Genomic DNA, 63297 nt, shown 5'->3' on the forward strand with positions numbered 1-63297 from the left:
CCATCTTGGGGAGTCCTGGGCCAGATGGCCTGGATTCCCCCTCTTACAGTCCCCCAAGCAGACAGCCCAGCTTCCAGCGACCCAACCTCAGAGACCCCCATAGCTCCTCCTCCTCTTTGTCCTGGTTTCTTGGCAAAAGTGTCACCTGGTTGCATCCCCATCCTGGATCTCAGGTTACATACCTTCAAACAGCTGGGCAGCCTCAACTGCCCTGAGGGCCGCAGCAAAATCACACCCCCAGTTCCCACCACCTAAGTATTCATGCAGTACATAGGGAAACTAAGGTACACACAGTATTAGTATAGGATCGTAAGACTCACATGCAACATAATAAGATGAATAAAACCCCACTTTGTCACATCTCTCCCCACTCTGAGACTGAACTGAGCGGGGCCACTGTAGCCAGTGGCCTGGGGAAGTTCCAGCCCCCCTCTCAGGGACAAAGCATCGGCTATAACGCTGGCACCCCCCTTAACACAGACCACCTTCATGTTATAATCCTGAAGCTGGAGACTCCACTTCAGGAGCTTGGCATGGGCCCCTTTCATCTGATATAACCACGTCAGGGGTGAGTGGTCGGTGTCCACAGTGAAGCACCACCCAAATAGATCCGGCTTCAGCTTTTTAAGGGCCCGCACCATGGCCAGGCGTTCCTTCTCGATGGCCGCTCCTGGAGAAGCAGCTTCCCGCTCACATTCACGATGGGGTTTGTCATGATTATTGGGGGAATGGTAGCAACCGTTTTGTACGCAGTAGTATAAAATCCCTCCTGGGCAGCTGTACTGGATTGCCTTACCTGTAAGGGGTTAAACAGTTCAAATAACCTACTTGGTGTTAGGGGGCTTATTTCTTCACCCACTCACTTCCCTGGTCCTTCTCGCATGAACAGAGGGCAACAATACCCAAAGTCCAAAGGTGCAAACAATTCGATGTTTATTGGGGTGAACTTCCAGCAAGCATGATTCCAGTTTCCTTCCTTAGTGTCCCCCTTCCCAGCTCTGACACCACAGAACCTTACACCTGTGTCCCTGTTCCCATTCCCCCCCTTAGCAAAACATGATTCCAATTCCCCACCCCCATTCCCTGTTCCCATTTCCCCCCACACTTCCTGATTGACTGCAGACTATATAGTAAAACTTGAGTTCTGCTTAGCTATACCTTAACCAATCATTTTCCTGAAATTTAACTAACCAATCCTAACATATTGTAACATGATTATGTAACCAATTATATCCCACCACCTTAATTAGTTTACACCCAGCAAAATTAATTATACAGCAGACAGGAACAATCACAGAACCAGACAGAGATTATACAGACAAACAATAGCAAAGTGGGAACTATAATGACAAAACAATACAGAAGTGAGGATTTCACATCCCAGCTATTGGTAAGTGAGTTCTTGCCAGACAGGATGCTATCAAACTACATCTTTTACATCTTCTAGGCACTTCCCTTTCTCTGGAGGCGATAGGCGTTATCAGGACAGGATTGTATCCTAACAGCCCCATAGCACCTTCTTTCAGTGTGACTAGTTTGGAATGTGAGGAGGTGACCGGTCGCTTCCCAGCTTATGGCTGCCTCTGCTGCTTAGCCAAAGGCCTTAGCCTAAGCACAGGGCCTCAGACTGTCACCGTGAGAGAAGGACCTTACACTGGCAGACAGTGATTTTGATTCTTTCTTTTATACCTCTAGAACTACCCAACTGATAAGAATGCACCTAAATTCTTAGAGTATAGAATATAGGCCTGAATATCTATATCCTAACAGTTGGCACCTGACCAGAAGGACCAATGAGGAAAGAAGATACTTTCAGATCTAGGGGGGAAGGATTTGGGGTTTTTTTTTGGTGACTATAGCTGGACTTCTGGTAATGGTGAAAATAAAATAATTAAATTTAACATCCCTGTGGTGGGGAAACAGCACAGCAGCCCAACAATGTAGCAATTAATTTCAGAAAGGGGAACTACACAAAAACGAGGAGGGTAGTTAAACAGAAATTAAAAGGTCCAGCTCCAAAAGTAAAATCCCTGCAAGCTTCATAGACATCATAATAGAGGATCAATTTAAATGTATACCCCAAACTAAAAAACATAGTGAGAGAGCCAAAAACCTACCACAGTGGCTAAACAACAAAGTAAAAGAAGCAGAGCGAGGCAAAAAGGCATCCTTTAAAAAGTGGACTTTAAATCCTAGTGAAGAAAATAGAAAGGAGCACAAACTTTGGCAAGTGAAGTGTAAAAATACAAGTAGGAAGGCCAAAAAAGAATTGGAAGAACAGCTTGCCAAAGGCTCAAAAAGTAATAGCAATTTTTTTAAGTACATCGGAAGCAGGAAGCCGGGTAAACAACCCGTGGGGCCACTGGACGACCGAGGTGCTAAAGGAGCACTGAAGGTGATAAGGCCACTGCGGAGAAACTAAATGAATTCTTTGCATCGATCTTTACGGCTGAGGATGTGAGGGAGATTCCCAAACCTGAGCCATTCTTTTTAGGTGACAAATCTGCGGAACTATCCCAGATTGAGGTGTCATTAGAGAAGGTTTGGGAACAAATTGATAAATTAAATGGCAATAAGTCACCAGGACCCGATGGGATTCACCCAAGAGATCTGAAGGAACTCAAATGTGAAACTGCAGCACTACTGACTGTGGTCTGTAACCGATCATTTAAATCAGCTACTGAAGGATAGCTAATATGATACCTATTTTTAAAAAGGGCTCCAGAGGTGATCCCGGCAATTACAGGGCAGTAAGCCTGACTTCAGTATTGGGCAAACTGGTTGAAACTATAGTAAAGAAGAAAATTGTCAGACACAGAGATGAACATAATTTGTTGGAGAAGACTCAACATGGTTTTTGCAAAGGGAAATCATGCCTCACCAATCTACAAGAATTCTCTGAGGGGGTCAACGAGCATGTGGATGAGGGGGATCCAGTGGATATAGTGTACTTAGATTTTCAGGAAGCTTATGACAAGGTCCCTCACCAACGGCTCTTAAGCAAAGTAAGCAGTCATGGGATAAAAGGGAAGGTCATCTCATGGACTGGTAACTGGTTAAAAATAGGAAACAAAGGATAGGTATAAATGGTCAGTTTTCAGAATGGAGAGAGGTAAATAGTGGTGTCCCCCAGGGGTCTGTACTGGAGCCAGTCCTATTCAACATATTCATAAATGATCTGGAAAAAGGGGTAAACAGTGAGGTGGCAAAATTTGCAGATGATACAAAACTACTCAAGATAGTTAAGTCCCAGGCAGACTGCAAAGAGTTACAAAAGGATCTCTCAAAACTGGGTGACTGGACAACAAAATGGCAGGTGAAATTTAATGTTGATAAATGCAAATTAACTAATATTGGAAAACATAATCCCAACTATACATATAAAATGATGAGGAGTCTTGTGAGGAGGTACTTTAAAGACTATCAAATTTATTAGAGCATAAGCTTTCTGGTCTTTCAGGTGCCACAAGACTCCTCGTTGTTTTTGCTGAAATGGATTAACATGGCTACCCCTCTGAAACGTATTAAATGATGGGGTCTGAATTAGCTGTTACCACTCAAGAAAGAGATCTTGGAGTCACTGTGGATAGTTCTCTGAAAACATCCACTCAGTGTGCACTGGGAGTTAAAAATCGAACAGAATGTCGGGAATCACCAGGAAAGGGAGAGATAATACGACAGAAAATATCATATTGCCTCTATGTAAGTCCAGGGTATGCCCACATCTAGAATACTGTGCACAGATATGATTGCCCCATCTCAAAAAGATATTGTAATTGGAAAAGATTCAGAAAAGAACAACAAAAATGATTAAATTTAGTGATGATTTTTAATTGGCTATCTCCCAGTACCAAAAGGAAAGGGGAGGGTCGATGGAAACCAGACCCCTGAGACTGACAGGCCCCAGGGGCAATGGGAGGTGGGGCTGGAGCTGGGGCTGGAGGTGGGGCTGGAGCTAGGAGCTGGAGCTCGGGGCTGGGACCGGGCGGCTGGAGTTGGGGCTGGGGCTGGAGCTGGAGCTAGGAGCTGGGGCTGGAGGTTGAGCTGGGGCTGTCTGGAGACGGCTGCGGTGAGCAGCTGGGGAGAGCGAGGGGGACCTGGGCAGAGAGCCCAGCACAGGGAGACACCCTCAGACCAAGAGGCCTTGCAGCCCAGACTGGGAGGGGGATCGTAACCCCCACGGGCATACTTCTAACAGCCAGGGCAGGGCTGTGCATTTCAGCTGTCTCTCTCTCACCCAGTAACCACCCATTCTTAGCGCTGTTACTCCCCCATGTCCCCACCTGGCCCCTTTCTGGTTTGTTACACAGTAACCGTGTCTTGTCTTAATTTGATTTCTAAGCTCCTTGGGGCTGTTTCTTCTCCTGTGTTTGCGAAGGGTCCAGCACAAAGGACCATGAACTGCAGCGGGGACTCTGGAGGCTACCACAATTCAGATAATAATAAATTGTAAACACAATAATCCAGCCAAATCAGGACCTAGCCCCTCCCCCCCCTTTACATTTAGCTACAGATGAAGGTCAAACCATGCTTGCCAGCTACTGAGTGTTAGTAACTTGAATACAGGTGGACATGGGGCCCCTGTTGGGCTCGGACAGGAGAATTCGGTCAGTCTCGTTCCAGGGCTTAAACACCCAGATGCTCCGCACCGGTGAAATACCCCTGATTAGCCAGATGAGCAGGCAGAGAGTTCAGCGATGGGAATCCAAGCGCCCTCCAGCCGGGTCGTGCTGGAAAGTGTGACTCAGCCTGGAACATTCGATTTCAATCCCACCTGGGAGACACTGGGAGGAAATGAACCGAGAGGGAGAGAACAAATCCAGTGCAAACAGTAATCCAGTCTCTAGCCTGGCTGTAGGTGTGTGGGGAGGGCGGGGCCTCTGTCCCCAGGACAGGCCCACGGCTGCCCTCTATTCACAGGAACAATCTGTGGTGTTGCGTTTACTAAGTCTGCTCCCCCGAAGCGACCCAGGGACTGTGATGCGTTGGCAGGTTTCTGAGTGGGAGCGGAAGTGGAGTCCCGGAGTTCACACCTCACAGGAGTGGGGAGCTCACAAACCCAAGCTAGTTCTGAAAACCTCAGACTCACCTAGGGAAGATGGTGAAGGCTCCCTCTTCCAGACTTTCCTCTGCATCCCACCCAACACAGGCCCTGTCAGAGCCGGAGTCCATTTCCCGCTTGGCATGACGGAAAGACTGTGATTACGGCAGGGAAGTCCAGACTCCTGGGTTCTGTGTGTCATCCTGGCATTCAGTCTCTGTGTGACATTGGCCAATTCATATTTTCCCGTGCCTCAGTTTACCTATCTGTGTAATGGGGATCTGTTCATAGTGACTTTCCTTTGCTAGGTGTTTTGAAGACCTTCAATGGAGGCATTCATTTCTCTACTCAGTCATCTTTGTCTAGTTCTGTCTGTCTAGTAAATCCTGGGCATTTACAGGGTATCTGACCTTATGGAGACCTCGACATTATCCCTAGTTTTCTTCCTAATTGACTATAATTTTTAAATATACACAAATGCACAGGGCAGCCAATTCCTCTGTCACTCGGTGCGGAGCCCAAGAGTTCTCATCTCCCTTTGGGTAGGTCCCTTAATTACTGTTTATTCCTAAAGCTGAATAAATAGTACAGAAGCGCAGACAGGCCTGTCTCCAGCCTGTTTACATCCAGATGCTGTTTCTCCAGTAGACACTGAACAAACTCCACTGGGATTGCATAGAGCTATATTATAAATGCAGCACGCCCATGTCAGTTCTTGGCGTGGGATGTTGCTGGAGATGCTGGGGTGAGAGAGGTGTGGGACACAACTGCCAGAGGGGGATTCCCAGGGAAGTGGCTTCCATCTCAGGATTCCCAGGTACCATCTCTTGCTGAGGAGCTCAGCTGCTCAACGAACCCAGTGCAACATGGGCATGATGGGATAGAGAATGGGACTGGGGTCCTTTCTGCTCAGCACAGCCAGTAAACATCCCAGGGCCCTTGCCACAGGGGATGGGTTTGCTCCAGTATTACTGGCCGAAATGTCCTTCTTTTCTGTGCAACCCCTGCCCACTCCAGCTGATGGCCTCCAGCCTCAAGGTGGCTGCATTTGAGTGGCTCAGGGGATCCTTCAGGATGAAAGGTGTTAGTAGGTGGACAAGACAAGGCCAAATTCTGAGTCTGTCGCCAGTGATTTGCTTAGGTCCCACTGAGGCAAAACTCCCCTTGGAGTGAGAACTGAGCAAAGACCTCAGGAGCCAGCTGTGTGTTAATACACAGAGACTGTCACCTCCTCCCCTTGTATTTCAGTGCTCTGACTGCTAACGGGGGGTGGGGGTGGGAGGGAAGGGGGCCGTTACCTGACTTTTATCTGCTGGAAAGTAAGGAGGTGTTAGGGCTGAGGAACAATTCTAAGAATTTTTCAACATGGCCAAGGCATAGAATCATACCATCATAGGACTGGAAGGAACCTCGAAATGTCAGCCAGGCAGGAGGGGAGTGGGGAGAAGGCACAGAATCACAGCCGTATAGGACCAGAGGAAGTGGAGAGGTCATCTAGTTCAGTCCCCTGCACTCGTGAGAGGACATTATCCAGACCGTCCCTGACAGGTGTTTGTCTAACCTGCTCTTAAAAATCTTCAAGATTTCACAACCTCCCTGGGCAATTTATTCCAGTGCTTAACCACCCGGACAGTTTTTCCTAATGTCCAACCTAAACCTCCCTTGCTACAATTTAAGCCCATTGCTTCTCGTCCTGTCCTCAGAGGTTAAGAAAAACAATTCTCCCTCCTGCTTGTAACAACCTTTTATGTACTTGAAAACTGTGATCATGTCCCCATTCAGACCTCTCTTTTCCAGACTACACAAACCCAGTTTTTTCAATCTTCCCTCATAGGTCATGTTTTCAGACCTTTAATAATTTTTGTTGCTCTTCCCTGGACTTTCTCCAATTTGTCCACATCTTTCCTGAAATGTGGCGCCCAGAACTGGACACAAGATTCCAGTTGTGGCCTAAGCAGCACTGCATCCTATGCCTCTGTTAATGAAACACAAAACTGCATTTGCTTTTTTGCAATACAAAAAAATCCACACCCCAGAGAGATGTCGCTGTATCAACCTTAACCTGGTGTAGACAGCTTGAGGTTGACAGAATCCATCGACCTAGCTACCACCTCTCGGGGAGGTGGATTACCTATGCTGATGGGAGAACCCCTGCTGTCAGTGTCAGTAGTGTCTACACTGAAGCGCTACGGCAGCACTGCAGACATGAGGAGTTGGAGAATCCACCACTTCCCTTTGCAGTTTGTCCCAAAGGTTGACCAGCATCACTACTAAATCTTTGCCCCTTATTTCCAACTGGAATTTGTCTGGCTTCAACTTCCAGCTATTGGGTCTTGCTCTGCTTTCTCCGCTAGATTACAGAGCCTGTTATTACTCACGGTTTTCTCCTTGTGAAAGTCTCCTCTTGATCATCTTTTTGATAACATCAGTACATAAGAATGGCTCTTTAAGTCTCTCTCTGTCAGGCATTTTGTCCAGTCTCCAATCATTTTGTGGCTCTTTTCCACACCCTCTCCAATTTTTCTACATCCTTTTTAAAATGTGGACCCAGAACTGGATGCAGTCAGTTTCACCAGTGCCATGTGCAGAGGTAAAATCCTCCCCCTGCTCCAACTCACCACTTCCCTGCTTATGCATCCAAGGATCGAATCAGCCCTTTTGGCCACATCATTTCAGTGGGAGCTCACAATGAGTTGAGTGTCCACAATAACCCCTAAATCCTTTCGCGGGTACCTACGTTCCATGATACAGTGCTCTAGTCTGTGGGTTGGGTCTGCATTGCCTGTTCAGAGGGGATAACTTTGCATTTGATTATATTAAAACATTTTGTTTGCATGGGCCTAGCTCACCAAATGCTCCAAATCAATCTGAATGCCAGCCCTCACCTCCTCATTGTAACAACTCCGCCAGTCTTTTGGTAGTCCACAAATTTTATCTGCAGTGATTTTCCATTTCCTTCCTCATCATTGATGAAAATACTGAATAGCATCAGGCCTAGAACTGATCCCTGCCGAACCCCACTAGAAACACTCCCATTCGCTGACAATGGCCCATTGACAACTGCTTTCAGACATCGATCAGTTAGCCAGTTTTTAGTCCATTTTACCTATGCCCTACTCATATTGAATAGTGTTCTTTTATTATCTGAATGTTTTCCCTACTAAATCAAATGCCTTAGAGAAATCAGAGTCTATTACAACTGCACGGTTCTCTTGATCAACCAAACGTGTTCTCTCATTACAGGATGAAATAGTGTTTATTTAACAAGACCTCTTTCCATAAATCATATTGTTGACTGGCATTAATTATATTCCTAGACCTTTTTTGAACAAATCCCAGACCAGCTTTTCCAGTGTTTCCTAACCTTGTCATATCATTTTTTAAAACTTTCCCTTTATTTTTTTTAATATTTTATTTTTAACACAGAACTGTCCAGGATTTGCCTTTTTTTTGTCTTTGTTGCTGCCTGATTGCCTACTTCTACTTCTGAATGAGATGTGTGATTGATCCGTTGATTCATGACTCTGGTGTTTGTAACTACCAGGTTCTACTGTCGAGGCTGTTTAACATCCTTCTCGGCAGCTAATGGACTGGAGACTATTCCTTCACCTCATGTGATAGGAGTACCTCCTACTGCTTCTTTCCAAATGCCGAAGAAAAATATTTCATGATATTTTACCTTTTCTACAACATTAACAAGTTTCCTTCCTCCCGCTAGGAACTGGCACAAACCTTTTTTAGGATTTCTTTTGTTCTTAATATACTTAAATTACCTCCTTTTTGTGATCCTTAGGCCTGCCAAGCATGGATTTACCCTGATGTCTTTTATGTCCCTTATCAATGTTCAAAACTTCCAATTTGTATTACTTGATAGCTATATTCCCTTTCCCCATTTGTGATATATTGCTATTTCCTCCCTAATCGCTGCCTTCACTTTGCCACTGAACTGGGCTTTGAGCCAAAATCATCCACATTCTTGACTGTGGAATTGTGGCTTTTTAGCTATCTAATAATGAATAACTCCCAATTTTAATTCCCATTTTCCTGTCTAAATTTTTCCCCCAATCAGTTTGGCTGATAATTTGCCTCTGCTTAGGGGAATTAGCTCACTTGAATCACTAAGTGTCTATAGATATTACTGGTTAGCAGCTGTTCTCTGTTTCTCCATTTGAATGTAATCAGTTGCATTGTTTTATTTGTTCTCCTCCATCTTATGCTCCCTTCTTTCTCTCTTCTCTAAACTAAACAGTCCCAGATGTGTAGGAATTATTGATGCGTGAAGCAACATAAAGTATGGAATTGACATTAGTAGGGTCAGTTGTTCATAATTCATTTCTCTGAGTAACGAAAATGTCATTTTTCAGTGTGTGAAAAGTGAACAATCTGCTTCACCCATGAGAACAGCCTCCAGTAGTGCATGTAGTCTCTCATATTAACATTGTCTCTCCATCCAGGTATTTGTACTGAGACCATCACCCTAGACCCTGGGCACATATATGAAGTCAGGGGAACATACGGTACATGCAAGAGATACCGTTCTGCCTCAGAGTTGAACACCTTCTCCATTACTCCATGTCAGATTCCAACAAAACCGATTTCACCAACCCCTCCACCTTCATCCTGCTGGGTATTCCTGGGCTGGAAGCAGCCCATGCCTGGATCTCCATCCCCTTCTGCACCATGTACATCATAGCCATCTTGGGGAACTTCACCATCCTGTTCATTGTGAAGAGGGAGCCGAGCCTCCATGGGCCCATGTACTATTTCCTCTGCATGCTGGCTGTCACCGACCTGATCCTGTCCACATCCACCCTGCCTAAAATGCTGAGCATCTTCTGGTTCAATTCCAGGGAGATCGATTTCAGTGCCTGCCTCACCCAGATGTACTTCATTCACTGCTTCTCAGTGGTGGGGTCTGGGATCATTGTAGCCATGGCTTTTGATCGCTACGTGGCCATCTGCCATCCCCTGAGACATTCCACCATCCTGACAAACACTGTGGTGGCTAAGATTGGCCTGGCCATGCTGCTGCGTGGTTGCATGCTCATACTGCCCTATCCCTTCATGGCCAGACAGTGGCCATATTGCAGAACCAACATTGTCCCCCACACATACTGTGAGCACATAGCCGTGGTGAAACTGGCCTGCACTGACATCCATGTCAGTAGTTACTATGGCCTCTCCGTGGCATTCTTGTTGACAGATCTGGATGTGTTTTTTATCACCTTGTCCTATACCCAGATCCTCAGGGCCATCTTCAACCTCCCCAGAAAGGACGCCCGACTCAAGACTTTTGGGACCTGTGGCTCCCACCTCTGTGTCATCTTAGCCTCTTACATCCCAGCTCTCTTCTCCTTCCTCACGCAGCGGTTTGGCCACAATGTGCCCCTGTATTTCCACATTCTCATAGCCAATATGTACCTTCTGGTGCCCCCCATTCTAAACCCCATCATCTATGGGGTGAAGACCAAACAGATCCGGGACAGGGTTCTAAGGCTCTTTACTCATAAAGGAACCTAAAGTTTTCTCCTGGTGCTCTGGCTCTCAGTCCGAGCTCCATGCAGAGCTGGCTGGTGACATGGTGCTGCGCCCTTTTCCCTGAATCACTGACTGGACTGTCAAAGTGACATTAAAACCTTTCCTGGCCTTACTGCACTGTGTCGGTGTGACAAACAGGGGAATTCGTCTGTGTACAACCCAGAGGGTCGCCACCTTTCTAACTGCTGAAAGAACAAGGAGTACTTGTGGCACTGTCAAGGTTCCTTCCCCATTCTGAACTCTAGGATACAGATGTGGGGACCTGCATGAAAACATCCTAAGCTTATTTTTACTAGCTTAGGTTAAAACTTCCCCAAGGTAGTTTTAAAACTTCCCCAAGGTACACCAGAAAGTGTTTCCTTGTATAAAAGTCCTCTTTCTACAACAAACCTGGATCGATTAGAATCATAGAATCATAGAATCATAGAATATCAGGGTTGGAAGGGACCCCAGAAGGTCATCTAGTCCAATCCCCTGCTCAAAGCAGGACCAAGTCCCAGTTAAATCATCCCAGCCAGGGCTTTGTCAAGCCTGACCTTAAAAACCTCTAAGGAAGGAGATTCTACCACCTCCCTAGGTAACGCATTCCAGTGTTTCACCACCCTCTTAGTGAAAAAGTTTTTCCTAATATCCAATCTAAACCTCCCCCATTGCAACTTGAGACCATTACTCCTCATTCTGTCATCTGCTACCACTGAGAACAGTCTAGAGCCATCCTCTTTGGAACCCCCTTTCAGGTAGTTGAAAGCAGGTATCAAATCCCCCCTCATTCTTCTCTTCTGCAGACTAAACAATCCCAGCTCCCTCAGCCTCTCCTCATAAGTCATGTGCTCTAGACCCCTAATCATTTTTGTTGCCCTTCGCTGGACTCTTTCCAATTTATCCACATCCTTCTTGTAGTGTGGGGCCCAAAACTGGACACAGTACTCCAGATGAGGCCTCACCAGTGTCGAATAGAGGGGAACGATCACGTCCCTCGATCTGCTCGCTATGCCCCTACTTATACATCCCAAAATGCCATTGGCCTTCTTGGCAACAAGGGCACACTGCTGACTCATATCCAGCTTCTCGTCTACTGTCACCCCTAGGTCCTTTTCCGCAGAACTGCTGCCTAGCCATTCGGTCCCTAGTCTGTAGCGGTGCATTGGATTCTTCCATCCTAAGTGCAGGACCCTGCACTTATCCTTATTGAACCTCATCAGATTTCTTTTGGCCCAATCCTCCAATTTGTCTAGGTCCTTCTGTATCCTATCCCTCCCCTCCAGTGTATCTACCACTCCTCCCAGTTTAGTATCATCCGCAAATTTGCTGAGAGTGCAATCCACACCATCCTCCAGATCATTTATGAAGATATTGAACAAAACCGGCCCCAGGACCGACCCCTGGGGCACTCCACTTGATACCGGCTGCCAACTAGACATGGAGCCATTGATCACTACCCGTTGAGCCCGACAATCTAGCCAGCTTTCTACCCACCTTATAGTGCATTCATCCAGCCCATACTTCCTTAACTTGCTGACAAGAATACTGTGGGAGACCGTGTCAAAAGCTTTGCTAAAGTCAAGAAACAATACATCCACTGCTTTCCCTTCATCCACAGAACCAGTAATCTCATCATAAAATTAGAAGAGATTAAGATAAGATTAGAAGAGCTGAGAGGTGGTGGGTTGTTCCGTGCCACCGTCCAAGCTCTCTGGAGGCTTTCATCTGCTTCCTGTTCGGTCTGGAATTGTTCCCTTGATGCTGGAGACATCAGTTCCTCATTGGATTGTGGACCTGAGCTTGGTCCCTCTGGAAGCGATGTAGGGGATGGGGCTGTTTCCGTTGACTGTGAACCGCTCTCCGCTGGTGCACTATGTTGGGGTTCAGGCTCCGGCTGAGCCTCTTCTGTAGGGTTATGGGCTGCTGCAGGTTCAGGTTCGGTGGGGCCCTCTGGTGTTGAGGTTGCAAGTACTGGTTTCAGTGCTGGCAATGGGTCTGGTGCAGGTTGTTCCTCTGGTTCCGGTTCCGGTTCTGGCTCTGTCTGGGTCTCTGTGACTGGATCCACTACTGCTGTTGCAGACATTGGCCTGGGGTCCGGGTCCATCAGCTCTGACCGGGTCCTGATAGAAGTTTCTGGAACAGAGCTAGGCCTCACGGCTTGTTTATCCTGGCTGCGGGTGACCGTTCCCACCCTCTTGGCCAGCTTCACATGATCGGCCAAGTCTTCCCCCAACAGCATGGGGATGGGATAATCATCATAGTCTGCAAAAGTCCACCTTCCAAACCAGCCCTTGTACTGGACAGGCAACTTGGCTCTAGGCAAATTGAAAGAATTGGACTTGTAGGGTTGAACTGTCACTTGGATCTCTGGGTTGATTAAATTGGGGTCCACTAAGGAAGCATGGATAGCCGACACTGGTGCTCCGGTGTCCTTCCACGCGGTGACCTTCTTCCCACCCACACTCACAGTTTCCCTCCGCTCTGAGGGTATCTGGGAGGTATCTGGGCCTGAGGACCTCTGGTGTGATTCCGGCGCAATGAACTGTAATCTGTTGAGATTCTAGGGGCAGCTGGCTTTTACATGCCCCGGCTCGTTTCATTTAAAACATCGTCCAGCTGACGGGTCACTGGGGTCAGGCGGGTTGCTGCAGAATGGGGTGGTAGGATGATAAGGTGTCTAGAGGGTTCCTTGGGTGGTAGTTGGGGCTTTGGGCTGGCCCTGGTGGTAGGGTGTGGTCTGAGGTTGTCCCTTCTGGTATCCGCTCCAACTGCGACCAGTTTTTTTCTTTTCTGCCACCTCCAAACATTTGGCTCCAATCTCCCTCACCTCGATTACAGTTTTGGGCTTCCCATCTAGGATGTATCTTTCTATTTCCTCAGGAACACCCTCTGAGAACTGCTCCATTTGCATTAGGAAGGGCAAATCTTTTGGAGATTTAACACTTGCTCCTGATATCCAGGCATCCCAATGTTTCACAATGTGGTAGGCATGTCGGGTAAATGACACATCTGGTTTCCACCTTAGGGCTCTGAACCTCCGACGGGAATACTCGGGTGTTAGCCCCATTCTGACTCGCACCTTGGTTTTAAACAGTTCATAGTGGTTCATGTATTCCTTAGGCATTTCAGCCGTCACCTCAGCTAAGGGTCCACTGAGCTGCGGCCTCAGCTCTACCATGTATTGGTCGGTAGAGATGCTGTACCCAAGGCAGGCCCTTTCAAAGTTTTCTAAGAAGGCCTCGGTATCGTTGCCTACCTTGTAGGTGGGGAACTTTCTGGGATGGGAAGTGGTACCTGGAGAAGGATTGCTAGGGTTTGTTGGTATATTCTGCTGAGCCTTTGCCTTCTCCATCTGCAGTGCATGCTTCCTCTCTTTTTCGTTCTCCTCCATTTCTTTGTCCCTTGCCTCCATTTCTTTTTCCCTTGCCTCCATTTCTCTCCTGTGGGCAGCCTCCACTTCTTTTTCTTTGGCTGCTTGTGCATCCATCTCCATCTGTCTGAGTTCTACCCATCTTTCATATTCCTTTTGTCTTTCCTCAGCCACAAATCTGGCTAATTCCAGCTTCTGTTGAACCGTGGAGTCTGTCATCCTAACCTCTCTGTTTTTAACTAACTTTTCACCCGAGAGTTAGAAAGAAAACAAAAAAAAACTTGGCTTGTAAAATTTTGCTGTGCTGTCCGGATACCTATGTTCTCTGATAGTGATTGTCAGCCTACAGAAAAATCCTTAAAAAAACCCTAACACCTTTGTCTCCAGGTAAATAGACAGAAAACCCCTCTAGTTGCTCTTAGGGAAAAAAAAACATCTTCAGGTCTTTGAAGACTTATGAATTTCCCTGCAGGAGGTTAACTACCCTACCTTTAGGTAGAGAAAACTCCAGCTCACAAAAGACAATCCCCTTTTGTCTCTGCTCTGGCCCCCAAGCAGAGACAAAAAAAAAACAACAAAAAACCCTCTAACTGCTTTCAGCCGAAAACCTGCTTTCCAGCAGCCCAAAGGAAAAAAAATCCTTTTTAAAATCTGTGCTTCTGGTTCAAAAAATCTCAAATTGATCTGAAAATGATTTCAAGTTAATCCCACCACTCTGCCACCATGTCAAGGTTCCTTCCCCACTCTGAACTCTAGGGTACAGATGTGGGGACCTGCATGAAAACCTCCTAAGCTTATTTTTACCAGCTTAGGTTAAAACTTCCCCAAGGTACAAACTATTTTCCTTTTTCCCTTGGACTTTATTGCTGCCACCACTAAGCGTCTAACAAATATATAACTGGGAAAGAGCCCATTTGGAAATGTCTTTCCCCAAAAAAATCCTCCCCAAACCCTACACCCCCTTTCCTGGGGAAGGCTTGATAAAAATCCTCACCAATTTGCATAGGTGAACACAGACCCAAACCCTTGGATCTTAAGAACAATGAGAAAGCAATCCAGTTCTTAAAAGAAGAATTTTAATAGAAGAAAAAGTAAAAGAATCACCTCTGTAAAATCAGGATGGTAAATACCTTACAGGGTAATTAGATTCAAAACATAGAGAATCCCTCTAGGCAAAACCTTAAGTTACAAAAAGACACACAGACAGGAATATCCATTCCATTCAGCACAGCTTATTTTCTCAGCCATTTAAAGAACACAGAATCTACTGCATCTCTAGCTAGATTACTTACTAAATTCTAAGACTCCACTCCTGTTCTGTTCCCGGCAAAAGCATCACACAGACAGACCCTTTGTTTCTCCCCCCCACTCCAGCTTTGAAAGTATCTTGTCTCCTCATTGGTCATTTTGGTCAGGTGCCAGCGAGTTATCCTAGCTTCGTGTTTACCCTTCCCTTTATATTTATGACAGGGGATATAGTGCCCCATGCTAATTTAATAATGCCAGCAATGCCCCTCTGACATGTACATTGGCCAAACCGGACTGTCTCTACACAAAAGAATAAATGGACACACATCTGACATCAGGAATTATAACATGCAAAAATTAGTCGGAGAACACTTCAACCTCTCTGGACACTCAATTACAGACCTAAAAGTCACACTTATTCAACAAAAAAATCTTCAAAAACAGACTGCAGTGAGAAACTGCAGAACTGGAATTAATTTGCAAACTGGACACCATTAAATTAAGCTTAAATAAAGACTGGGAGTGGATGAGTCGTTACACAAACTAAAAACTATTTCTCCATGCTAATTTTCCCATACTGTTACTCAGACCTTCTTGTCAACTGTTTGAAATGGGCCATCCTGATGATTACTACAAAAGTTTTTTTTTCTCCTGCTGGTAATAGCCCACCTTAATCGATTAGTCTCATTAGAGTTGGTATGGCAACCCCCATTTTTCATGTTCTCTGTGTATATATATATATATCTGCGCACTGTATTTTCCACTGCATGCATCTGATGAAGTGGGCAGTAGCCCATGAAAGCTTATGCTCAAATAAATTTGTTCATCTCTAAGGTGCCACAAGTACTCCTGTTCTTTTTGCTGATACAGACTAACACGACTACCACTCTGAAACCTTTCTAATTGCTGGTAACTGAACCCCTGAGACCCCACACTAGCTTCGCCTCTTCCCCCAAGGCGCTACCCCTGCCCCACTTCTTTCCCCAAAGACCCATCCCCCTGTCCTACCTATTTCCTTGAGGCCCAGGCCGCTTCTCCACCTCTTCTTCCACAGCCCCACCCCCATTGCTTGCTCCTTGGCTCCCCTCCCCCTGTCATTCGATGGACCATCTCCATGTTCCTCCCCTGAACCTGTGCTCCGGGGATGGGATGGGAGCTGCTGCAGCCTGATAAGCTGCCTTTCTGCTGGTAGGAGGCAGCCTGGTTGAGCAGGGGCTGCCGTGAGTTAACGACCTGATGCCTCCCCATGCCCTGAAGTAACTGGACACTACCAGTCCCCTTTTAGACCAGACTTTCCGGATGGAAACCGGGTACCGGGCAACTCTAACTGGCACCTGGATACAGAAGCCAAAAACCTGACGGTCTGGGTAAAACCCAGATGCGAAGAAAGCCTATTAACTCCCATTTGATTGTATGAATCATCTGTATCCTTATGTCTTTGGGCTTTGCCTGTACACTTCACTCACTGTTTTCATGCGACGGGGCAGGAGGCTGGGGTGGAGGCATTAGTCTATAAATATGTTGGTCATTAAAGACTGTCAGAATCTATCAAGACCTTGCCAGGAGAGAAGAAAGGAGTAACTGCATTCTAGATTAAAAAAAGTTTTCTCCAGCTTCTCTGCAGAGGGGTGGGCATGGAAGTAATGGAACCTCCCCAGAAGAGGGAACAGAGAGAGGAGGTGTTGGCCAAGACCTTCAAAAACACAGAGAGAAGCTGGGGCACAAAGGTGGCAGAGGGGACTCTTTGGTTGCAGGGCTATGTCTGCAGAAGAGAATCAGACTCCAGCAGGAGGAGAAGTCATGAGCTGCAGGAGGTGCCCCCTGGATATCCTGGAAGGCTCAGACCAAATCCCAAAGAATGCTCCAGGGCAACGAGGACACAGAGACAGGTGTGCAGGTCTTGTATTGTGCTTACCGGGATCTCAGTATCTGTTGTGCTGTCTGAAGCAGAGGAATTCTTTTAGCAACCCCTTTTGCAAGGCTTGGGTCTGTTTCCTTTAATGATCCTGTGTCCTGAAAGAGAGAAACTGGAAACTGAGTGTGTTCAAGGGGGAGCTCTGGGAAGGGTGTACTGAAGCAATTGGAGAGTTTGGAGGAGCCAGGCTGAAACTAGCCTCCAGGCCTTGATGGTTGGCATGCAGGTCTTCAATCTCAGAAGGAGGCACTAGAATGGAAGCAGCACCCTGAGAGTGGGCCTAGAAACCTAGAACCAGAGGCAGGGCCTGAACGCTGCTCCAACTCAAAAGCATATGGATCCAGTGTGTAGGACCCAAGCACAGCCATCTGGCGGGTGTCCAGTCACGGGAGCTTCAGCGGGTCTGTGAGAGCAAACCAGGAGCTGCTACATTGGTTCCAGGACTGATCCAGCCAGGCTGCCCTGATAGAAATGTTTCCTGAACCAAGTAGTGCTGGTTTGGGGTCGGGGGGGATTTGTCTCTCCCTTGGAAAGTGCTCCCCAGAACGGAAGAGGCAGGGAGTCCCTGTTCCAGTAGGTTTCATCCCATCTCTCTCTCTTCCTCCCCATGCATTTAGGTCCATCTCTTTCCTTTGTATCTCACACACATACCTCTCTCTCTGCCACTTCTCATGTGCATCCCACCTTAGGTGCCAGTTACAAACACTCAAGGGCTGTTAATCATGAGTGGCTGGCGAAAGCATTCATGTAACTGCAGCTGGGTGTGTGCCTACCAGTGAATATTTGTGTGAGTGCAGAAGCTGGAGGGGTTTGCAGCTTGTCGCATTATCACAGTGTGAGAGGGGTCCCAGAATGGTATGCCAGAGGGCTCAGCAGTACCCCAGTTCCAGGTTGCACCTTGGGGAAGTCTGTCACAGTGGCACTGCAAGCAGAGTGAAATGCACAGCTTATTGTTCTGAGTGAGATTTGCACTTCCTACACTGGCGTAGAGATTTTAAGTGAGACATTAAGTGTGGTGGCTAGAGATCAGTCAAAGAGGATACCGCTTTGTTATGTTCTATTTGCTTATTTTGGGAAAGGGAAGTAGGGACAGAAAAGCATAAAAATGAGTGAAAACAGCAAAGCAATTGCAAAATTGTAGCTGTTCTGATTGCAGGAAGCAGAAAAAGAAAAACACTGTGTGAGAATTTTGGAGCTAAAGCAGGCAGAGGCTGTCAGAGAGGAGGCTGGACACAGAAGAGCTATTGAACTAAATGAAAACAATGATTTAGGTGGGGTTGGTCCTGCTTTGAGGAGGGGGTTGGATTAGATGACCTCTGTGAACCCTGGTGGGTGGAGCCAGGCCATTCTCCCCCCTCCCACCAGAAGTCAGAGGGCAGAACAGGAAGTATAAAGGGCAAGTCCTGGGGCTCAGTTAGGCTGCAGCTATGAAAGGGTTGCTGGGAGAGGACACATCCCTTACTCCAGAGAGCACAGATCACAACCCTCTAGGAAAGGGTGGGGAAGGTCTCAGTGCTGGGAGTGGAGCTCACAGGGAAAGCCTGTGGGGGTGTGTGATGTTCCCCTGGTGTTGTCTGGACCAGTGATCAGCTAGGTCACTGCAATCCTCAACTCCAGGAGCCAACCTTACCCTATTCCGCTGTGAGAACCCCCACTCCGGGGCCGTTCATGCACAGCCTCTGGCATGTAAGCTGCTCCCAGCTACCTGAGTGAGCACTTTTGGCCAGGCACTGTTTGGATTGTGCAACCGAATGACACTAGCCAGTATCTCTGGTCCCAGAAAGAACTCTAGGAACCTCCATCTTGCAGTGTCCAGTTATGCCCGCCGGACTCTGCAAGCTTATATGAGTTTGTCAATTTAACAAAGAAATTGATATGTACCAGCCTTGTTATCCCAAGGGGAGTCTCTGACATGCTTCAAACCAAACACACTGCTTCAGGTAGAAGAAACAAACACATTTATTAACTATAAAGATAGATTTTAAGTGATTAAAAAAAAAAGATTAAGTGATTTTAAGTGATTTTAAGTGATTAAGTGATCAAAGCAAAATCAGATTTGGTCAAATGAAATAAAAGCAAAACGCATTCTAAGCTGATCTTAACACTTTCAGTGCCCTTATAAACTTAGATGTTTCTCACCACAGGCTGGCTGATGCCCTTTATCCAGGCTCTCCCCTTTCATCAGCACTTCAGTTGCTTGGTGGTGGTGTCTGTAGATGGAGGTGGAAGAGAGCGAGCAAGGCAACCATCTCTCCCTTTTATCATGTTCTTTCTTTCCTGTTGGCTTTACCCCCCCCCTTCAGAGTCAGGTGAGCGTTACCTCATCGCATTCCCAAACTGACCAAAGGAAGGGGGGTGACTCGTTCGAGAGTCTAATAGATCCTCTGTTGCTGCCTAGGCCAATGTCCTTTGTTCCAGTGAGGCTGGGCTGGGTTTGTGTGAACTGCCCCTCTGCTCCAGGAGAGTTTTGCTGGGCTTGTTTTAAGGACACATTTTCAGCCTCATAAATGCATGCATGAAATTACAACCTATAACATCACTATAAGAAAAATGCTCAGTGCATCACGAGCCTTCCAAAGACATGTGACATGACAAACTTTGCATTGGATACCACACAATCGTATTATTAGGATGAACATGGGGGTGCAGGTTGTTCCTCTGAGGGTACAGAGCATGACAGGGTGGGGGTGAATTTTTTGCATGGCCATAACCCTGGGATTGGGAAGCAGCTCCACAGAGAGCTAGCTAACACGGAAAGTTCCCTTACATCCTTACCTCACCAGACTCTGGAATATCAGACCCAAAAATGACCTTAGACTAGGATCCCTACTGAAGGGGACACTGCGGGGAAAGGAAAACCAGTAACTAAACACATGTTAAAGTTCAAGGAAATGTTGAAAGACATAATGGCTATTGAAGAAACCAAACTCTCCAAGCAGAAGGCTTGATATAATAAAAATACTTGGAAATGCCTACTTTTGATAAAAGATTTGGTGTTATTGTTAAATCTCATAATGCAAAGTTTGTTGCTCATGGTAAAGGTTGTAACAAAGAATTTGGTACTGATGGTAAATCCTATGAAAAGGTGTAATGTGCATGATTTTTGAGAAAAGATTTTGGGCATGCTAGGAATAGTAAACAAGAAGCCCTGTGGGGATACTGCTTCTCAGCTAACACTTGTTAACAGGCTCAAATCTTGTCACAGCAGGGACATGATAATAAACCTGGTCTACTGTGTGGAAGGGGAAACTGAGGCACACCACCTCATGACATTGATGAATATCTGTACTGAATTATCCCCAGCTAGAAAAACAAAATGGTAAACAATGCTTCAGAGATACAAAGAAAGGTTTTCTAGCAACCCAGAGAAGGGCACACTTGCTGAATTTTCAGATCACAGGGCTGCTCCGCAAAGTGTTAAAAGGTGCACAGAACTTTGGAAAAAATGTGTGGGTAACACTACAGTGTTTGCAACACTTGGGAGTTGTATGGTGCAATCCTAAAGAGGGCCTCGGGCACACGGCCTCCGCATCACTCAGTGACTAGCACTCCTGCAGTAAACTAAGGGGCGAGGTGTGACTTTCTGTGCCACAAAGCAATACTCAGGCACCCCCATATTTAACACGGTGATATGATTTGAGGTGTTTTATATAAAGTATGACATGTAAACTCTCAACGGAAAAGTTATGATTTGCTGAATATGATTACTCTATTTGTATGCATGTATAATTTTTGTACCTAAAGTTATCAATATGGACTATATACCAGTCCATATATCAGTCAAATATGTTTGCTCCTGGATAACACCCACAAAGTAGTTTACATCCAATCTAGCCAGCACATTGTGGCTAAACCATTCAAGGTAATGGCCCAAGTGACGCATGGCCAGAAAGGGTTAAGCGTCCTACAGGATAAATGACTCAAATTTAATCACTAAAGACATATGGGGAGATAAAGTTTGTGGTTTTGTGAATTTACATGCATGTGGGTAGTGGTCAACAATGTAACCAGCGGTCCTTGTCTATGCTGTATTCTGTTAATTCATAGATCAAAAGAACATTCTAGCATTTAAATGAATTGTAAACACAGGATATCTCTGTATTCATCTCTCTTTGAAATGTATAGCAAATCACCTGTGAATCGTGGAAAAACAGGCACTTGCCTTATGATAATCTGTGTGAATAAATAATGAGGATGCTTAGGAAATGAGTGCCTATTGTTCCCCGAGGGACTCCAACCTGTCAAAGAAGGCTTGAAATTGTATAAAAGATCCATGGGTCCCAATCCTGTTTATCTCAGATCGGCTTAAGTTTCACCAGGGGAAGTTTGAGTCACAAGATGAGATCCCAGTTAAGATGGTACACCCTGAATGTGATATTGGACATTGGACTATAACCTGTGGACTAAATTCCAAAAGAACTCTTGGCAACTGCAAAAGCTCACCATCTCTGGTATGTATCTGAACCTCAAGAATTGAACTCATGTCTGTATGTATGTTGATCTTTTAACCATACTCTCTCTTGTATTTTTAAATACATTTTAGTTTAGTTAATAAAAGTTGGCTGGAGCGTGTATTTGGGTAAGATCTGAAACATTCATTAACCTGGGCGGCAATGTGTCTGGTCCTTTGGGATTGGTAGAACCTTTTCTTTTATATGATGAAATAAGGTTTTAATTAATCCTCATCATATCTGACTTGGGTATCGAGGTGAAGGCCCGAGGCTGGCTTACTTTAAGGGAACTGTGTTGTTGGCTTCTAAGTAACCAGTGAGGTATAACAGAAGCTGTTTTGTGCTGGCTTGATAAATCTAAGTATTGGAATATCCACCAGCTTGTTGGGGATTGCCTGCCTCATTCTTTGCAGTTCACCCTAATTAAGTGACCTCAGCTGGCTCCCCTGGACCCTGGTCACAGCCCATTAAAAAACATGATAGGCTTTAGAAGAAGATTATCCCCAACTGATGGACTTTCCTCTGAACGTTCTAACCAGGATATGGGTAACGGCCCCTGCTATGACTCATTGAAGCTTACAAGGGCATGAGACCAGCTCATGTGACACTGGACTCCACCTTGTGCCTGTTCTTTCCCACTAACTGTGCTGGGGGCTTCGTTTGGGACAATGATATTCCTTCCATATGGCAGAAGCTATAACAGGAGTAAGAGACATCATCACTTGGTCTCACTCCCCGCACAACTCAACATCTGGAAAGACCTAATTAAAACGGACTGAACTGGGGATGTGGTCCCAGGCTGATGGGATTTCTAGCCTGTGTATGGAAGACTTGTGGACTGTTTGCACCATCAGGGTGAGACATGGCTTGATTCAAGTCCTGTTTGGTGTATACAACTGAGATTGCAGTTCTGTTTATTTCTTAAGTTACCAAGTTTGATCTGTTTGCTATTACTTATAACCACTTAAAATCTATCTTTCTCTAGTTAAAAAATCTGTATTTTTTTTAACCTAATACAGTACATAGATATATAGATATATAGATACTAAGGTCAGAAGGGACCATTATGATCATCTAGTCTCACCTCCTGCACAATGCAGGCCACAGAATTTCACCCACCCACTCCTGTGAAAAACCTCTCACCTATGTCTGAGCTATTGAAGTCCTCAAATCATGATTTAAAGACTTCAAGGAGCAGAGAATCCTCCAGCAAGTGACCCATGCCCCGTGCTACAGAGGAAGGTGAAAAACCTCCAGGGCTTCTTCCAATCTGCCCTGGAAGAAAATTCCTTCCCGACCCCAAATATGGCGATCAGCTAAACCCTGAGCATATGGGCAAGATTCATCAGCCAGATACTACAGAAAATTCTTTCCTGGGTAACTCAGATCCCACCCCATCTAATATCCCATCACAGGCTATTGGGCCTATTTACCATGAATATTTAATTACCAAAACCATGTTATCCTATCATACCATCTCCTCCATAAACTTATCGAGTTTAATCTTAAAGCCAGATAGATCTTTTGCCCCCACTGCTTCCCTTGGAATGCTATTCCAACACTTCACTCCTCTGATGGTTAGAAATCTTCGTCTAATTTCAAGTCTAAACTTCCTGGTGGCCAGTTTATATCCATTTGTTCTTGTGTCCACATTGGTACTGAGCTTAAATAATTCCTCTTCCTCGCCGGTATTTATCCCTCTGATATATTTATAGAGAGCAGTCATGTCTCCCCTCAACCTTCTTTTAGTTAGGCTAAACAAGCCAAGCTCCTTGAGTCTCCTTTCATAAGACAGGTTTTCCATTCCTCGGATCATCCTAGTAGCCCTTCTCTGTACCTGTTCCAGTTTGAATTCATCCTTCTTAAACATGGGAGACCGGAACTGCACACAGTATTCCAGGTGAGGTCTCACCAGTGCCTTGTATAACGGTACTAAAACCTCCTTATCCCTACTGGAAATACCTCTCCTGATGCATCCCAAGACCGCATTAACTTTTTTCATGGCGATATCGCATTGGCAGCTCATAGTCATCCTGTGATCAACCAATACTCCAAGGTCCTTCTCCTCCTCCGTTACTTCTAATTGATGGGTCCCCAGCTTATAACTAAGATTCTTGTTATTAATCCCTAAATGCATGACCTTACACTTCTCACTATTAAATTTCATCCTATTACTATTACTCCAGTTTACAAGGTCATCCAGATCCTCCTGTAGGATATCCCTGTCCTTCTCTAAATTGGCAATACCTCCCAGCTTTGTATCAGCCGCAAACTTTATTAGCACACTCCCACTTTTTGTGCCAAGGTCAGTAATAAAAAGATTAAATAAGATTGGTTGACTTTAGCAAACTTTAGCTTGACTTTAGCAAAGCTTTTGACACGGTCTCCCACAGTATTCTTGTCAGCAAGTTAAAGAAGTATGGGCTGGATGAATGCACTATAAGGTGGGTAGAAAGTTGGCTAGATTGTCGGGCTCAGCGGGTAGTGATCAATGGCTCCATGTCTAGTTGGCAGCCGGTGTCAAGTGGAGTGCCCCAGGGGTCGGTCCTGGGGCCGGTTTTGTTCAATATCTTCATAAATGATCTGGAGGATGGTGTGCATTGCACTCTCAGCAAATTTGTGGATGATACTAAACTGGGAGGAGTGGTAGATATGCTGGAGGGCAGGGATAGGATACAGAGGGAACTACACAAATTGGAGGATTGGGCCAAAAGAAATCTGATGAGGTTCAATAAGGATAAGTGCAGGGTCCTGCACTTAGGACGTAAGAACCCAATGCACCGCTACAAACTAGGGACCGAATGGCTAGGCAGCAGTTCTGAGGAAAAGGACCTAGGGGTGACAGTGGACGAGAAGCTGGATATGAGTCAGTGTGCCCTTGTTGCCAAGAAGGCCAATGGCATTTTGGGATGTATAAGTAGGGGCACTGCCAGCAGATCGAGGGACGTGATCGTTCCCCTCTATTCGACATTGGTGAGGCCTCATCTGGAGTACTGTGTCCAGTTTTGGGCCCCACACTACAAGAAGGATGTGGATAAATTGGAGAGAGTGCAGCGAAGGGCAACAAAAATGATTAGGGGTCTGGAACACATGACTTATGAGGAGAGGCTGAGGGAAGTGGGATTGTTTAGTCTGGAGAAGAGAAGAATGAGGGGGGATTTGATAGCTGCTTTCAACTACCCTGAGAAGTGGTTCCAGAGAGGATGGCTCTAGACTGTTCTCAGTGGTAGCAGATGACAGGACAAGGAGTAATGGTCTCAAGTTGCAGTGGGGGAGGTTTAGGTTGGATATTAGAAAACACTATTTCACTAGGAGGGTGGTGAAACACTGGAATATGTTACCTAGGGAGGTGGTGGAATCTCCTTCCTTAGAGGTTTTTAAGGTCAAGCTTGACAAAGCCCTGGTTGGGATGATTTAATTGGGGATTGGTCCTGCTTTGAGCAGGGGGTTGGACTAGATGACCTCCTGAGGTCCCTTCCAACCCTGATATTCTATGATTCTATGATTCTATGGTCCCAAAACCGATCCTTGAGGAACTCCACTAGTAACCTCCCTCCAGCCTGACAGTTCACCTTTCAGTAGGACCCGTTGTAGTCTCCGCTTTAACCAATTCCTTATCCACCTTTCAATTTTCATATTGATCCCCATCTTTTCCAATTTAACTAATAATTCCCCATGTGGCACGGTATCAAATGCCTTGCTGAAATCTAGGTAAATTAGATCCACTGAGTTTCCTTTGTCTAAAAAATCTGTTACTTTCTCAAAGAAGGAGATCAGGTTGGTTTGGCATGATCTACCTTTTGTAAAACCATGTTGTATTTTGTCCCATTTACCATTGACTTCAATGTCCTTAACTACTTTCTCCTTCAAAATTTTTTCCAAGACCTTGCATACTACAAATGTCAAACTAACAGGCCTATAGTTACCTGGATCACTTTTTTCCCTTTCTTAAAAACAGGAACTATGTTAGCTATTCTCCAATCATACGGTACAACCCCTGAGTTTACAGATTCATTAAAAATTCTTGCTAATGGGCTTGCAATTTCATGTGCCAATTCCTTTAATATTCTTGGATGAAGATTATCTGGGCCCCCTGATTTAGTCCCATTAAGCTGTTTGAGTTTTGCTTCTACCTCAGATGTAGTAATATCTACCTCCATATTCTCATTCCCATTTGTCATGCTACCATTATCCCTAAGATCCTCATTAGCCTTATTAAAGACTGAGGCAAAGTATTTGTTTAGATATTGGGCCATGCCTAGATTATCCTTGACCTCCACTCCATCCTCAGTGTTTAGCGGTCCCACTTCTTCTTTCTTTGTTTTCTTCTTATTTATATGGCTATAGAACCTTTTACTATTGGTTTTAATTCCCTTTGCAAGGTCCAACTCTACTTGATTTTTAGCCTGTCTCACTTTATCCCTACATGTTCTGACCTCAATAAGGTGGCTTTCCTTGCTGATCCCTCCCATCTTCCACTCCCTGTAGGCTTTCTGCTTTTTCTTCATCACCTCTCGGAGATGCTTGCTCATCCAGCTTGGTCTACAACTCCTGCCTATGAATTTTTTCCCCTTTCTTGGGATGCAGGCTTCCGATAGCTTCTGCAGCTTTGACTTAAAGTAATCCCAAGCCTCCTCTGCCTTTAGATCCATAAATTCTTCAGTCCAATCACCTTCCCTAACTAATTTCCTTAATTTCTGAAAGTCAGCCCTTTTGAAATCAGAAACCCCAGTTGCAGATTTATTTTTGTTTAACCTTCCGTTCAGTTTGAACTGAATTAGCTCATGATCACTTGAACCAAGATTGTCCCCTACAACCATTTCTTCTATGAGGTCCTCACTACTCACCAAAACCAAATCTAAAATGGCATCCCCTCTTGTTGGTTCAGCAACTACTTGCTGAAGGAATCCATCAGCTATCGCATCTAGGAACATCTGAGCCCTATTATTATTACTAGCACTCGTCTTCCAGTCTAACTCTGGGAAGTTAAAGTCTCCCATGATCACACAGTTTCCATTAGTATTTACTTCATTAAAAACATTAAAGAGGGCTCTATCCATATCCACATTAGATCCTGGCGGTCTATAGCACACCCCAAGCACTATCCCAGGGGAGGCTCTAATAGTTTTCTTCCCCAGTGTGATTTTTGCCCAGACAGACTCTGTCTTATCCATTCCATCGCTTCTTATTTCTTTACATTCTACCTCATCATTGATAGACAATGCTACTCCACCACCTTTATCTTTATTTCGGTCTTTCCTAAACAGCACATACCCTTCAATACCTGTAGTCCAGTCATGACGACTATTCCACCCTGTTTCTGTTATCCCTAGAATATCTGGTTTCACTTCCTGCACCAGTAACTCTAGTTCCTCCATTTTGTTACCTAGGCTCCTTGCATTGGTGTACAAACATCTTCATTTTTGCTGTTTGGCCTCCCTCACATTCTTTACCCTATTAGGCACGGTCATTCTACAGCCAATATGACCTATTAGACTTGTATCCACACTGCCCTTCCTCCTTATATACATTCTCCTACCCACGGCTGTATCCTTTCTTACTTTCTTTTTCTTCCCCCTCAATGCTAAAATCCGGCGTGGGGATTACCTCGACATCTCCCAACCATCTCCCTCAAATTCCTAGTTTAAAGCTCTCTGAATCAGTTGTGCCAGCCTCCATCCTAGAAGTCTATTTCCTTCCCTACTCAGATGAAGTCCATCCCGAGAGAACAGTCCTCTATCCATGAATGCCTCCCAGTGGCCATACATCCCAAAGCCCTCCTTATAGCAACACTGCCTGAGCCATCTGTTGATAGTCATAATCTTATCATGCCTTTGTTGCCCTTCTCTAGGAACAGGCAGAATCCCACTGAAGATTACCTGAACCTCGATTTCCTTAAGCATCTTCCCCAGCCTAGCATAGTCTCCCTTAATACTTTCTAACGAGAATCTAGGCGTATCATTTGTTCCCACATGAAGGATAACTAGGGGATTCTTTCCTGCTCCCTTTAGGATCCTTTTCAACCACAGGTCTACATCCCGTATCTTAGCACCTGGAAGACAGCACACCCTTCTGTTCTCTGGATCAGCTCTGGTTACAGGCCTGTCTATTCTTCTCAGTAAGGAGTCCCCGATCACGTAGACCTGCCTTTTCCTGGTGATGGTGCTATTCTCCAGTCTATCCCCTGTTCCCTCTGGCTGCAAGTTCCTTCCATTCCTATTCTCCCTTGTAATCCTCTTCAACCCATCCTGTATCCTCCTGGGGCTCATATTTGGTGTAGTCTCCATTGACTCTTCCCCTTTTCCTATAGGACTAGCCGCTCTTCTCTTCTTCCTTGCGCCTCCACCTTCAGTGACTACCTGCTGAGCCCCTTCTTCATTTTCCAACTCTGTAAACCTGTTCTTGATCTCTATTTCTCCTTCACTAGCCCGTCTTTTCCTCTGCCTGGTTCTTTTAGTCACATGCTTCCACTGACCACTTTCCTCACCCAGTCTCCCTTCAGAATTCCCCAGTCCTGCTTCCATCTGCAAGTCTGAGCTTTTCCCTTCAGATACCTCATGTCTTTGCTCCATAATCTGCTCAAACCCCTTCCTAAACTCAACCAGACTTTCCACCTGCATCTCCAAACCTCAGATCTTTTCCTCCATCAGCTCGAGCAGACGGCATTTCATACAGACAAAGCTCTTACCAGATCCCCCCTTCAGGATCATGGACATACCGCAGCTTCCACATCCAGTCATCCTCATTGTGTCTTCCACGACATGGGTCACTCCCACTGCTGCCTCTGTGTCTGTCATCGCCTTCCCACCTGAACCCTGTTAATCTGGGAAACACAAACCCCACCAAAACCCCACCCCCGCAGCAAAAACAAACCCCAAACAAGCACCACAAGACAAACTCCCCTTGCAAACTCCCCTGTTTACAGCTCTGTTTGCTAGCTCCTGGGCTGCTGCAGCTGTCTGTGCCGCTCTTCCAGTGTGTTGTTTGAAATGTAAAGGGAAATATGCTCAGGAAGTGAGGCTGGTTGGTTGTCATCTCCACATTGAGGGCAGGGTGGACTGGGTAAGAAACTTACACTGCTCAGCCTTTTGACCAGGGCAAGACGGTACAGCTCTGAGGTCCAAGGCTGGGGAGCTGGGGGGAACTGGCTGGAGCCTCTCTATTGTTGGTTCATGAGTGGCTAGTGAAAGCATTCATCTAACAGTAGCTTGCTGTGTCGCTGTCTGTGTATGGCTGCATAAGTGCAAGACCTGGAGAGAATTGCAGCTAGTCACAGCCTCAGAGAGTTATAGGGGGCCCAGATTGGCATGCCAGAGGGCTTATCAGTATCCCAGTTCCAAGTTGCACCCTGAGGACACACCCACCCAATGAACAGGCCCTGCTAGAGTGTGAGTCAATTTCCCTGTTCTCATGCACTCAGTTACTGACAAAGAGACCATGGTTACAGCAGGGAAGACAGGACTGATGGATTCTGTCTGTCATTCTCTGTGTGACTGTGGTGAAGTCACGACTCCGTGTGCCTCAATTTACCTATCTGTATAATGGGGATATGCTCATAGTGATTTTCCTTTTCTAGATGTTTTGGACATTCTTCAATGAAAGATTCTGCATGGTATGATGATAGTTACTAATGAGAATTACTGATCACTTATCCTTTAGCGGGAGCCCCGTGCGCCTGCAAAAAGTGATCGTATCTCCCCTGCATCATCTTTCTCCATATCTGTCTGTCTACTATCTATCCAGCCATCCTGGGCATTTACAGGGTATCAGACCCTATGGAGATCTCGGCATTATCCCAAATTTTCTTACTAATCAACTATAATTTTTAAATACACACAAATACACAGAACAGCCAATTCCTCTCTGACTCAGAATAATGCCCAAGAGTTCTCATCTCCCTTTGGGAAGGTCCCTTAATTACTGTTTACTCCCAAAGCTGGATAAAGAGCACAGAAATGCAGACATGGAAAGAGACATTGGCTAGACTGCCTCCAGTCTCTAGCCTGTTTCATTCCATATGCTGCTTCTCCTCTAGAGGCTGAACAAACCCCACAGGGATTGCACAGAGCTCTATTATAAACGGTGCACAGCCCCCTCTCAGCTCTCAGCGTGGGATGTTGCTGCAGATGCTGGGGTGAGAGAGGTGTGGGGCACGGCTACCTGAGGGGGATTTCCACGGAAGACGCTTCTGTCTCAGGATTCACAGGTACCATCTCTTGCTGAGAAGCTCGCCTGCTCTACAAACCCAGGGCAATGTGGTGTGATGGGACATAGAGTAAGTCTGGAGTCCTTTCTGCTCTGCAGAGACATAAAACATGCCAGGGCCCTTGCCACAGGGGATGAGTTTGCTCCAGTATCACTGGCCAAAATGTCCCTCTTTGCTGTGCACCCCCGCCTGCCCCAGCTGATGGCCTCCACTCCACTGGCTGCATTTCAGTGGCACAGGGGATCCTTCAGGTTGAAAGGTTTCAGGAGATAGACAATAGAAGGCCAAATTCTATGTCCATGGCCCATAATTTTCTCAGGCCCCACTGTGGCAAAAACTCTCTTGGAGTAAGAACTGAGTAAAGACCTCAGGAGGCAGCTGTGTGTTAATGCACAGAGACTCTCACCTCCTCCTCTTGCATTTCAGGGCTCTGACTGTTAAAGAGGGGAGAGGGGGCCGGGGAGGCTGTTACCTGACTTTTATCTGCTGGAAAGCATGGAAGTGCTAGGGCTCCTCATTGGAACCATTCTAAGAATTTTTCAAAATGGGAAGACATCTTTTCTCCTAGCTTCATTTGAGAAGTCGGCTGAACTGTTATGCCTGAAACTTTCACAGAATTATTCAGCTGGAAGGAAACACCCAGCGTAGGAAATTTCAGTCCAAAGATTTAAAGTTTGGCAAACTTATAAGCAACTGAAAATGAGATCTCCTAATTGAAGGTGACAGACAGCCTTAACTAACCGTGGTGCCATCAGACCACCAGAATGGCCAATCCATTTGTGAATCCCATTCAGCTAAGCTCTTTGCTTTAATAATGTCAGTGGCAAGGAGTTTCACAGGCCAAATATGGATTACGTAAACAATTTTATTTTCTCAATGTTGTATGTTAAGATTGTCAATGTAATTGAATGGTCCCTTGTTCGTGTGTTGTGGGACAGACTAAATATAAATGCCTGACCTACTTTCTTTATCAATAGATTCATAGGGTTGAAGGTCAGATGGGACCGTTAGACCATCCAGTCTGACCTTTTGTATAACACAGGCCATTAAATTTCACCCAGTTACCCCTGTATTGAGCCCAATGACTTGTGTTTGACTAAGGCCTGGTCCACACTAGGATTCTACATCATAAAATCATAGACCCTCAGGGTGAGAAGGCACCACAATGGTCATCTGCTCTATCTCCCTGATAAGATGCAGGATTTGTTGCATCAAACCCATCCCATACAGACGACTATCCAGCTTCCACTGGAAAACTTCCAGCGAAGGAGCTTCTACAACCTCCCAAGGCGTCTGTTCCATTGTCCTCCTGCTTTTCACGAGATTTCATCTAAATCTGCTCTGCTGTAGTTTGAACCCATCGCCTCTTGTCCTGCCCTCTGTGGCAAGACAGAAAAACTTTCCTCCATGTTTTTATGGCAGCCTTTCAAGTATTTGAAGACTGCTGTCCTGTCCCCCCATTAATCTCCTCTTTCCAAACTAACCTGACCTGGTTCCTGCACCTGGCTCATACGGCTTGCTTTGCATCCTTTTGAACATCTTTGTCACTTACCTCTGGATCCTTTCCAGTTTCTCTATATCCTGTCTATATAGCAGTGACCAAAATTGGACACAGTGCTGCAGCTGAGACCTAACCAGCACTGAGTACAGGAATACTATCACCTACCATGACTTGAATGCTCTGCCTCTGATAATGCAACCTAATATTGCATTTGCCTTTTTTGAAAAAGCAAAAAAAAAAATCCACACACCGGAGAGATGTTGCTGTATCAACCTAACCCTGGTGTAGGCAGCATGAGGTCGATGGAATTATTCTTCCATCAACTTAGCTACCACATCTTGAGCAGGTAGATTATTCCCCTCTATTCGACACTGGTGAGGCCTCATCTGGAGTACTGTGTCCAGTTTTGGGCCCCACACTACAAGAAGGATGTGGATAAATTGGAGAGAGTCCAGCGAAGGGCAACAAAAATGATTAGGGGACTGGAACACATGACTTATGAGGAGAGGCTGAGGGAACTGGGATTGTTTAGTCTGCAGAAGAGAAGAATGAGGGGGATTTGATAGCTGCTTTCAACTACCTGAAAGGGGGTTCCAAAGAGGATGGCTCTAGACTGTTCTCAATGGTAGCAGATGACAGAACGAGGAGTAATGGTCTCAAGTTGCAATGGGGGAGGTTTAGATTGGATATTAGGAAAAACTTTTTCACTAAGAGGGTGGTGAAACACTGGAATGTGTTACCTAGGGAGGTGGTAGAATCTCCTTCCTTAGAGGTTTTTAAGGTCAGGCTTGACAAAGCCCTGGCTGGGATGATTTAACTGGGAATTGGTCCTGCTTCAAGCAGGGGGTTGGACTAGATGACCTTCTGGGGTCCCTTCCAACCCTGATATTCTATGATTCTATGATTCTATGATTATCTAAACTGACAGGAGAACGCCTGCCATCTGTGTCAGGTGTCTACTCCGAAGCGCTACTGCAGTGCCCCTGTAGCCTTTTAAGTGTAGACAAGCCCTCAAGCAAATCTTCCAGAAATGCATCCAGTCTGGATCTGCAGACACGAGGAGTTGGAAAATTCACCACTTCCCTTCGCAGTTTGTCCCAACAGTTGATCAACACCAGTGCTAAACATTTGGCCCTTATTTCCAATTGGAATTTGTTTGGCTTCAGATTGCAGCCGTTGGGCCTTGCTCTGCCTTTCTCTGCTAGATTATAGAGCCCGTTATTGCTATGTAATATAAATAAATGAAGCTCTTTAATTCTATCACTGTCAGGCATTTTCTCCCACCTCAAATCATTTTGGTGACTTTTTTTTGCACCCTCTCCAATTTTTCAACAGCCTTTTTGAAATGTGGACCCCAGAACTGGCCACCAATGCCCTGTGCAGAGGCAAAATCCTCCCCCTGCTCCAACTCATCACTCCTCTCTTTATGCATCCAAGGATCACATCAGCCCTTTTGACCACAGCATCGCAGTGGAAGCTCACGATTAGTTGCTAAATAACCCCTAAATCCTTTTGTGGGTACCTACGTTCCATAATACAGTGCTCTAGTCTGTGGCTTGGGTCTGTATTCCCTGTTCCGAGGGGATAACTTTGCATGTGACTATATTAAAACCCTTTGTTTGTATGGGCCCAGCTCACCAAATGCTCCAGATCAATTGATGTGCCTGCCCTGGTCCCCTCATTGTAACCACTCTGCCAATCTTTGGGTCATCCTCAAATTTTATCTGAAGGGATTTCCTGTTTGCTCCCAGGTCATCTGGGAAAATATTGAATAGCGACGGGCCTAGAACTGATTCCTGCAGAACCACACTAGAAAGAGACCTGTTCGCTGATAATGTCCCATTGACAACGGCTTTCTGAGATCTTTCAGTTAGCCAGTTTTTAGTCCATTTAATGTGCGCAGTACTGTCCTGTATTTTCCTTTTGGGGGGGCTCTACTGCTGACGGATTGTGTCCTTCTGGTCCCGAGTGAGGTGTGTGGCGGATCGGTCAGTCTGTAACTCTGCTGTTCGTAACTCTACGGTTCTACTGTCGATGGTCTTTAACATCCTCTTTCACTGCTGGAAAGTGTTTCATCACCTCATGTAATATGAGTACACGATACGGCTTCTTTCCAACTGCAGAACAAAACACATCTACCTTTTCCGCAACATTAACAAGTTTCCTTTCTCCTTCTAGGAATTGGCCTAAACCTTTTCTATGATTTATTTTGTTCTTAATGTACTTAATAACCCCCTTTTTGTTATCCTTAGCCCTGCCAAGCATGTTGTTTTCTCTGACGTTTTTAACATCCCTTATAAATTTTCATAACTTCCAATTTGTATTTCTTTGTATCTATATTCCCTTTCCCCGTTGGTGATATATTGCTTTCCCCCCGTAATTGCTGCCTTCACTTTGCCAGTGAACTGGGGTTTTAGCTAAAGTTGTCCACATTCTTGACTGTGGAATTGTGGCTTTTTAGATTGTAACGATGCTGCCTCTGGAAAGACACTACTTAGAGTATCAATTCAGGACAAATTGCTTAGAGCGGGGCAGTCACAGGCCAAAGCTGGGTGTCCTTTATTATTAAGCCACATCAGACCAGCCAGACTGAGAGGACTTTGGTCTCACCCCACTGGCTAACCACAAGTCACACAAGCAATTCCCTTAGACACTCCAGTTTCCCAGTATCCCCACCAGTGCCACTCATTATGGGGACGAATGGTTATGAAAACCAATACCCCAGTAAAAGGAAAAAGGTTCTCTCGATCCCAAAGGACCAAGCCCCAGACCCAGGTCAATATACAACTCAGATTTACCCACAAATCACGCTGTTGCCAATCCTTTCGAATCTAAAATCTAAAGGTTTATTCATAAAAACAAAGAAATATAGATGAGAGCTAGAACTGGTGAAATGGAATCAATGACACACAGCAATGGCAAAGTTCTTGGTTCAGGCTTGTAGCAGGGATGGAATAAACGGCAGGTTCAAATCAAGTCTCTGGAAAACATCCCCAGCTGGGATGGTCCTTCAGTCCTTTGTTCAGAGCTTCAATTTGTAGCAAAGTCCCTCCAGAAGTCAGAAGCAGGATTGAAGGCAAAATGGAGATGCTGCTGCTGCCTTTTATAGTCCTTTTGCCATGTGACTTGTGCTTTTTTTGTTCCAACCACAAGCCACCGAGCACATGGCAGAGTTCTGTCCATAGGCATGTGACCTCCTTTGTACAGGATTTGCTGCAAATATATAACAGTGGTTGCAACAATGATCTATACAGTCACAGTTTATGTCAATAACGTCACAAAGCTCTCTAATGAATTCTTCTTGAATAACTCCCAATTTTCATTCCCATTGTTCTGTCTAAATTTTTCCTCCCAATCAGTTTTGGTGATAATTTGCCTCAGCTTTGGAGAATTAGCCCTTTGAAGCACTAAGTATCTACAGATATTATTAGTTGGGAACTGTTCTCTCTATTTCCACTTCAATGAAATCCATTCCATTCTTTTATTTTATTTTCCTTTGTCATATCCCCCTTCTTTGTCTCTTCTCTAAACAGTCCCAGACTTTTCAGTCTGTCTGCGTATGGCAGCCTCCCGCATTCTCACAGCCTGTCTTGGAAACTCCCTTGTTGTCAGACGTCACCGCTGTGGTGCTCTTCTCTGTCCAATGTTGATAACAGTCGGCTGTGTGCCTGTGTTCCCTCTGCGTGCTGCCCCAGCTCTGCGCAGGTAGCTGGCACAGCAGACCCCGAAAGAACCCCCAATTACCACAGACTCCTTAAGGTAGGAGAGCACCTGGCCAGGTTTATTGCCAAACAAAACACAGTCTCAAGCTCCCCGGATCATATGTCTACAGTTCTGCTAGTACCTATGTGCTCCCTGACAATGGACACAGCTCAGTCAGTGGCGGGATTTACCACTGCCCCCTAGGCCAGACGAAGACAACTCCTCAGGGGTGCATTCTTATACACAAGAACAAACAAGTTACACATCACTCCTGACGCATTCAGGTACAACCCCTTTACATATGAGGGTGCCGCCTCTCACCTGGTACAAGTTGGTTTGAACAAAACAACTCTATCCATCATAGTACCCTTTTGCCCCATCTTTAGGATGGGTCCACCTGTTCCTTGTTATTTCTGTGGAATGTGTTTGTACCGAGATGTTCTGGTGCCATCCTGGCATATGTTTATATCTCTGGTGTCCAGGACCTTTTAGGTATGTATATTTTGCAACATCAGCCCTTTCCTTGCCAGCTTCTGTGAGCAGGGCCTGCCTCTGGCTCACAGTTTAACTTTGCTTTATGTTAGCAAAGTCTTGACCATCACTTTAGCTCAGGCCTTCGGTCTCATCCCGGGCCTCCGATAGAAGGGTTTATGTTTTAGGGCCTCATCTCACTACATTCCCCCACTTTTTGTCTTTTTATGGGGAGGATGTTTACCCATCATCCCGGAAAAGCATAATGCCTGGACGAAAGATAACCCCAGTAGGCAAAATGCTGTGATGTGGTTATCTTATTTTACCATCCCTACACTCATGCCCCACCTGTCTTTAGTCTGCACATTCCCTCGTATGACTGAGAGGCAGATTTCATTATCCAATTATTTTTAATCCCTTATGGTGTGTCTGGGAATGTTAGGTCTGGGACCTCGACCGAGGTGTGGAGTCTGTGCTTGTGTATTGTTAACTTCGCTGAATGGAAAGAGGTGGCCTTTGCCAATATTTGTTAGTCCACACTAGGGACTTTGTTAAGAAAAAACAGATATCTAAATTATATAGATAACATGTATATATGGATATACATAAATTAATATATGTTGTGATTACTATGTGGCTGATAAATTATCATACGTGACTTATGAGGGGGCTTATATGCTGTATATGTTACAAATATATGCTTTAACACCTTATGTTTTAGGGCCTCATCTTACTAAGTCCCTTTCTATTAACTTTATCCGTTACAGAAATTGGGTGACATCCAAGTATTGCCTTTGTTTTGGCCACTACTGCGAATGAGCCAGTGTTTCCATGAAGCTGATATCAATGACGTCTAGTTTTTTTTTCCCTAACCTATGTTCTAATTGGGATGTTTTCCCCGGCACATGTCTTGGCAAAGGTTTGGTATTTTTCCACACTCAGATTCTGAGCAACTGGGGGAATGGTGAACAGTCCCAGACATGTAGGAATTATTGATGCATGGAGCACCATGAGACATGGAATTGGCATTAATAGGGCCAGTGGTTCATAATTCATTTATCTGAATAATGAAAGTGTCATTTTTCAGTTTGTGAAGAGCAACTAATCTACTTCACCCATGAGAACAGCCTCCAGTAGTGCATGCAGTGTCTCATACTAACATTGTCTATCCGTACAGGAATTTGGACACCTTCTCCCCTACAACATGTCAGATTCCAACATAACCGACTTCACCAACCCCTCCACCTTTATTCTACTTGGTGTTCCTGGCCTGGAGGTGGCCCATGTCTGGATCTCCATCCCCTTCTGTACCATGTATGCTTTAGCCGTCTTGGGGAACTTCACCATCCTGTTCATTGTGATGATGGAGCCGAGCCTCCATGGGCCCATGTACTATTTCCTCTGTATGTTGGCTGTCACTGACCTTGTCCTGTCCACATCCATCCTGCCCAAAACACTGAGCATCTTCTGGTTCAATTCCAGGGAAATCGATTTCAGTGCCTGCCTCACCCAGATGTACTTCATTCACTGCTTCTTACTCATGGACTCTGGCATCCTTGTGGCCATGGCTTTGGATCGTTATGTGGCCATCTGTGACCCCCTGAGACATTCCACCACCTTGACAAACTCTGTGGTGGCCAACATTGGCCTGGCCGTGGTGCTGCGCAGCGGCATGCTTGTTCTGCCCTATGTCCTCCTGGCGAGGCGGTGGCCATATTGCAGAACTAACATCATTCCTCACACGCACTGTGAGCACATGGCTGTAGTGAAGCTGGCCTGCGCCGACACCCGTGTCAGTAGTTACTACGGCCTCTTTGTGATATTCTGTGTGATCAGTCTGGATGTATTTTTTATTGCCATGTCCTATAGCCAGATCCTCAGGGCCATCTTCAGCCTCCCTACAAGGGATACCCGACTCAAGACTTTTGGGACTTGTGGCTCCCACCTCTGTGCCATCTTAGTCTTTTACATCCCTGGTCTCTTCTCCTCCCTCACGTACCGGTTTGGCCAGAGTGTACCCCTGCATTTCCACGTTCTCATGGCCAATGTCTACCTCCTGGTGCCCCCCATGCTAAACCCCATCATCTACGGGGTGAAGACCAAGCAGATCCAGGACAGGCTACTCCAGCTGTTTACTCATAAAGGGACCTAAAGTTTTCTCCTGATGCTCTGGCTGTCAGACAGACATCTGTGCCGAGCTGGCTGGTGACACAATGCTGGGCCCCCTTCCCTGAATCACTTAATGGGCAGTCAGAGAGACATTAAACCCTTTCCTGACCTCACTGTGCTGTGTCAGCATGACAAACTGGGGAATCGGTTTGTGTAGAACTCAGTAACGGATAGGGGTGCCAACTTTCTAATTACTGGTAACTGGACCTCTGAGGCCCTGCCTCCTGCCTCGCCTCTTCCCCCAAAGCCCCAAACCCAGCTCCTCAACTGACCTCAAGATCCCACCCACTTCTGCACCTTTTGCCCCAAGGCTCTGCCTGTCACTCTCTCCTCCCCTCCCCTCCCCGAACCCTGCACTGGATCATCTCCATATTCCTCCCCTCCCAGCTGGGCTCCCTCTGCTCCAGGGCTGGGACGGGAGCTGCTGCAGCGTGACAAGGAGCCTGTAGTGAGGACACAGCACCGGAGGCCAACAGGCCAATCAGGAGCAGAAAGGGAAGCCAGGAAGCCGTATAAAAGAAACTGAAGATTGGGAGCAGGGTTGTGTGGCAGATGGGCGAGATTGTGGGCCCTAAAAGTCAGCTACAAAGTTCCTGAGGGAAGAGACCATTGTGTGGTTTATTTCTTTAGCTTTCAGCTCCCCTTTGTTCCTCCTGGCTGGGGGCCTGTAGCATGCAGCGTCCCTGCAATGGGGATGGGCTGGGATCCCTTTGCTGTGAGCCAGGCCTCCGGGGCAGGGTCAGGGATCAGCTTTGAAGCTAGGTGGGCACCAGCTGAGAGAGATGTAAGGATAGTCCTCTGTGTTAGTTGGGAAGGCAGGATGCTGGGCAGAGGCCTCAGTGTGATTGGTAGCTCACAGGGAGGGAGATAAACGGCACACCTTCCATTAGCTGGGTATTTACACACGTATATGGCACATTATCTGGAACTACAGGGCACCCATTGTCCAGGGTCTGAAACTGAACTGTGAAGCTGAGTCTCATGTAAGCTCTGCATGACGCTTTTGATCACCTCATCTTTAGTTAGGGTTCAAGGCAGTGTTATCCCCATGTCATAGGGATGGACTGAGCCACGCAGCGGGAAAGTGATTGACCCAAGGCCACACAATGAGTCTGTGCCACAGCTGAGAATAGGAACCAGGAGTCCTGATCCCCAGGGCCATTGCTCTGGCCATGAACTGGCATTGCTCCTCTGGGTTGTATTCGATGCAGTGAGGCTATTTGTTTGCCATGATCAGTGGAGTTGACGTCCTTCTTAAAGAGGAGGAATTTACTATAGAAAGAGCTAAAAACTATAGCCAGAAAAACAGGTTTCCACACAGCTTAGTCTTCAGTCTTGTCTTGCTTGTTTACCAGGGACCTCATGCTGCCTGGAGCTCTAAACAGTGCGCAGAGGCCCAATGACATGTTGCAAGGTACCAAATCAGTGCAGTGGGTGACCTGAAGGTCCTGATTAGGACCTTTTGGTAGCAGCACACTAGAAATAATAAATAAGCATCTCCATTTCATGCATGGAGAGGCTGTCCCAAAAGTCACCCAGGAAAACCGTGGCAGAGCTGGGCCTCTTTGGTCCCAGTTCACTGGTCTCTGCTAATGCTTTATTTCTGGTTAAATGACATGGGCCAAATCCTCAGCTTGTGTAAGTGGGAGCAGCCGCACTGAAATCAGGGAAGATCCCCTGGACTGGAGAAACCAATGGAGAAAGAGCACAAGGCCTCTGTGCTGCTGCATGGACTATGTGAGCCAGGTCTGAGAGAGCCTAACCACTTCCTGCTGCCTCAGTTTCCCCATCTGTAAAAGGGGGATAGTTCCTGGGAGTAGTGAGCAATAGTCTGTAAAGCACTTATGAACAGTCAACTCTGTGTCCATGTGTCACTGTGTCTCAGTGGCATACAGCTGAGGATGCCAAATTCAGGACAAACTGCTGAGAAATAGGGCTGACTGACCCCAGACTGATGGTTATTCCATCATTAGATTATACCAAGCCAGTAACAAAAGTAAACTTGCCTCATGACACTGGTTAACAAGAAGCCAAAAATGCAGTCTACTGAGGCATTCCAATGCTTGGGTCACCACCCAGCCCCTGGACTCTATGATGAGTGGTTACTGAAAACCAGTTTAATCAGACATAGGGTCCTTCCAATCCCAAGAGATCAACCATTTAGCCAGTGTGACACTCTGTACCTTGTGGGAAAACCCTGCAGCCCCATGTTCATCCTGATTATATGCTTGTATAGATCAGGGGTGGCCAACCTGAGCCTGAGAAAGGGTCAGAATTTACCAGTGTACATTGCCAAAGAGCCACAATAATACATCAGCAGCCCACATCAGGTCCCCCCGCCCGCCACCCCCAGTTCCTCCTGCCCGCCGGTAGCCCTGCCAATCAGCACCTCCCCCTCCCTCCCCGTGCCTCCTGCCCACTGCGATCAGCTTTTCACAGTGTACAGGAGGCTCTGGGATAGAGTAGGGAGGAGTAATGGTGCAGCAGGCTCAGGGGTGGGGGCAGGAAGGGGCAGAGGTCTTGGGGTAAGGGGTGGAGTGGGGGTGGGGCCTGGGGTTGAGCAGTGGAAAGTTGGCACCTGTTCCTCCTGCCCCGGAGTCAGCACCTATGCAAGGAGCCGCATATTAACTTCTGAAGAGCCGCATGCAGCTCCAGAGCCAAAGGTTGGCCACTCTTGCTATAGATCATTGTTGCAACCAAGGTCCTATAGTTGAACAAAATCTTTAACAAAGGAGGTCAAATAAGGTGTCTATGAAAAGGTTTAATTTGCTGGTTATGATTATGCTGTCTGTATGTGTGTATCATTTTGTATTTGAAGTTATAAATATTGTCTATGTACTTGTATCTCACTGTGTTTCATTCTAAGTACCATCAGTGAAGAATTTGGTCAACTTCTTGAGAAAGGACTATTCTGAGTAAGTGCCCAGTCAAGAAACTCTTAAGTGACAATGGACATTGGGAGACTGCAATCCACATCTGAGGAGTGTTCCTGGGAATGTTCAAGGTAGCATGTGAGCAATGGCTGCTCTGCCTGCAAACTGAGTCAGGCATGGACATGTGACTTGCCCATGTGACTCCAAACTCCATCTTGCTGCTGTGATGTCCCACAGTAAGGACAAAGGGGTGTCCTTCCACATGGCAGAGGATATAAAAGGCCATGGAGACCCCTCCATTTTGTCTTCTATCCTGCTCCTGAACTCTGGAGGAACCTTGCTACAAACTGAAGCTCTGAACAAAGGACTGAATGACCCATCCCAGCTGGGGATGTTGTCCAGAGACGTGATATGAACCTGCAGTTTATTCCATCACTTCTACAAGCCTGAACCAAGAACTTTGCCATTACTGTATATAATTGATTCCATTGAACCAATCCTAGCTCTCATCTCTATCTCTTTCCTTTTATGAATCACCCAAATAGGTTGGGGTCATCAGTCCTTTTTCAGAGCTTCCTTGTTAGAAACCCAGGCCAGAGAAATGAAGCAGAACATGAAGACAAGAAGGAGATGTCTTGGCGGGGCCCTTTATGTCCTCTGCCCTGTGCATGGAATTTTACTATCCTAAACAAAGCCCACAGCCTCTGTGTGTGGAAAGTTACTAGCCCAAGATGGAGTGCAGGATCATATGAGCATATCACATGTCCTTACATACTTTGATGACTCACAGGGCAGCCATTGCCCAGATTCCTGCAGAGGTATGTTTCTTCTATGGCCCAATGTCAGAGTTAAGTGTCCTTGATGGGCTGTCAACATATAGCTGTCTGGCATTAATGCAAATTCTACCTGAGCCGTGTTACCTAATGGTACAACATGTGTAAGATACCAGTACATTGATAATACTCAGAACTTCAGACACAAAGATGATAAATGCACACAAAAAAAATCATACTTAGTAAATCATAGCTTTCCTATTAACACCTGACAGGACATACTTATTAAAAGATTTGCTGCAATTGTGCAAAAATTGTGCCACCCATTTCTACTTCCCCTATCAATTCTTCCCTGTTTGAGAACAGCAGGTCAAGAGGAGCATGGCCCCTAGTTGGTTCCTCCAGCACTTGCACCAGGAAGTCATCCCCAACACTCTCCAAAAACTGCCTGGATTGTCTGTGCCCCGCTGTATCGCTCTCCCAGCAGATATTGGGGGGATTAAAGTCCCCGTGAGAAACTGGGCCTGTGATCTTGAACCGTCTGTGAGTTGTCCGAAGAAAGCCTCATCCACCTCCTCCCCCTGGTCTGGTGGTCTATAGCAGACGCCAATCATGGCATCACCCTTGTTCCTCTCGCCTCTAAACTTCACCCAAAGATTCTCAACAGGCTTTTCTCCAGTTTCATACTGGAGCTCTGAGCAATCATACTGCTCCCTTACACACAGTGCAACTCCTCCGCCTTTCTTCCCTAGCCTGTCCTTCCTGAGCAGTTTATACCCATCCATGACAGTGCTACAGTCATGTGAGTTACCCCACCAAGTCTGTTATTCCAATCACACCATAGTTCCTTGGCTGTGCCAGGACTTCCAATTCTTTCTGCTTGCTTCTTTTGTTCATGTACAGGCATCTAATATAACAAGCTGATTACCCTACTATTTCAGTATGAATCAGGAGGCCTCCCCCGTTGCACCCTCCTCCTTGTATTTCCTCCCAGTATCACACTTCCCTACTTACCTCTGGGCTTAGGTCACCATCCCTTGGTGAACCTAGTTTAAAGCCCTCCCCACTAGGTTATCAAGCCTGCCTGTGAAGATGCTCTTCCCTTTCTTCGTTAGGTGGATCCCATCTCTTCCTAGCAATCCTTCTTCCTGGAACAACATCCCATGGTCAAAGAATTCAATGCCCTCTCTCCGACACCACCTGTGCAACCACGCATTCACCTCCACAATTCGATGGTCCCTACCTGGGCCTTTTCCTTCAACAGGGAGGATGGAGCAGAACATGACTTGTGCCTCAAACTCCTTTCTCCTTCTTCTGAGAGCCATGTAGTCTGCAGTGATCCACTCAAGGTCATTCTTGGAAGTATCATTGGTGCCCATGTGGAGAAGTAGGAAGGGGTAGCAGTCCAAGGGCTTGATCAGTCTCGGCAGGCAAGCAGAACACTTCTTGAGTCTCCCGGTCTGAATGGCAGATGGATGACTCCATCCCCCTTAGGAGGGAGTCCCCGACCACCACCACCTGTCTTTTCCTCTTGGGAGTGGTGTTCGTGGAACCCCCATCCTAGGCCAATGCATCCCATGCATCACAGTCGATGGGGTCTCCTTCTGATCCCTTCCCTGAGATGACTCTTCCAAACCATTCTCCACCATAGTACCTGTGCAGAGAGCCTGAAAGCGGTTTCTTACCTCTATCTGCATTGGGGGTACATGCGTTCTCCTCTTTCTTCTTCTGAAGGTCACATGCTACCAATTTTCTTCCCTGTTCTGCATTGCTCGCTCTGATTCTTCAGCATGCTGTGCCTGCAGTACTAAACACTGACCTTTATCCAGAAAGTCTTCATTTTCTTTGATGCAACCCATGGTTGATACTTGGGTCTTTAGTCCTTTAACCTTCTCCTTCAATATGGAGACCAGCTTGCACTGGGCAGCAGTGATCATGAGATGGTTGACTTGAGGTTTCTGACAAATGGAAAAAAAGGAGAGCAGCATAATATGGACCCTGGACTTCAGAAATGGAGACTTTGACTCCCTCGGGGAACTGATGGAGAGGATCCCCTGGGAGGCTAATATGAGGGGGGAAAGAATCTGGGAGAGCTGACTGTATTTTAAAGAAGGCTTATTGAGGGCACAGGAACAAACCATCCCAATGTGCAGAAAGAATTGTAAATATGGTAGGTGACCAGCATGGCCTAACAGACAAATTCTTTGGTTGGCTTAAACACAAAAAGGAAGTTTACAAGAAGTGGAAACTTGGACAGATGACTAGGGAGGAGTATAAAAATATTGTTCGAGCATGTGGGGTGTAATCAGGAAGGCCAAATCACACCTGGAGTTGCAGCTAGCAAGGGATGTGAAGGGTAACAAGAAGGGTTTCTAGTGGTATGTTAGCAACAAGAAGAAGGTCAGAGAAAGTGTGGGACCCTTACTGAATGGGTGAGGCAACCTAGTGACATAGGATGTGGAAAAAGCTAATGTACTCAATGCTTTTTTTGCCTCTCTCTTCATGAACAAGGTCAGCCCCCAGGCTGCTGCACTGGGCAGCACAGTATGGGGAGGAGGTTAGCAGCCTTCAGTGGTGAAAGAACAGGTTAAGTACTATTTAGAAAAGCTGGACATGCACAAGTCCAGGGGTCTGGATCTAAGGCATCCGAGGATGCTGAGGGAATTGGCTGATGTGTTTGTAGAGCCATTGGACATTATCTTTAAAACTCAATGCAATCGGGGGAGTTCCCGGATGATTGAAAAATGCAAATATGGTAACCCTCTTTGAAAAAGGGAAGAAGGAGGATCCTGGGAACTACAGAGCAGTCAGCCTCACCTCGGTCCCTGCAAAAATCATGGAGTGAGATTTCCTAAGCACTTCAGAGAAAACACACAAATAAAAATAAAAATAAAATAAAAAATAAAGAATAAAGTCTATTTGTAGAAAGTGGAACACTTTCAGACAGACAGACAGAGTGAGTGCCCCTCCCAGAATAGCCATTTGCCTGCTGGTCAGGGAATGCATGAGGGATGTGGGAGACCTGTGTTTAAGTCCCTGCTCCAAATCAGGTAGAACAGAAATGTTGGATCTGGGTCTCCGATATCTTGCTTGTGTCTGGAAGTCTAAATAATAAGATGGGTGAACTACCATACCTCATATTAAAGGAGGATATTGATATAATAGGCCTAACAGAAACTTGCTGGAATGAGGCTAATCAATGGATCACGTTAATAGCAGAGTACAAAACTTATCAGGAGGACAGAGCAGGTCCTGCTGGTGGGGGAGTGGCACAATAGTTGAAAGAAAGGGTAGAATCAAATGAAGTAAAAATCTTAAATGAACCAAACTTTACCATAGAATCTCTATGGATCGTAATTCCATGCTTGATTAATAAGAATATAGCAACAGGTATATAGTTCAGACCACCTGACCAGGATGTTGATAGTGTCTGTGAAATACTCAGGGAGATTAGAGAGGCTATAAAAATAAAAAACTCAATAATAATAGTGCGGGATTTCAATTATCCCCATATTGACTGGGTACATGTCACCCCAGGATGACAGCTTCTTTGAGCAGCTAGCTCTGGAACCCACCAGAGGAGAGGCAATTCTTGATTTAGATCTTAGTGGAGCACAGCATCTGGTCCAAGAGGTGAATATAGCTGGACTTCTTGGTAATAGTGACCATACCATCATTAAATTTAACATCCGTGTGGTGGGGAAAACATCACAGCAGCCCAACACTGTAGCATTTAATTTCTGAAAAGGGGGACTACACAAAAATGAAGATGTTAATTAAACAGAAATTAAAAGGTCCAGCGCCAGAAGTGAAATCCCTTCAAGCTTTAAGGAAACTTTTCAAAAATACCGTAATAGAGGCTCAAATTAAATGTATACCCCAAACTAAAAACCATAATAAGAGAGGCAAAAAGATGCCACAGTGGTTAAACAACAAAGTAAAAGAAGCAGTGAGAGGCAAAAAGTCAACCTTTAAAAAGTGGAAGTTAAATCCTAGTGAGAAAAATAGAAAGGAGCACAAACTTTAGCAAATGAAGTGTAATAATATAATTAGTCAGGCCAAAAAAGAATTGGAAGAACAGTTAGCCAAAGACTCAAAAAGTAATAGCAATTTTTTTTAAGTACACCGGAAGCAGAAAGCCGGCTAAACAACTGGTGAGGCCACTGGACAACCAAGATGCTAAAGGAGCACTCAAGGACGACAAGGCCATTGTGGAGAAACTACATGAATTCTTTGCATCGGTCTTCACGGCTGAGGGTGTGAGGGAGATTCCCAAACCTTAGCCCTTATTTTTTTGTGTGACCAATCTAAGAAACTCTCCCAGAGTGAGGTGTCGTTAGAGGAAGTTTTGGAACAAATTGATAAACTAAACAGTAATAAGTCACCAGGACCAGATCGGATTCACGCAAGAGTTATGAAGAAACTCAAATGTGAAATTGCAGAACTAACTGTTGCAAAATTTGCAGATGATGCAAAACTGCTCAAGATAATAGAGTCCTGAGCAGACTGCAAAGAGCGACAAAGGGATCTCACAAAACTGGGTGACTGGGCAACAAAATGGCAGATGAAATTCAATGTTGATAAATGCAAAGTAATGTACAATGGAAAACATAATCCCAGATAGCCATATAAAATAATGGGGTCTAAATTATCTGTTACTACTCAAGAAAGATCTTGGAGTCATTGTGGATAGTTCTCTGAAAACATCCACTTAATGTGCAGTGGCAGTCAAAAAAGCAAACAGAATTCTGGGAATCATTAAGAAAGGGATAGATAATAAGACAGAAAATATCATATTGCCTCTATATAAATCTATGGTATGACCACATCTTGAATACTGCATGCAGATGTAGTTATCCCATCTCAGAAAGATATATTGGAATTGGAAAATGTTCAGAAAAGGGCAACAAAAATGATTGGAGGTATGGAACAGCTTCCATATAAAGAGAAAGCTTAATAAGATTGACACTTTTGAGCTTGGAAAAGAGACGACTAAGAGGGGATATGATAGAGGTCTGTAACATCATCACTGGTGTGGAGAAAGTGAATAAGGAAGTGTTATTTACTCCTTTTCATAACACAAGAACTAGGGGTCACTGAATGAAATTAATATGCAGCAGGTTTAAAACTAACAAAAGGATGTATTTTTTCACACAACCCACAGTCTACCTGTGGAACTCCTTGCCAGAGGATGTTGTGAAGACCAAGATTATAACAGGGTTCAAAAAAGAACTAGATAAATTCATTGAGGAAAAGTCCATCTATGACCAGGATGGGCAGGGACAGTGTCCCTATTCTCTGTTTGCCAGAAGCTGGGAATGAGTGACAGGGGATGGATCAGTTGATGATTACCTGTTCTGTTCATTCTCTCTGGGGCACCTGTCAGCTGTGAGCCCTCGACTAGAGAGCACAGAACAGGTGAGTGCTTTATCGTGAGAGACATAAAAACATGAATAAGAATGACCATACTGGGTCACACCAAAAGTCCATCTGGCCCAGTACCCTGTCTGCTGACGGTGGCCAGTGCCAGGTGGGAAACAGAGGCTAGGGACACCAGAACCTAGGGCTGTGGTGGGCAACCTGCGGCCCATCAGGGGAATCCGCTGGCGGGCCGTGACACAGTTTGTTTACATTGATCGTCCACGGGCACAGCCACCTACAGCTCCCAGTGGCCACGGTTTGCCGTTCCCTGTCAATGGGAGCTGTGGAAACCAGCAGCTAGCACATGCCTGCAGCCCGTGCCATTTCCTGCAGCTCCGACTGGCAATGCAGGAGGTGAAAGCAGGGTCCATTCTGGCCATATAAGCTACAAATCTATCTAGAGTTCCCTGCAAGGATAATATTTGTGTGGGCCTTATTCTGACTCCTTGTCACACCCTGGGTGCCACCTTTCAGGTCTGGGCAGGTTGAAAGGAACACAGGAATTTCAAAGCTCAATGATGCCTGCTCCTCAATGCCGCTGGTAGCAAATGAACCAGACTGCCTGTGATTCTTTGTGCACCCCTCCTTCTCTCTCTATAACACTCCCAGCATCCTTCAGTGCACTAACCAAACTTTTGCATGACTGGTGCTTTGTATCTATAATTCCAGATGCACTGAATATGGGCTGAGCTCTAGCTTTTGACTGAAGAATGGAAAGGGTGCAAGGGACATTCCACTCTGGTGTTATCCGGACCAGTGATTTGCTAGGTCACTCCAGTCCTTCACTCTGGGAGCCAGCCTTACCCTGCTCTGCTGAGAGAACCCCCACTCCTGGGCTGTTCACGCACAGCCTCTGACATGTCAGCTGCTCCCAGCTACTTGCAACCGAATGACACTAGCCATTATCTCTCGTCCCAGACACAACCCTAGGAACATCTGTCTTGCAGTGTCCAGTTATGCCCACTGGACACTGTACGCTTATATGAATTCATCAATTTAACAAAGAAATTGATATGTACCAGGCTTGTTATCCCAAGGAGAGTCTCTGACATGCTTCAAACCAAACGCACTGCTTCAGGTAGAATAAACCAACAGATTTATTAACTGTAAAGATAGATTTTCATTGATTATAAGTTAAAACATAACAAGTCAGATTTGGTCAAATGAAGTAAAAGAAATTAGCTGATCTTAACACTTTCAATGCCCTTATAAACTTAGATGCTTCTCACCACAGGCTGGCTGGTTGCTCTTCAGCCAGGCTCTCCCCTTTGATCAGGGCCTCAGTCACTTGGTGTGTCTGTAGATGTAGGTGGAAGAGAAAGAGCATGGCAAATGTCTCTCCCTTTTATCATGTCCTTTCTTCCTTCTTGGCTTTGCCCCTACCCACTCTTCAGAGTCAGGTGAGCATTACCTCATCAGAGTTCCAAACTGAGCATGGGAAGGGGGGTGACTCCCTCGAGAGTCTAATAGATTCTTTTGTTGTTGCCTAGGCCAGTGTCCTTTGTTCCTGTGAGGCTGGGTTGGGTGTGTCCCATACCTGCCCTGATGAGGTGTGAACGGCCTCTCTGCTCTTGGAGAGTTTTTGCCTGGGCTTGCTTTAAGCCATGAGGACACATTTTCAGCCTCATAACTATATACATGAAATTGTAACCTACAACATTACTGTAACAATTACTATAACATCACTATAACAATCATGCTCAGGGCATCATGAGCCTTCCAAAGACACCCAACTTGACAAACTTTGCGTTGGATACCACACAATCATTTTATAAAGATGAACATGGGGGTGTAGGGTGTTCCTCCAAGGTACAGAGCATCACAGTGCAATCTCCTGCTCCAACCCTACCGGCCTGAGCACTGAAGGATTCTGTTATCTGTCCACAGCTGCAGGTTGGTCTCTTTAGCTTCTGCTCTGTATAAGGAGACTGTTGGTCCCTTAGTACAACTTACTGAGGATTTTTGGTTGGCCGTCTCCCAGTACCAAGAGGAAGGTGGAGGGTAAATGGGAAACCAGGCCTCTGAGACTGACAGGCCCCAGGAGCAATGGGGAGAGGCCAGTGCTCCAGATCAGCCTGATTGACAGGGCAGGCAGGCTAATGAGGGACTTGGGAGCTCAGGGGTCCCATCCTCCTTTTGAGCTGGAGCTGCCTGGGCCAGAGCAGGGCTGAGCTAAGGGGTAGGTCCTGGGGCCGGTTTTGTTCAATATCTTCATAAATGATCTGGAGGATGGTGTGGATTGCACTCTCAGCAAATTTGCGGATGATACTAAACTGGGAGGAGTGGTAGATACGCTGGAGGGCAGGGATAGGATACAGAGGGATGTAGACAAATTGGAGGATTGGGCCAAAAGAAATCTGATGAGGTTCAATAAGGATAAGTGCAGGGTCCTGCACTTAGGACGGAAGAACCCAATGCACAGCTACAGACTAGGGACCGAATGGCTAGGCAGCAGTTCTGCGGAAAAGGACCTAGGGGTGACAGTGGACGAGAAGCTGGATATGAGTCAGCAGTGTGCCCTTGTTGCCAAGAAGGCCAATGGCATTTTGAGATGTATAAGTAGGGGCATAGCGAGCAGATCGAGGGACGTGATCGTTCCCCTCTATTCGACACTGGTGAGGCCTCATCTGGAGTACTGTGTCCAGTTTTGGGCCCCACACTACAAGAAGGATGTGGATAAATTGGAGAGAGTCCAGCGAAGGGCAACAAAAATGATTAGGGGTCTGGAACACATGAGTTATGAGGAGAGGCTGAGGGAGCTGGGATTGTTAGTCTGCAGAAGAGAAGAATGAGGGGGGATTTGATAGCTGCTTTCAACTACCTGAGAGGTGGTTCCAGAGAGGATGGTTCTAGACTCTTCTCAGTGGTAGAAGAGGACAGGACAAGGAGTAATGGTCTCAAGTTGCAGTGGGGGAGGTTTAGGTTGGATATTAGGAAAAACTTTTTCACTAGGAGGGTGGTGAAACACTGGAATGCGTTACCTAGGGAGGTGGTAGAATCTCCTTCCTTAGAACTTTTTAAGGTCAGGCTTGACAAAGCCCTGGCTGGGATGATTTAATTGGGGATTGATCCTGCTTTGAGCAGGGGGTTGGACTAGATGACCTCCTGAGGTCCCTTCCAACCCTGATATTCTATGATTCTATGAGTCTATGACAGCAGGGGCCCAGGCTGATCTGGGAGCAGAGCTGCACTGGCCAGAGCCGGAGGGGTCAGAGAGGCAGCGCAGGGAGCAGTTCAGAGCTGGGCGCAGAGCCGCAGCAGCCAGAGCCAGAGAAGCAGCCAAGGGAGCTGGAGGAGTGTGGGGGCTGGAGCTGGGGCTGGATCTGGAGCTGGGGTGGGGCTGAGGCTGGAGCTGGAACACTCTGGAGCAGGGAGACGCCCCCATCCTTAGAGGCCCCACTGGGAGGGGGATCGTAACCCCAACGGGGGGATGACACTGGGGAGAAGGGTCCTGCCTCCTAGAGCCTGAAGTGTGTGGCCACCACCAGGATAGCACAGCCAGGCTGTGGATAGGGGCCTGGGAAGGGAGAGGAGCAGACTGTGAACTGCCCTGATATTCCAGCCACAGATGTTTGGGATTCCCCCATGCCAAAGGGTGGGGTGAGAGATTTTCCTTTCACCTTTCACATTTTCCCCTTATTTTTTTAATTGATTGTTGTTTAATAAATTGTATTTTCTAGAACTATATGTAATGATCAGTGCGATGTTGCACTCTATATGATTTTAGGAAAATATGCTAATGAGTATGAATAAAATGTAACTAGAATATGCTTCATACAAAAGGTCTCTTGTAAGGTATCATTACGAAGCTTATAATCTACTGAGTGTGATCATCCTATTTGTATAAATGTATCACTCTTGTATCTGAAACTAGAAATGTGAAATATAAGTCTGAGGGCCGATCGTAATCATGCAAAGTGTGGGCCTTTAATGGTGGTTTGGAATCTTGATGGCTCCCATCAGCCAGGACAATTGACTGTGGATGGCTCTGTTTGCAGGCAGGCCTCCCTGTGAGGCAGGCCAGGAGGAATGAAGGCTTGGAGTCTCACAGGACATGTGACCATGTCACCTGAACTGGAATCCATCTTAAACCTGGTGCTTTTCCATTTAGAAGGGGGGGTTGGGGACCCAGAGAGAAAAGATTCCCGCCTTGGGCCAAAGCCATATAAGTGGGTGGAACAGAACAAAGGGGGCTGCGGTCATGAGAAATCCCCTAGCTACCACCTGAGCTGGAACAAGGGCTGCACCAGGGGAAAGGATTGTGCCCAGACTACAAAGGCGTCCAGTCTGTGAAAGAAACGTATTGAAACATCTCTGAGCGTGAGGTTTTATCTGTATTCAGTTTTATTACTGTATTAGGCTTAGACTTGCATGTTTTATTGTATTTTACTTGGTAATTCACTTTGTTCTGTCTGTTACTGCTTGGAACCACTTAAATCCTACTTTCTGTATTCAATAAAATCACTTTTTTACTTACTATTTAACCCAGAGTATGTATTAATACTGGCGGGGCAGAGGAGGGGGTGTCAAACAGCTGTGCATAGCTCTCTATCAGTATTATAGAGGGCAAACAATTTGTGAGTTTACCCTGTATAAGCTTTACACAGGGTAAAACGGATTTAGTTGGGGTTTGGACCCCATTAGGAGTTGGGCATCTGAGTGTTAAAAACAGGAACACTTCTTAAGCTGTTTTCAGTTAAGCCTCCAGCTCTTAGGGGATGTGGTTCAGACCTGGGTCTGGGTTTGAAGCAGGCTAGCAGGTCTGGCTCAAACCAGGCAGGGCACTGAAGTCCCAAGCTGCGAGGGCAAGAAAGCATGGGCAGAAGTAGTCTCAACACATCAATTGGCAGTTCCCAAGAGGGTTTCTGTGACCCAACCTGTCACAATCAGTGGGTCCGGGAAGTGTCCAGAGTGGAGATCACCCCCGAGTGGGGACACCCGAGTCCCTGTCCTAAGTGACTGCAACAAGGTTGGGGCTCAAGCCCCCCAGGAATCCTGGGCCCGGCCTTGTTGGGGTTATGAGCACTCTCCACACAGGAGAGTGGAAGGGGAGCCCTCGAGATAGACAGGCCTCTGGTTAAGGGAGTGGATGTGTGGACTCAGATCCTTTCACTAGCCAGTTCCACTGGGATAGTGTTTAAATCGTGGAAGTTCCTCACAAGCGTGGGGCCGTTCCCCCCCTTAGATCTGTTAGGAATTCTTCACAGAACTCACCTTACTTGTGTCTTCTAAGGTGAAATTTTACCCTTGGAACATTGTGCTCTTTTGCGCCATGCACGGCTCTTCAAATATCTGAAAATGTGTAATAACTGGCTCTCTCTGCCTCCCTGAAGCCTTGTCTACACTACACACCTTACAGTGGCACAGCTGTGTGGCTGCACCTGCGCCTAAGGTCTCCCATGTAGACGCTCTATGCTGGGGGGAGGGAGCTCTCCTGCTGGCATAATTAAACCCCCCTCAACGAACGTCTCCCACTGACATAATGCTGTCTGCAACGGTGTTTTTTTCAGTCGCGGGGGTGTTTTTTCACGCCCCTGACCAACAAATGTTTCCCCAACAAAAGTGCCAGTGTCGACAAAGCTTGAATTGCATGCAACTAAACATGTCCTCAAGTCCTGCAGTATTTAAGAAAATTGCAATTTTCTGCTGGTCTCCTTTCTCACCGAACCTGTCTGCTTGCACAGACATGTCTCAAAACTCTGCCTGAATCTCTTCCTGGAGTCTGCTGAATTACCCGAGAGTTTCAACTCCGTGGAGGTTTTCAGTTGTTCCATCTCCAGGATGGCTCCTTCGTTCCTTCACCACAGCCCTGTTACCTCTGTCCTCTCCTCTGGTCTCCCCTCTGGTACCGGGGTTGTCCTGGGAACTCATCAGAAGGAGGCTCAGTCTGCACTCGAAGGAGGGAGGCGTGATCAGAACTAAAGCAGAGTTACGAGAGCTATCGGAGAGCCACGCGCTCCCAGCTGTGTGTCTGGTGCAGCCGCCACTCTATGGCCCTTTCTCGCTACCCCCAATCTAGTTCCCTCAAATATGTGATCTGCTCTTAAAGGCCCAGACACACTTCCAAAAGTCAGGGCAGGGCTGTGCATTTCATCGGTCTCACACCCACCCATCAGCCTAGGTAACCACCCATTCTTAGTGTTGTTACTCCCCCATATGCCCACCCACCCCCTGTCTGGTTTGTTACAAACAGCAGCTGTGTCTTTTCTTTATTTGATTGATAAGCTCCTTGGGGTAGGGGCTGTTTCTGCTTCTGTGTGCGTGAAGGGCCCAGCACAAGCGGCCCTGAACTGGAGCGGGGCCTCTGCAGGCTTGCACAATACAAATAATGATCATAAATTATAAACACAACAATCCAGCCAAATCAGGGCCTAGACCCCCTCTGCCTATAGCTACAGAGGAAGGTCAAACCATGCTTGCCAGCTACAGAGTGCTAGTAACTTGAATACAGGTGGACATGGGGCCCCTGTTCAGCTTGGACAGGAGAGTTCGTTCAGTCTCATTCCAGGGCTTAAAAACCCAGGTGCGCAACACTAGAGAAATACCCCTGATTAGCCAGAGGAGCAGGCAGAGAGTTCAGCTGTGGGAATCCAAGTTCCCTCCAGCCGGGGAAGTCTTGGAAAGTGTGACTCAGCCTGGAACTTCAGATTTCATTTCCACCTGGGAGAGACTGGGAGGAAATGAACCGAGAGGGAAAAAACAAATCCAATGCATCAGAGGGGTAGCTGCGTTAGTCTGGATCTGTAAAAGCGGCAAAGAGTCCTGTGGAACCTTATAGACTAACAGACGTATTGGAGCATAAGCTTTCATGGCAAACATTAATCCAGTCTCTATCCTGCCTATAGGACCCCCCCCCCAACACCTTCTTCCAAGGCAGCTTTGGGAGGAGGGCGAGGCCTCTGTCTCCAGGAGAGGCCCCCCTGGCTGCCTTCTGTCCATAGGAACATTCTGTTGGTGTTGAATTTACTGAGTCTCCTCCTGAAAAAAGAACAGGAGTACTTGTGGCACCTTAGAGACTAACCAATTTATTTGAGCATAAGCTTTCGTGAGCTGTAGCTCAACTTCTGAGCTGTAGCTCACGAAAGCTTATGCTCAAATAAATTGGTTAGTCTCTAAGGTGCCACAAGTACTCCTGTTCTTTTTGCAGATACCGACTAACACGGCTGCTACTCTGAAATCTTCTCCTGAAGCGACCCCAGGGACTGTGATGCGTTAGCAGGTTTCTGAGTGGGAGCGGAAGTGGAGTCTGAGAGTTCACACCTCACAGGAGTGGGGAGCTCACAAACTCCAGCGATTTCTGAATACCTCAGATTCACCTTGAGAGGATGGCAAAGGCTCAGGCTCCCTCTCTCCCCTTTCCTCTGCATCCCACCCAATGAACAGTCCCTGCCAGAGTGGGAGTGCATTTCCCTCTTCGTATGATGGAGAGACTGTGCTTATGGGAGGGAAATCAGGACTCCTGGGTTCTGTCTATAATCCTGCCACTCATTCTCTGTGAGACCTTGGCCAAGTCATAGTGACTTACCTTTGCTAGGTGTTTTGAAGATCCTTCAATTAAAACAGGGGTGGCCAACCTGAGCCTGAGAAGGAGCCAGAATTTACCAATTTACATTGCCAAAGAGCCACAGTAACACATCAGCAGCCCGCCCCGCCCCATCAGCTCCCCGACCCTGCCCCCCTTCCAGTGGCTGCCATGCACCGGCAGCCCTGCCGATCAGCATCTCCCCCTCCCTTCCTGCACCTCCTGATCAGCTGTTTCGTGGCGTGCAGGAGACTCTGTGTGGGAGGGGGAGGAGCGAGGGCACGGCAGGCTCAGGGGCGGGGGTGGGAAGGGGTGGAGCGGGGACAGGGCCTGTGGCAGAGCCAGGGGCTGAGCAGTGAGCACCCCCTGGTCCATTGGAAAGTTGGGGCTTATAGCTCCAGCCTCGGAGTCGGTGTCTGTACAAGGAGCTGCACATTAACTTCTGAAGAGTCCTAAGGGGCTCCGGAGCCACAGGTTGGGCACCCCTGAATTAAAGGGTTCGTATCTCCACTCAGTCATCCTTGTCCACTTCTGTCTGTCTACTATCTATCCATCCATCCTGGGCATTTACAGGGTATGAGAACCTAAACCTATGGAGATCTAGGCATTATCCCTAGTTTTCTTCCTAATCAACTGTAATTTTTATATACACAAATACACAGAGCAGCCAATTCCTCTCTGACTCAGCGGAGAGCCCAAGAGTTCTCATCTCCCTTTGGGAAGGTTCCTTAATTAATGTTTACTCCTAAAGCTGGATAAAGAGCACAGAAGTGCAGACAGGCCTGTCTCCAGCCTGTCTGCATTCAGACGCAGATTCCCCACTAGAGGCTGAGTGTTCCCCACTGGGATTGCACAGAGCTCTATTATAAACCGTGCACACCCCTGTGTCGGCTCTTGGCACTGGATGCTGCTTGAGATGCTGGGGTGAGAGCGGTGTGGGACTCGGCTACCTGACAGGGATTCCCAGGGAAGCCACTTCAGTCTCAGGATTCACAGGTACCATCTCTTGCTGAGGAGCTCACCTGCTCGACAAACCCAGGGCAACCTGGGCACGATGGGATAGAGAATAGATTTGGGGTCCTTTCTGCTCTGCACAGCCATTAAGCATCCCAGAGCCCTTGCCACAGGGGATGAGTTTGCTCCAATATCACTGGCCAAAATGTCTCTTTTTGCTGTGCCCCCCACAGATGATGGCCTCCAGCCCCAATGTTACTGCATTTCAGTGGCACAGGGGATCATTCATGATGAAAGGTGTTAGTAGGTGGACAAGACAGGGCCAGATGCTGAGGCTGTGGCCCATGATTTGCTCAGGTGCCACTGAGGCAAAACTGTCTGTGGAGTAAAAACTGGGTAAAGACCTCAGGTGCCAGCTTTTCATTAATGCACAGAGACTGTCACCTAATCCTCTTGCATTTCAGGGCTCTGGCTGTTAACGGGGCTGGGGGGGGGGGCTGTTACTGGACTTTATCTTCTGGGAAGCATGGAGGTGCTAGAACTCTTCACTGGAACATTTGTAAGAATTTTTCAACATGGGCAAGACATAGAATCATAGGATTCGAAGAAACCTCGTAAGGTCAGCTAGTCCAGTCCCCTACATTCACTGGAGGACTAGGTATTACCTAGACCACCCCTGACAGTTGTTTGTCGAACTTTCTCTTAAAAATCTCCAATGATGGAGATGCTACAACCTCCCCGGTCAATTTATTCCAGTGTTTAACCACCCTGACAGTTAGGAAGTTTTTTCTAATGTCCAGCGTAAACCTCCCTTACTGCAATTTAAGCCCATTGCTTCTTATCCTATCCTCAGAGGTTAAGAAGCACAATTCTTCTCCCTCCTGCTTGTAACAAACTTTTACGTACTTGCACTCTCATTACGGGATAAAATAGTGTTTATTTGGTAAGACCTGTTTTCCATAAACCATGTTGTTGACTGGCATTAATTATATTCCTAGACGTTTTTTGAACGAATCCCAGACCAGCTTTTTCATTGTTTCCTGACCTTGTCAAATCATTTTTAATTTTTTTTAAAATTTACCTTTTTTTTTTTAATACTTTACATTTAACACAGAACTGTCCTGTATTTTTCTTTTTTTGGCTCTGAAGCTGACAGGTTGTGTACTTGTACTTCCGAATGAGGTGTGTGGGTGATCGGTCAGTTTGTAACTCTGGTGTTTGTAACTCTACGGTTCTACATCCTTCGGGGCAGCTAATGGACTGGAGACTATTCCATCACCTCATGTGATAGGAGTACCCCCTACTCCTTCTTTCCAAATGCCGAAGAAAAATATTTCATGAACACATCTACCTTTTCTACAACATTAACACATTTCCTTTCTCCCTCTAGGAACTGGCACAAACCTTTTCTAGGATTTCTTTTGCTCTTAATATACTTAAATGATCTCCTTTTTTGTGATCCTTAGCCCTGCAAAGCATGGAGTTTCCCCTGATGTCTTTCACATCCCTTATCAATTTTCATAACTTCCTATTTGTATTGCCTGATATCTATATTCCCTTTTCCCATTTGTTTTATATTGCTTCACCCCCCTAATTGCTGCCTTCACCTTTCCACTGAACCTGGCTTTTAGCCAAAATTGTCCACGTTCTTGATTCTTTTTAGCTATCTAGTAAACTCTTCTTGAATAACTCACAACTTTCATTCCCATTTTTCTGTCTAAATTTTTCCTCCAGATCAGTTTTGATGATAATTTCCTTCAGCTTTGGGGAATTTGCTCTTTTGAAGCACTCTCTGTAGATATTACTGGTTGGGAACTTTTCTCAGTTGTCCGTTTCAGTGTAATCAGTTCCATTATTTTATTTTGTTTTCCTCTATCATATGCCTCATTCTTTGTTTCTTATCTAAAGTAAACAATCCCAGACATGTAGGAATTATTGACGTATGAAGCACCACAAAATATGGAATTGGCCTTAGTAAGGTCAGTTGTTCATAATCCATTTCTCTGAATAATGAAAATGTCATTTTTTCAGTGTGTGAAGAGCGACCAATCTGCTTCACTCATGAGAACAGCCTCCACTAGTGAATGTAGCGTCTCATATTAACATTGTCTCTCCATCCAGGCAATTGTACTGCGACCATCACCCTAGACCCTGGGCACATACAGGAAGTCAGGGGAACATATGGTACAGGCAGGAGACACCTTTCTGTCTCAGAGTTGGACACCTTCTCCCCTACAATATGTCAGATTCCAACACAACCGACTTCACCAACCCCTCCACCTTCAACCTGCTGGGCATTCCTGGCCTGGAGGCAGCCCATGTCTGGATCTCCATCCCCTTCTGTGCCTTGTATGTCATAGCTGTCTTGGGGAACTTCACCATCCTGTTCATTGTGAAGAGGGAGCCAAGCCTCCATGGGCCCATGTACTATTTCCTCTGCATGCTGGCTGTCACCGACCTGGTCCTGTCCACCTCCACCCTGCCCAAAACACTGAGCATCTTCTGGTTCAATTCCAGGGAGATCAGTTTCAGTGCCTGCCTCACCCAGATGTACTTCATTCAGTGCTTCTCAACGATGGAGTCTGGAATCTTCATGGCCATGGCTTTGGATCGCTACGTGGCCATCTGTGATCCCCTGAGACATTCCACCATCCTGACAAACACTGTGGTGGCCAAGATTGGTCTGGCCGTGCTGCTGCGTGGTTGCATGCTTGTACTGCCCTATCCCTTCCTGGCCAGACAGTGGCCATATTGCAGAACTAACATCATCCCCCACACGTACTGTGAGCACATAGCTGTGGTGAAACTGGCCTGCGCCGACATCCGTGTCAGTAGTTACTACAGCCTCTCTGTGGCATTCTTTGTGATCGGTCTGGATGTGTTTTTTATTGTAGTGTCCTATACCCAGATCCTCAGGGTCATCTTCAGCCTCCCCACAAAGGACACCCGGCTCAAGACTTTGGGGACTTGCAGCTCCCACCTCGGTGTCATCTTAGCCTTTTACACTCCAGCTCTCTTCTCCTTCCTCACACAAAGGTTTGTTCACAATGTGGCCCTGCATTTCCACATTCTCTTTGCTAACGTGTACCTCCTGGTGCCCCCCATGCTAAACCCCATCATCTACGGGGTGAGGACCAAACAGATCCAGGACAGGGTGCTCAGGCTCTTTACTCATAAAGGGACCTAAAGTTTTCTCCTGATGCTCTGGCTCTCAGACAGACATCTGTGCCGAGCTGGCTGGTGACACAATGCTGGGCCCCCTTCCCTGAATCACTTAATGGGCAGTCAGAGAGACATTAAACCCTTTCCTGACTTCACTGTGCTGTGTCAGCATGACAAACTGGGGAATCGGTTTGTGTAGAACTCAGTAACGGATAGGGGTGCCAACTTTCTAATTACTGGTAACTGGACCTCTGAGGTCCCGCCTCCTGACTCGCCTCTTCCCCCAAAGCCCCAAACCCAGCTCCACAACTGATCTCAAGATCCCACCCACTTCTGCACTTTTTCTCCCAAGGCCATGCCTGTCACTCTCTCCTCCCCTCCCCTCCCCAAGCCATGCACTGGATCATCTCCATATCCCTCCCCTCCCAGCTGGGCTCCCTCTGCTCCAGGGCTGGGACGGGACCTGCTGCAGCCTGAGAAGGAGCCGGTAGTGAGGGCAGTGATGATGCAGCCCTGGGGCCGGTAGGTCAGTCAGGTTCAGAGAGGGAAGCCAGGAAGCCGTATAAAAGCAGCTGAAACTTGGGAGCAGGGTTGTGTGGCAGATGGGTGAGACTGTGCACTGTACAGCTTACGGGCCCTAAAGGTCAGCTACAAAGTTCCTGAGGGAAAAGACCATTGTGTGACTTATTTCTTTAGCTTTCAAATCCCTTTTGTTCCTCCCAGCTGAGCCTGTAGCAGGCAGAGTCCCTGCAATGGGTTTAGGCTGGGAACCCTTTGCTGTGAGCCAGGCCTCGGGGGCAGGGCAAGGGATCAGCTTTGAGTATAGATGGATAACAGCTGAGCAGAGAAAGGGAAGTGCCTAGAAAATGTAAAAGGAAACTTGGTTTGATAGCATCCTGTCTGGCAAGAACTCACTTATCAATCGCTGGGTTGTGAAATCCTCATTTCTGTATTGTTTTGTCATAGAATCATAGAATCATAGAATATCAGGGTTGGAAGGGACCTCAGGAGGTCATCTAGTCCAACCCCCTGCTCAAAGCAGGACCAATCCCCAACTAAATCATCCCAGCCAGGGCTTTGTCAAGCCTGACCTTAAAAACCTCAAAGGAAGGAGATTCCACCACCTCCCTAGGTAACGCATTCCAGTGTTTCACCACCCTCCTAGTGAAAAAGTTTTTCCTATTATCCAACCTAAACTTCCCCCACTGCAACTTGAGACCATTACTCCTTGTCCTGTCCTCTTCTACCACTGAGAAGAGTCTAGAACCATCCTCTCTGGAACCACCTCTCAGGTAGTTGAAAGCAGCTATCAAATCCCCCCTCATTCTTCTCTTCTGCAGACTAAACAATCCCAGTTCCCTCAGCCTCTCCTCGTAAGTCATGTGTTCCAGACCCCTAATCATTTTTGTTGCCCTTCGCTGGACTCTCTCCAATTTATCCACATCCTTCTTGTAGTGTGGGGCCCAAAACTGGACACAGTACTCCAGATGAGGCCTCACCAATGTCGAATAGAGAGGGACGATCACGTCCCTCGATCTGCCCGCTATGCCCCTACTTATACATCCCAAAATGCCATTGGCCTTCTTGGCAACAAGGGCACACTGCTGACTCATATCCAGCTTCTCGTCCACTGTCACCCCTAGGTCCTTTTCGGCAGAACTGCTGGCTAGCCATTCGGTCCCTAGTCTGTAGCGGTGCATTGGATTCTTCCGTCCTAAGTGCAGGACCCTGCACTTATCCTTATTGAACCTCATCAGATTTCTTTTGGCCCAATCCTCCAATTTGTCTACGTCCCTCTGTATCCTATCCCTGCCCTCCAGTGTATCTACCACTCCTCCTAGTTTAGTATCATCCGCAAATTTGCTGAGAGTGCAATCCACACCATCCTCCAGATCATTTATGAAGATATTGAACAAAACCGGCCCCAGGACCAACCCCTGGGGCACTCCACTTGACATTATAGTTCCCACTTTGCTATTGTTTGTCTGTATAATCTCTGTCTGGTTCTGTGATTGTTTCTGTCTGCTGTATAATTACTTTTGCTGGGTGTAAACTAATTAAGGTGGTGGGATATAATTGGTTAAATAATCATGTTACAATATATTAGGATTGGTTGTTAAATTTCAGGAAAATGTTTGGTTAAGGTATAGCTAAGCAGAACTCAAGTTTTACTATATAGTCTGCAGTCAATCAGGAAGTGGGTGGCTGTGTGGGTGGGGGAAATGGGAACAGGGAATGGGGGTGGGGAAATTGGAATCATGTTTGGCTGAGGGCAGGAATGGGAACAAGGACACAGGTGTAAGGCTCTGTGGTGTCAGAGCTGGGAAGGGGGACACTAAGGAAGGAAACTGGAATCATGCTTGCTGGAAGTTCACCCCAATAAACATCGAATTGTTTGCACCTTTGGACTTCGGGTATTGTTGCTCTCTGTTCATGCAAGAAGGACCAGGGAAGTAAGCCGGTGAAGGAACAAGCCCCCTAACATCTTGGTGCCGTGACTCGGATGCATCACATCGGATAGGTGAGTGGCAGCCTGTAAGTCCCCCTCCCCAACAATCCACGCAACTGCTTGGAGAGGGTATCATGAACTCTTGTGATGGTAGTTGTGGGTTCTGGCAAGCCAGGGTAAAGGATTTTTTGGATAAATGGATAAGGAAGAACCAGGGTCCATACCAGGTGCAGGGGTCACCCTGGGATGAGATTAAAAAGTAAGTGGAGGAAGCGTTAGGGGACCCAGAGGGATAGGGGGCAGCTGAGGAGCCCACTGTCCTTTGGTATATGGGCAATGGAAGAAGGTCCCTGCCCATGGGGACTGAATGCCTTCCAGGGAAAGGAGGCACTTCAGTCCCCTTGTGAGAGGTTTGAAGTGAGGGCAGCATTATGGAAAGCTGCCAGGAATCTTTCAAGTTTGGTGCTGCTTCAGCAAGGGCTGCTGAAGGGTTGTAAATTAGTTAGGGGTAGTGAAAGATGATTTGGCACAACAGGGTTTAAAGTCAAAAGCAGAGTTAACCGACAACCTTTAGAGACTGGAGCTGGGACTTGGTCCTGGGGGAGTGGAGAGAAAGAAAGAAGGGGGGAAAAACGGGTTTCAAAGTGCAAAATGGTAGGGTTTGCAGGAGGAGGTAACAACCCCCACTCTTCTCCCAGAGCCAGAATGAGAACCTGGGGATAAGGGTTCCCAACTGTTTCAACCCAGGGAACCTACTCTTGGCTCAGAGCTAACTATGTCCTTTTCTTCTTTTCCTTCTTCTTTTTCTTGGTTTACTTAATTTGCTGCTGGTAGCCTATACTTTAAACTGACCTGACCGGCTTAAATGATTTCTTTCCACCTCTTCCCCATCTTCTCCCCCTGCCTTGCCACACTCTTTTGTTTTTCTGAAGTTTTAATGGAGGGTACTTTGAATACTTATGTGAGATGTTTTTGGTTATTTTGGACAAAGTATGAGGGAGGTCTGCTGTATTCCACTGGAATTTTTTGGAGTAAAAGATCCATGGAATCAAATGTTTTACTACCTCTTTGAACAGTCTCAAGGTTAAGACAGCACAGGTTAAGGCAGCTGTGTGGCAATAATTGTACTTGGTGGCTAAGTTGTTACAGACAAATTGCACGACCTTAAAGAACTAAATGTAGGAGTAAGTGATTTAAAGAAGTGAGTGAAAGGTTAGAAATAGCTTTTGCAAAAATTGATAATACAGGGTTTGCAGGAAAGTAAACATTTGGAAATGGTAAAAGGTAACAGTTGTGGTGTTACAAGAAGGAAGTTTTTGTTTAATGATAAAACCCAGTTATATAAATGTAACTGTATGTGCAACTCTCTGCAGTCACATGGGATGGAAGCTTGGTAATTAAATTATCCAAGGGGGTCAGGTAGAGTGGCTACTCTCACCTCTATGCTTCTGTCCCAGAAGCCTTTACAGCTATTCTGAGGGAAAACGGACCCTTTTCTCACAGAAATGGTCTATAAGGGACTGATCAAAATTACTTAACTTTTGGGTAATGTAATCAAAATCACTGGAGGAATATAAGGGGTTTCTATTGGAACTTAACTTGGCTGTCCCTGGTTGTGTCTAGTTGTACAAGATGGCAGGGTAATCGGGGTACAGTTATGTAAAAGAGTAAACACAGTGCAAGAAATGTTAGGCAAAAGAGAATTTTGTGTGTGCACAGGTAAAAGAAAAGGAAAAGGGGAGGAATGATGGGAACACTGAGCCTTGGGGTGGGTCTGGGGGATCAGACTGTTGCTTTGGTGGGTGTGCATAAAAACTCTGTGGGCATGTGGGAGGCAGTTACACCTTGTGTAAAATTAATATGGCTAATATAATGTTATGGAGGTTAAACTATATGGAAGGAATGTGCATTTTCCCAGGACATGTGCAGTGTATACTGGAGAAGGGGTAAAAGAAATGCAAATAAAACATGATACTTAAATAAAATCCTAATAGGGCTCCAAAAGGAGCCACAATAGGTTGTGCTTTCTTTTTCAGATCTGTGTGATTTGGAGCAGGAGATGAAAGTGGAAAGTAATCAGTACTCTAGTGGAAGTGGATTGTGTCCCTTTTAAGACCACCTCTGAGCTGCTAATAGCTTTGGATCCAAAGCAAGCCAGAAAACTTCTGTGTAAATGCAAATTACCTAGCTGATGGGCACAAAGGAGCTGCAAATAATGAATACATCTGGTCAGCAAACAAGCTACTAGAAGACTCAGATTATGGCCCTCCAGGAAAGGGAGATGAAAAAACAAGTCAAGCCTGAAAATAAGGGGAACAGGTTAACCCTAAGGGGTGTGTGTGTGTGTGGGGGGGCTGTACAGTGCTAAAATCTGAAGCTGTGTCTCAGCTATTACCTGAGAAAAAAACTTAAAGCTTGGTACAGCAGAGAAACTATTGCAAACTTGGTCTGTTGTACAAGAGGGGAAACTGAGGTACACCACCTCATGAATTTCATAAATGACCAGTGATTGGGGTAATTTACTAGCCTGACTGTAGAACAAAATAAGG

General features: G+C 46.3%; 3 protein-coding genes across 4 annotated transcripts; all 3 read left to right on the top strand.

The window, feature by feature from the left end:
- The first annotated feature begins 2850 nt into the window (after window positions 1–2850).
- LOC102929363 (olfactory receptor 52R1) lies at window positions 2851–10561 on the top strand. Of its 2 annotated transcripts, XM_037907170.1 has the most exons (2): window positions 2851–2881; window positions 9645–10561. In XM_037907170.1, exons 1-2 carry the CDS (start codon window positions 2851–2853, stop codon window positions 10559–10561), a joined length of 948 nt encoding a protein of 315 aa, XP_037763098.1. The 2 variants fall into 2 exon arrangements, with proteins under 2 accessions (XP_037763098.1, XP_007070832.3); XM_007070770.4 differs by lacking the exon at window positions 2851–2881 and having other exon boundaries at window positions 9518–10561.
- A 26068-nt stretch (window positions 10562–36629) lies between these two features.
- Window positions 36630–37577, top strand: LOC102947558 (olfactory receptor 52E2). The gene has a single exon (XM_007070766.3). It carries the CDS (start codon window positions 36630–36632, stop codon window positions 37575–37577), a length of 948 nt encoding a protein of 315 aa, XP_007070828.2.
- A 17484-nt stretch (window positions 37578–55061) lies between these two features.
- LOC102947793 (olfactory receptor 52R1) lies at window positions 55062–58324 on the top strand. Its single transcript, XM_007070767.4, has 2 exons — window positions 55062–55144; window positions 57253–58324. The coding sequence occupies exon 2, from the start codon at window positions 57377–57379 to the stop codon at window positions 58322–58324; it is 948 nt and encodes a 315-aa protein (XP_007070829.2). The 5' UTR covers window positions 55062–55144; window positions 57253–57376.
- The last annotated feature ends 4973 nt before the right edge of the window (window positions 58325–63297 follow it).

This window comes from Chelonia mydas, chromosome 1 (genome assembly GCF_015237465.2).
Source record: "Chelonia mydas isolate rCheMyd1 chromosome 1, rCheMyd1.pri.v2, whole genome shotgun sequence".
NCBI lineage: Eukaryota > Metazoa > Chordata > Testudines > Cheloniidae > Chelonia > Chelonia mydas.

Bases quoted from the DNA above. Each gene is read 5' to 3' on its own strand.
- LOC102929363 (XM_007070770.4), top strand. From the start codon at position 9,563: ATGCAAGAGATACCGTTCTGCCTCAGAGTTGAACACCTTCTCCATTAC.
- LOC102947558 (XM_007070766.3), top strand. From the start codon at position 36,630: ATGTCAGATTCCAACATAACCGACTTCACCAACCCCTCCACCTTTATT.
- LOC102947793 (XM_007070767.4), top strand. From the start codon at position 57,377: ATGTCAGATTCCAACACAACCGACTTCACCAACCCCTCCACCTTCAAC.